Here is a 72,089-nt window from a genome sequence, read left to right on the forward strand (position 1 = left end):
TATCTTTTAATAATATGAACGACAACACATCCTTTCTGGGTTATAGAATGGCCCTTCAATCCAGTCATCTGTTAGTTTAAATTTTCCTATTTTCTGGACTAATGACCTAAACCCTCCGGTTTATGCTGGTAGAGCCACAGTTCATATCATGCTGGATAACATTTGAATCTACCCAATTTCTATTCATTGTTAGTTCACTTCCATTGGAATGAATTCAAGTGATACGTCACCTCTATTGCTTTACTGATTCTATCACTTGCAATACCTTAAAGAAAGAGATCATAAAATGTATATATACCTTCCATGGAAATGCTTTCACTAGCTTCTCATTACTGAAGAGCTTGTTGACTGTAAACTTTACCAGCATCCTTGTTGGATGCAGTGGCTACTTAAAAATAATAATTATAATATTGGTTTCAAATTTTGACACAAGGCCTGCAATTTCTGGGGATGGCTTAAGTTGATTACATTGACCCCAGTGTTCAACGGGTACTTATTTTGCCGACCTCGAAAGGCAAAGTTGGCCTCAGCAGAATGTGAACTCAGACTGTAAAGACGGATGAAATGCTGAATAATAATAATAATAATAATAATAATAATAATGATGATGATGATGATGATGATGATGATAACAACAATAATAATAGTAATAATAATAGTAGTAATAATAATAATAATAATAATAATAATAATAATAAGAAGAAGAAGAAGCCAGATATGTCCACTGGCTGTTGTGTGGGAAAGCAAACCTTGAGAGAGCTGAACAGTGATATGAACACAAGCCAGAGGGAGTAATGGAAAATGAACATTGCAAAATACTCTGGGATTTTAACGTACAGTGTGACCAAGTCATTGAGGTGAGACAGCCAGATATCGTGATCATTCATAAAGATGAAAAAAAAGCAAAGATAATAGATGATGCAATACCAGGCGATTCGAGGGTGAAATGTAAGGAAACAGAAAAGAGTAAGAAATACCAGCCACTGCAGGATGAGATAGGAAAGATATGGGGCATGAAGAAAGTAATGGTGATACCGGTGGTAATTGGAGCATTAGGAGAAATTTCCAAGAGCTTTGGAAAACATATTAAGAATATTGGAGCTGCTGTTAGGCTCAAAGTTATCCAGAAGATAGCATTGTTGGGTACAGCTTGCATTCTAAGGAGAGTATTGTTTCTTTGAGTCACAGGAGAAGGTACTACTTCAGGATGAAGTTATATTCAGAACATTTTCCCATTATGCACTGTTTTGGGTATTTATACCCCCAAGCCCTGAATATCTCAATAAACTGCTCCAATTTATGTGAAACTTGTTTCATTTTGTTCGTATTAACATTTCAGTGGCCACTTAATTCATAGTATTCTCCCATTATGTGTCAGTTTGGCTGTGTAACATTGCAAGCAAGCAAGCAAGATTGAACTTCACTTTTATTAGTATATAGATAATAAGGGTTTCAAATTTTGGTGCAAAGCCAGCAAAGTTTGGGGAAGGTGGCTACTTGATTAGGTCAACCCCAATGTTTATCTGGTTAGTTATTTTATTGACCTCAAAAGAATGAAAGGCAAAGTAGAACTTAGCAGAATTTGAAATCAGAACATAATGATGGACAAAATGCCACTAAGCATTTTATTTGGCATGCTAACAATTCAGCTAGCTTGCCACCTTTATTGATTTCAAATTTAGGAACAAGGCCAGCAATTTTAGGGGCGGCGTAAGTTGATTACATCGACTTCAGTGCTCAACCAGTACTTATCTTATCAGCTCTAAAAGGATGAAAGACAAAGTCAGCCTTGGCAGAATTCGAGCTCAGAATGCAAAGATGGATGAAATGCCACTAAGCATTTTGCCTGATGTGCTAACGATTCTGCTAGCTCACTGCCTTGCTACCTTAATAATAATAATAACAATAATAATTAATTATAACTATTTCTGATTTTGGCAAAAGGGTAGTTAAATAAATCATTCCCATACTTGACTGGTACTTTATTTAATTAACCCTGGAGGGATGAAAGGCAAAATTGACCTTTGTGGGATTTGAACACTGAATATAAATCCAGAAGAAATACAACCGTCTGTCAGATGGTTTTCTCTTCCCTTTTTTAATAGTTGTTGTTCTTTTAGCCACAAGCTAGTCCAGCCTGTTTGAACAATTGTCAAAGGTATTATTATTCCAGCCCCTGTTGAGGGCTCTTCATTAAGCTTTGGGCCAAACAGTGACATTTCATGCATTGAGTTTATTAAACTTGAACAATATTTTTCAAGCAGTGAACAATTTTCATCAAAACAATGATATAATTTGTTGACTTGCAACTTATTGCAAAGCTGCATGATAAACAACATTTTTTGTCTTCCCATTTGGGGGTCAGTACAATTTTTTTCTATTGAACCTCTTTCTTTCTCTCCCTCTTTTTTTGTTGATTGTTTCAACCATCACCATCACCAGTACGACCACCATCACCACCACAACTGCCATACACATACCATTCAGACATCTGATACCACCACCATTAATACCTTTGACTTCATTGCCTTCCCCTCCACCACCATCACCACTGCCTTTCACATCACTTACTCTTACTGTCATCCCTGACCACCACTACCACCACCACCGCCACCACCACCACTGTCATCACTGCCACCCCCACCTCTATCAGCTTGTACTATTACTGTCACCCTATTACCATCACAAAAAGATTAAATGTGTGTGTTCGTTCCGCATGTTACTTCAGTGTTCAGTCACTCTTTCTCTCACATACCCACTCTTTCTCTCGCTCTTATTATTACTCCCACTGCCACCATCAACACTACTATTTTTTAATAAAAACACCATCAGCTGTCCCTAAATTTCTTTGTCTCTACTTTCTCTCTCTCTCCTTTTCTTTCTCTCTCTGTCTGTCTTTGCCACTGCCCTCACCGTCTCTATGCCTACTATTACTCTCACCCTATCATGAGGAATAGTAGGAGTGTCATTGAATTGTGAGAGAGGGGGTCTGATTGTGACACACTGACACACAGAAATTAGTTTTCGCATTTATTATATTAGATTTTTTCCAAAATAGTATAACCAGTGAAGGTGTGTACTACTTGTGGTTAGGATGTTGCTTTCATGCTCACAAGATTGTGGGTTTGAATCCTGGACTGGGTGATACTTAGTGTTTTTGAGTAAAAACACTTCATTTCATATTGCTCCTGTCTGTTCAGTTGTAAATGAGTTACCTTGAAAGTGATTGGCATCCCATTCAAGGAAATGTAGTGAATCTCAATCACTTATATGTCATGGGAATAGGGTAACCAGCTTTATAAGTCCAAAGACATGAGACAGTAACTTTTAGAAGTTGAGGATGATGATGCTGTAACCAGGACTACAGTATTAAATGTATCGTTTTATTTTCTGGTAGGTTTGGCTGCTATTTCTAGAAGGCTGAGTCTCTCTCTCTCTCTCTCACTCTCTCCCTCTCTTCCTCTCTCTCTTCCTCTCTCTCTCTCTCTTCCTCTCACTCTCTCTTTCTGCATGTATTATCCAGCCATTATGGTCTTTGAAGACATGTCAAAGAAATGATTATTTTAAAATGTAATTATTATTCGTACATTAAATCTTCAATATCTCAGAGTTCAAAGACTGCATTAACAGAAGAAAATGGAATTTATTTCATATATTCCTTCCATTGTATACTAGAACGATGTCTTATTATTAACAATACTCCTTGGTCATTGCTCTGTAGCCAAATTACTGAAAAAAGAAACTAATGCATCAACCACCTCACCCTCTTCTCATCCTCTTCCTTCTCACCATCATCATTGCTGTTCAGCATTGTTGTTGTCATTTCCATCATCATCATCATCACTGTCATATTCATCATTGTCATCATGATGATAACCACCCTCCTCACCACCCCCTTCTCCCACTACAACCATTATCTCTCTCTCCCTTTATCAATAGCATTTCAACATCAGTTCCTCAATGCTAGCATTACTTGATCATTGCAATATTTCACTGTTTCACAAAAACATTATAATACATGCTCATTTATAAAATGTATTCCTTAAGATGTGGTGCATATGCGTGCATCATTTCAGGTAGCAGCAAGAAAAGGGAAGAAAATATATTACTAAGTGTCTAAAATCCTACCTGAAATTGTATGTCTAATAACAAGTTATTTCCTACAAAAATCGATTTCAAGCCTCTCAACTATGATATACTTCTAAACTTAATGTACTGTTACACATGTGTTAGGTCTCAGCTGTCTTTAGTTGCATGTCTTGTGGTTGCTGTAAAATGAAAGACAAAGATAAAATGAAATTACAGATGAAAATAGATGCAATAGACTCCCTGATTAGGAAATATTCTCTGAAAAAATGTCTTTGCAGTTTCATTATTTCTTTTTCTTTTTGTTTCAGAATTTTTTTCTCTTAATTATCAGAAATTATCATTCATAATTATCACAATTATTTATATATTAATACAATAGTAGGTACTTACCTACCTACCTTTTGCATAATGCTAAGGGAAATAACTTGAATAGAGAAAGATTCAGAAAGAGGGAGAAGATGCACGTGTGTGTGTGTATGTGTGTTAAGTGAGAGAAAGAGAGAGAGAGAGAGAGGGAGAGAGAGAGGGAGAGAGAGAGGGAGAGAGAGAGAGTGAAAATGAAGGGAAGGAAAATTTAAGCATAAAGATAGAAAGGAACAAAGAAGAATATCAAAATGTGGCAAAGTTTGTGACATTACATGCCCTTAAGCCATCACATTTTCTCTCTCTCTGTGGTCCTTTCTGTGCATTTGTTTGAAATGCATTCGAATTGTATCTTAGTATATAAAATCAGGATTTCACTACATGAATGGTAAAAATGCTAAGATCTTTTGTATCTGTGTATGTATATATATTTTTTTATATTAGTATGTGTTTAAGTCAGCGTATGTGTACATTAATATACATAAGTAAATGTTAATAAAACACAATGTGTGTCCTATCAGTCATGCAGGTGGATGAAGATTAAAGAACAAACAGAGTGGAGTGAGTGGCAGTTAGAGATGCTAAATCCAAGCAAACTATTGTAAAAGGTTTTACTCTGAAGTCGCTGGTATTTTGATCATAATAAAGTTGCAAACTTTTATCATAAATTGTATTTAATTTATCAGTTTCACACACACACACATGTGATATTAAATGTTAAACTCTTTTGTTTCCAAAATATTATCATTCACATAACATCTGTTTATATTTAGGATATACTCTCATTTTTTCCTTTCTTTTTTGTCCATTTTTCCATGTTTGCTCTTTCTGACACTAGTCCTTATTTCCTTTTACCAATGATCAAAACTGGATGTTTTTCACATGAAGCTGTCAATGGCAATGAGTTCATTGACCTAAGAAATAGCAACATACATGCATATGCAGACACAATTACACACATACATACACATATATACATATATGCATATGTATGCACATGCAATATTGTATGTATAAATATGCATGTTTATGAAAACCTTGGGATCCCTCTTTCTATAGTTAATAAGGTGATTGTGCAATTGACCAGAGAAGGAAAGGAGTTCACATCACCTTGCCTAGGTCAAACAGGACCCTCTGAGATGACCCATTATTTTGTTAAGTGAGGTGTAGAGAATAATCCTCATTGCAAGGCCTCTGACATAGCAGAACAAGTTGATGCCAGTCTCAGAACAGCTGTCAAGTATCTCCACAAGCTTGGCTACTGTGGCAGAGCAGCAAGAAGGAAGCCACTTCTTTAACCAGCCAATATCAAGTGGACAAAAGATTGGGCTAATGAGATGATGAGGTGGCCACTAGCATTTTGGGACACTGTTATATTCACTGATGAATCCAGATTTGCTGTATTTTCTGATAGTGGTTGAGTGTGGGTCTGGACACCCTGTGATCAAGAATTTGACATGAAAAGATTGCTGCTAACAATGAAACAAGGCAGCTTTTCTGTGATAGTCTGGGGAGCAATTTGGAGCAATGGTTAATCAGAGCTGGTGGAGTGTTACAGAAACATAAACTCAGATAAATATGTGTCCATATTGCAGAAAGGACTCCTTCTGATCTTCTCCAGTGGTGAAATGATTAAAGAAGATTTTTTGTTTATGACTCCTTGTCACATGGCTAAAAGGACCCAAGATTGGTTGGAAAGGAATGGCATGGAAAAACTTCCAGGACCAAGCCAGTCACCAGATATGAACCCTATAGAATACCTCTGGAGCATAATGGATAGGACACTTCATAAAAAAAACAAGAAAGTATTCACAAAGCCTGATCTTTTGAGATTGCTGCATGAAACTTGGCAAGAAATTCTCCAAGAGAATCATCATCTGATCAGTAACATGCCTTAATGATTATAAGGATGTCTATTTACTTCTGTCATGTGTGTGCGTGTGTGTGTGTGTATGTACACACACACACAAAAATTAATATTGATAGCCATATGCAATGTGTTACAAAAAGGAAAACTATAATTGTCCCTAAATATGACTAGGGTATTAAAACACCTACATTGTATGAATTAAGAGCTAAAATGGTTTAATGCTGTACTGAAAGCTATATAATTTATATATATATATATATATATATATATATATATATATATATATATAATATATATATATATATATATATATATATATATATATATATATAAATTATATATAAATTATATATAAATTTATAAATATATCTTTTATCTTTTACTTATTTCAGTCAAATTGTATCTTGGTATATAAAATATTTTTTTCTTCATAAGAAGGGAAATGTGTTCAACTATGCCAAAATAAATAAATAAATTGAATTAACTATAATATTTATATGTTTTTATTCATTCAGTCTTTTACTGATTATTGGATTGTAGCAATGTTGTGGCATTGTCTTTAAGCATTGAGACAAGCATATCAACTCCAGCAATTATTTAAAGTATGGGACTTATTTTATTTTATCAGCGTATATTTTTCAAACTGCTATGTTATGGCATAGCCACATCATTGGTTTTTAAGCACAACACACACAACTTTGTAAAGTATAATAGCCATCTCAATATGGCTAACCACAAAGGGTGGGTGTTCCTGAAGCTTTTAGCCACATGAGATCATCGTCCCCAGCTGGCTTTAGGCACACTATCTGTGCCCTTATGGTATTTGCAAAGGGAGGTCATCCCTTTCTCGTAAACCTAAGTGGTACGCACGGACCGCAGTTTCGAGGTTGTTGCCTCTTGTCAACAGGCGGTAATTACCGGTTTACGATGAAAAGGAAGACCTTGTATGCAAATACTTTTTCGAAATCAGTGATGGAAGTTACTAGAAAAACACTTAAGTATTTGCATACAAGGTCTTCCTTTTCATCGTAAACCAGTGATTACCGCCCGTTGACAAGAGGCAACAACCTCGAAACTGCGGTCCATGCGTATCACTTAGGCTTACGAGAAAGGGATGACCTCCCTTTGCAAATACCATAAGGGCACAGATAGTGTGCCTAAAGCCAGCTGGAGACGATGATCTCCTGGGGCTAAAAGCTTCAGTAACACCCACCCTTTGTGGTTAGCCATATTGAGAAGGCTATTATACTTTACATTGTCGAGCGGTTACTGTTTACATGTCGTTCAGAGATTTATTATTACACACAACTTTATTTTGATCAAAATACCAGCAACTTCAGAATAAAACTTTTTACTACAGTTTGCTTGGATTTAGCATTTGTGTGTGTGTGTGTGTGTCCATGCACAATATGCTTCTATACTGTTTGTTTCAAAATAAATTTCATTCGAGGCAGTAACCAATTCAAGTCTACACTAGAGGACTTTTGCCCGAAGTGCAATGTAGTGGAACTGAATCAAGAATCATTTGGTTACAAAGGGAACTTTGAACACTTTAGCATTCAGATTTCTTTGTCAAATGTATTGCTTGTATATTTACATTGTTTTGAATTAATCACACATCATTTTGCAGTTTCAAGATTCTAATAGTGTGTTTGTATATTTTTAGAATGACATTAAAAGGTAGGTGTGAGAGGTTGAATCTGGTCAGTTTTAAAATATAACAGGGGCCAGATATGGCTGAATTAAATTCTAAAGGGTTAACCATACATAACCTGCTCCTAATTATTGATATGTTGTTTTGTGAACTGTTCATCTCAGTGTGGCAGCTACTTCTTCTCATTGGGACCATGGAGTAAAGTTTGATCAAATGAACTTTTCTCAGATATCAAGATAAGTATGTAACAAGCTGTGTGGTAAGAAGCTTGCTTCCCAACCACATGGTTCCGGGTTCAGTGACGCTGCATGACACCTTGGGCAAGTATCTTCTACTGTAGCCATGGGTGGACCAAAGCCTTGTGGGTAGATTTGGTAGATGGAAACTGAAAGAAACCTATTGTATATATATATATATATATATATATATATATATGTACGTATATATTTATATCTTTGTGTCAGTGTTTGTCCCCACTACCATCACTTGACAACTGATGCTGGAGTGTTTATGTCCCTGTAACTTACAAAGAATAAGTCCTAGGGTCGAATACTTTGACTAAAATACCCTTTAAGGCAGTGCTCCAGCATGGCCACAGTCAACTGACTGAAACAAGTAAAAGAATAAAAGAAAAGAAGGATACTTGTTCAATAGCAGAATAATACTAAAGATAGATTATGTCTTTGGTTTTTGACCAAAGTTGAGATTGTTTCCTTCTTGATTTAAAGTGAAAAATAATAGATAACAACTCACAAGTTAGAATAGGTGACTAGTGTATAGTTGTCCCCTACAATAGTACATTCAGTACTTCCTACAACCTATGTGGACTTTTAGACCTTCTCATCATCATCATTTAACATCTGTTTTCCTTGCTGGCATGGGTTGGATGGTTTGACAGAAAATTGGTAAGCCGGAGAGCTGCACTAGGTTCCAATCTGATTTGAAATGGTTTCTACAGCTGGATGCCCTTCGAAGAATCAAATTTTTCAAACAAAATACAATTTCAAAAGAGATTATATATTTTGAGGTTCTTTATAAACTTCCAGCCATCTTACAGCTTTCAAAATAACCGTGGAATTTCCATGGGTATTGCCAGTCATAAATTATTGTAATTAGTGATTACAAGAGAAAATAACAGTCGTGATTTGTCTGCAGAGATATTCCAACATATATCATTAGGATTTATTTTCTTCAGTCCATGTTAGGATTACTTTTAACTATCATTAATAACCTCATTTCTTTGGCAATCAGAATTGATGGAAGCTTAGAGCATTTTTAATACATGCTATTAATACTTCATATATCTTTGTTTTGTGTAGTTAGCAATATAAGTGTATCAGTCCTTTCCTTCTCTTTTTCTTTCACCAGCTGCATCTCTTCTAATTTTCTCTCCTTTCTGTATCACTTTTTTTTTACTCATTTTTGTACAACATTGATAGCTGGAGGAGACTGATCCACTCCAAGATTTTGCTTTACGTTTCTATGTCTTTCTTTTCTAACTGCCACTGAGATTAGGTTTCTTCAATTTGATGAAACTCAGTTCATTTATTGTATCATGTATTATATAACAGAGGAACATAGGTTTTGTTCTCTGGTATTGGAGACATGTTTCTTAGTAATTTTGGCATGCTGATTTCAACATTGAAATCCATTTTGCTTTATCATGTCAAGATTCGTCACAAACTCAAATGTCCATTTTTCAGCATTTTCAGCATTGTCACCATTTCTAGGGATAGATTTGGCTCCATCAAATGCAGATAAATGTATGGAGCTTGACATAGCATACACATGTTTCACACCGGGCGAAAGACTTAGTGGTATTTCATCTGAGTTCAAACTCTACCAAGGTTGACTTTGTCTTTCATCCTTTCAGGGTTGATAAATTAAGTACCAGTTGCATACTGGGATTGATCTAATCAACTGGAACCCCTCCCCCAAAATTTCAGGCCTTGTGCCTCGAGTAGAAAAGATATAATCTGCCTCTCATTGAGAAAGAGAGAGAGAGAGAGAGAGAGAGAAAGAAAGAAAGAAAGAAAGAGAGAGAGAGAGAAAGAAAGAAAGAAAGAGAGAGAGAGAGAGAGAGAGAGAGAAAGAAAGAAGAAAGAAAGAGAGAGAGAGAGAGAGAGAAAGAAAGAAAGAGAGAGAGAGTCCCTTTGTTGCTAGTAGAGGTAGTAGCTCACTGAACTTTTTTTCAATCTATTCTTATTATTCTTATGCTTTTGAAACACTCCTCTCTGCTGCTGACCAAGTTACCAAGGTAGCAGAAGTTATCAACTGTTGCTAAGGAGTCCTCTGAGCATTTGAAATAATTTATTTCATAGATACTTTTACTGCTAGCTACTTACATACTACAGATTTGCTACATATGAAGTTTATGAAATTAAAGAAATGATCTTGTAGATATAACAACAATAATTGGTTATATGTAATTATTCCTTTCATTTTCTAAATAAATAGAAACTTTCTTCTGATCTGGTTCATAAAATAATGTGATAATTACACAGTGTCTGGTTTGAGAAAACAGATTAAAATAAAAGATTTTAGGCATAGAAAATTTCTGATTTTAGTTTATGAGGTAGGAATGTAAGTAATTATTTGTCTACTTTCTGAAATCAGTTGGATAATACGTTGTAGAGAGGCACATATTACATCTCCTTGTTTTACAAAGTCAATAGAATAATGTGTTGTGGTGTCAAATATGTGCAAGCAAATAAAAGACCATCAGAAAAGAGAAAAAAACAGTCAATTGTATGTGTATTTAAATTGGTAGAAATGATTCTGCTGAGTCTAGATCAAGATAAAAGTTAACTGCTAGCAAGAGAGAATGAAAGGAGAGAGACAAAAGGCCATGGTTGCTCCTAGAATAAAAATCAAAAGTGAGAGACAGACTTTCCTAATTATGAGTGGAATCACTAATTGAAAGAATGTGACAGTTTGGTTCAACATACTCCTAATTCCTGATAGACGATATTTATCAAAAGTGATAGTGTGTTCTGCATAATGTGCCAAGAAAATAGCTCACAGACCAAAACATTTATGATTAACTAAACTAAACATAAGAATGGGGAAATTAACATGCATGCATGAGTCTGCTATAGAAGTATTTCTTCTCTCAACTCAACTGTGATTCTGCATCATCTCTTGTGCACTCACAGTTTACATTGTGCACCATGAAATATTTTTGCCTACTTCTCTTCTGCATATCAAACATAGCCACTTCTGATGGTAGTAGGGTCCTGTATTCTCTGCCAGCTAAAACTTTTGTCATTGCTAAGTTCACTTTTAAGATCTGTCACTTCTAGGTTCTGTTGCTATATTTGCAATTTTTTCTGTAATTCCTCAACAGTTATGTGAACTAGCTGTACAACATACACAAGTTCTTACAGACAATCAGACTTAAACACCTTTGTTATGACACTGAATGTTGAAATAAACTGGAGATGCTGAGAACCACACCCTGATATAAACTCACAAGATAAATTCTGTGTTAAACTCTTTGCTAACTCTCACCTTGCTGACAGCATCTCTGAGCCTTAGTTTATCTGAAGGATGTTTCAGCTGTCATTCTTTCTTTCTCCAAATTGTCTTGTGTCTCTGTGTCCATTTAGCTTTTACTGTGATGACACTATTCATTTGTCTATACTGAGTTGTACATCTTTCTCCAATGAATGGCTTAATATTCCAACCATCCTGTTTGATGGTGAGTATAAAGTCTATCTGGTCTGTGTGTTTTCATCTGATTGCTAGACGATGTAGTGGCTGACCAGTTTTCTAAAGTTAGTGCTGCAAATGATTATGTTGCTTGTGTTGTAAGAATTCCAAGTACCTCTTTTATTTGTTGTACCCTATCCATAGCCACCTTGTACACTAAAGTGGCCATCAGTGTTGTGCAAGATATCCATTAAAGGCCTTGGCTATGGTTACTAGGTTGCTGTTATTTGTTATCAATGTAATCTGTGGGAGGTCCTCATAAAAATGGTTCTGTTGCTCATTTGTAAATCTTAATTAAGATGCATATTCAGAGATTACTGTAGCTGTTGAGTTGCCTGTTATTAGTTTAAGCTTAATTGTTATGACTACCTCAGTTACTTTATCTGTTTTCTGCTAACAATATGCTTACTCCCCATCTCAACACTGCCGCCCACCCAGTAGAATTTCTATTTATGAGTCTTGCCTGTAAGGTGCTTAGTTGAGACTCCCTTCCATCTTAATTCTTTTACAGGACACACATCTATTCACATATGCTGTAGTATCTCCATACATGCTCCAGGCCTTCTTTTCTTTATACCAATTTTGATTGTGGCAGCTCTAAGGTTTTCTACTTGAGAGAAAGAGGAGAGTTGCTGATGGTGGGTGAGTTGGTGAGGTTGTTTCATGTTCATTATCTGTATCTGAAAGGAAAAGAGTTGGTTTTATACAAAAAGTAATTTTCTTGGGTTGACATTTAAATTACAAGAAAAAAAAAAATGAATATTTTGACTTCTTTGCAAAGAATATTTACAATTTTACAAATATCTCTAATCTGGTCTCGATGGATATGATATTGAAATATAAACTTACGGTTTGTGTGTTCATACTCATGGAAAACATTTCTTTCTGGTTCTCTTGGTGAGATACTAAATTCTACAAGTTCTGGTTCACTTAGTTATCTGAAATTGAAACAAGAAAGATTATTGGGTCTAGTAAAGAAATATCCTATTGGTGTCTAGTAAAAAAATATCCTTCACAGCTATGTTGCTTTTGGTCTTCTCCTTCTGTGTAGCATGGCATTTTGGCAAGTGTCTTCTGCCATAGTTGATTCATTTCATAGAGAAATTTTGCTGACAGAAACTATACAGAAGATGTGTGTGTGTGTGTGTGTTTATAATTTTATTTGCTTCAAGATCCACTCTTCTAAAAAGTTCTCTCAAAGTTTATAAATTCTGTGAAACCAGCAATATATATATATATATATATATTCTTTTATTCTTTTATATGTTTCAGCCCTAAGGCTGTGGCCAGCAATTCTTTAACAAGAGCAGCATTGAATATTCTTATGAAAGAATAATAAATTTTTACACTAAAAATGTATTGAGTAATCCTTCAGTTTAACGTAAAATTATTTTTTCATTATAACTTAACATATGGTGGTGAACAGGCAAAATTGTTAACATATGAGGCAAAATGTTTAGTGACATTTTGTTGATCTTCAGGTGCTGTGTTCAAATGCTGCTGAGATCAACTTTGCCTTTCATTTTTTCAGAGTAAATGAAATCAGTACCTGTTATGCACAGGGGTCGATGTAATTGACTTATACCCACCTACCAAAATTTCAAGGCCTTGTACCTATAGAAGAAAGGATTATAACTTAGCATAAGAGCAAACCTTGATGTGCGTGTGTGTGTGTGTGTGTGTGCAAACTTTAGCTATCCCACACATGTGAATATAATCTGGTAGTATGTATTATATTTTCACTAATTGTGCCTGTGTAGTTGTGAATAGACTTGCACAGTTTCTCAGCCCCTTCACTCTTTACCCAGTAGATCATTGGGAATGTGACATTTGGAGTGATAGGAGGCTGTATCAGGCTTCTCAGTACTCTGCTAGGTAGACTAAAGTACTGTGAAATGGAATGCCTTGCTCAAGGACAAATGTTTTCTGAGAATTCCAAAAATAAAAAATCTATGAGGGGTTATATGGGGGTATTTAAACCAGAATTCTACCCCTACCTTTATTCACCAATGCTCTAAATGAACTTGGTAACTATGAAACACTATCCTCTCTCTGTATCATAATACAATGCTTTTAGCTTCTCTGAGCTTACTGCTTGGACACCACATTCTTCACCCTTCTCTTTCTACCATGCAGCTACTCTTATTGTGTCTCATATTAGATAGATCTATGGTTCTCAACCATTTTTTACTTCTGAACTCCCCGAGATTCCTATTGTACTTGGATGGACACTTGTAGCCATTTGATGTTTGAAAAATCCTGTTATTTTTTATAAATAAATATTATCAGAAATTGTATAAAAACTCAAGAATATTTTGTGTATTGTAGAATTATAACTAGTTTATTGAACATAAATTTTAACAACAAAATCTTATGTGGAGCATCAAGGGTCATATGATTTAGACTCTATGAGAAGAATGTTCTTCTGAATATTCCTTTCAAAAAACAACTCTGTTTTCCCCACACATTTCTTCTTTATACTAGAAGATGGTAACAGAAGTCGACTTGTTGTGCATAATGTATCAATATTACTGAAGGTCAGATATGCACACACACACACATGCACACACACACACACATGCACACACACACACACATGCACACAGACACACACATGCACACACACAGACACACAAACACACACACACATACACCTGTTTGTGTATGTACATGTATACATACATACACACACACATATATATACATACAAATAAATACACACAGACACACACACATACACCTGTATATGTATGTGTTTATATATATTCAAATTCAAAATAGCTGACGACTAGCATTATACTTGAAACTCAAGAGTACCAACGAATTTAAATCAAACTGTTTTGATCCATATATATATATATATATATAATATATATATATATATATATATATATTTATATATGAGCCAAAGGTCAAGGTAGAAAATGCTAAAATAATCTTATCATAGAAAACATTTCAGTACCAGTTTTAGTCATTGAGACTTTATCAACTCTAAGTATAGAAAACAATTAAATTTTGGAAAAATTAAATGAAAAGTTTTTTAAAAGAATATTTGCATAGTATTCAAATACAAGGAGCATTTTCCTTGTTTCTGCCTGGCTCTGTTTACTCTTGTGGGTTCGAGGTCTTTGTGAATTCTTGGCAGAGAATAATGATGATGATGATGATGATGATGATGATGATGATGATGATGATGGAAAGAATAATAAAAGAATGCTGGAATAGTATGATAGTAGTAGGATGTTAAATGGTCAAGTGCCCTGAAAGTGACTTGTGGATGGTAGTAGTGATTGAATTCTTGAGAAATCTCTTTTGAATGTATTGTTTTTAATATTTGTGTGGGTGTTATTCTAAACAGCAATAGTACTAAAGTAAGGAAGGAGGTGGTGGAGAGGAAGAAGAAGACAAAGAAGAAGGAGGAGAAGGAGAAGAAGAGAAAGAATAATAATAAAAGAATGTGGGAGTGGTATGATAGTAGTAGGATGTTAAATGGTCAAGTGACCTAAAAGTGAAACGTTGTGGATTATAGTAGTGATTGGGACTGTTTTTAATGAATTCTTGGGTATCTGTTTTGAACGTATCATTTTTAATATTTGCATGTGTGTTATTCTAAGGTTGTGGTGGATATGTCATTTGTTGTAGATGCGTTCAAAAGAGCTCTGTATTTTGTGATAAAGAACGACTCTTTACTAATTCATTGGCTACAGGTTGTATCGTCCCTGAATTGATAGAGGAGAAAAATTTTGAAGCTTGGTTTTTTGTTATTGACGCAAATGTCGATGTGTTGGCTGAATGCTATTTTTCTGTTTTTTTGGAATTTTGATCTGGGATCTGTGCAGAGCCATCCCTTGATGTAGACTGTTTTTTGTTTGGCCTATGCATTGCTCTTGACACCCAGAGCAGGTTAGTGCATATATATGGTTCTCCAAACCACATATGAAGCTGCTTTTCACTGTGAAACGTCCCTGTTTGAAGTAGAACTCTGATCCCTCAATTAAATTGACGCATATCCCACAGTTGGGTCTTCCACATTTTTTACTGACAGCTTCAGTGTTGTTAAGCATATTTGGGCTTGTGTTAGAAGACTTTTCATAGATTTGGGCTGTCTCTTGCTTTTTATGATGGTGTGTGTTTGAAGGATTAAGTTCATTCTCTGGTCCTTTTTTAGCAGGGGAATGTTTTGAAGGATGGTGTTGAAGGCTTCCTTGTTAAGGAGGTGTGTGTGTAGAGATGTATGGTAGGGTTTTTGGTTGTAAATCCTTCTATAATGTTGAGTTGTAGGGCATGTTGAAAGCATATGTCAGTTAGTGAAGGTGGGTAGTTACTGGTGATGAATGTATCCTTTAGTTCATGTAGTCATATGTCCTGGTGCTTGCATTAGGAACTATGAAACTATAGTACAGATCCTTTTTGCTAGGTTGAAGGGGATATTCATTCTGGTGTGTCTGGGATGGCATGAGTTGAATGGTAGATATTTCTTGGAGTCCGTGAGGTTATAGTATATATCTGTTTCTATTACGTTGTTAGATTTCTTAATGAGGATGTCAAGGAAGGGAAGTTGTTGATGTTTGTATTCCATTGTGAACTGAATGTTTACATCAAGTCCATTTATAAGTGCTTGAAATTCTTTAAGCCTCTCTATACTTTCATGCCAAAGAATGAAACAGTCATCCAGATATCTCTTCCAGTTATTTTCTATGTAGAGGGAGAATGGGTTGCCGTATTTTTCTAGTACCTTACAATAAAGACCAATTTCTAGATATCCATGGAGGGAGCCATTCTTGTACCCATCGCAGTCCCCAATTTTTGTTGATAGAAGTTGTCTTTGAAAATGAAGTAGTTATTCTCCAAGATAAATTTTAGCCCATCTATCACGAATTCTTTTTTGATGTGATGCGGGAGTTTGATGGCATAATTCTCTAGCCAGAATTGAATTGCCTCTATTCCTAGGCTGTGGAGGATATTGGAATAGAGATTGACTACATCTGGAATAGAGATTGACTACATCGAAGGATACTAGTAGGGTGTTTTTGTTTATTGTTTCAGGAAGGTGATTGAGCATATCCAGGTTGTCCCTTATGTAGCTTTTGACATGCTTGAGGAATGGTTTTAAGAGGGTATCTAAAAGGTTACTGAGGTGGTGGGTTTTGCATGTGGGACCTGCTATTATAGGTTTTAATTTGAGGTCACTAAGAGTAGGGATTTTGATTATCATGTCTATGGCTTTCCTGCATGTGTTACTTATTTTCTCATGCAGGGTGCAATGGGTGAATTGTCGCCATTTTATATTTTTAATTTCGTACATACGCATTGTTTGTTTTTGATTTTGTTGACTACACAGTATAGTAGGGTCAGTTGGGCATTGTCTGTGAGAAAAATACCACCATGATGCAATTCACTGCCAGAAATTTGGAAACAAAATGCTGTACTACTTGGAATTCATGTGAGAAGCTCCAATACGAACATTTCCGAGTATTTGGGTGTGAATCTGAGGATAGTGCGATCTGAAGACATGTACCAAGAGTGATAAAAATCAAACATCCAGTCAACATCATGGTGTTTGGAGTGATCACTAGTGATGGCGACATTATGCCTCCATTCATCTTCCCACATGTCCTCAGACTTAACACAGAGGCCTACATCAAGTGCCTGGAGAAGATAGTGCTGCCCTGGGTGATGAGGGTGGCTGCTAGAAGACCTTATGTCTGGCAACAGGACTCTGCCCCATGCCACACATGCGAAAGAACCTAGTGATGGCGATCAGACAATTTCTGCGACCACACTGCCCCTAACATCTGGTCACCTACCTCCTCAGACTGCAACCCCCTTGATTATTATGCAACCCCCTTGGTTATCATTATTATTATTATTGAGCAAGAGACCAATAAAACTCCTTGTAACACCAAAGATGAACTGAAAGCAAGGATTGTGGCAGCATTCATCAATTTAAGCAAGGAGACTGTCCAGAAGAGTTGCTGGAGATAACGAAGTTGTCTGGTGGCCATGATTGAAACCAATTGTGATTTTATTGAATAAATTTATTCTTTACTATTTCAAGATATTTTTATGTAATTTTGGTAAATATACCTGTTAAAATGAGATGCCAGTGTTATTTTCCTTTTGGTGTAATTTAGATGACAGTTTATTCATAGTAGCCTGAGTGTATATATAATGATAATAATAATAATAATAATAATAATAATAATAATAATAATAATAATAATAGTGAATATGATACCGAACTTACAGAGAAAAATTCAAGTTAGTAATACTAAATCAAATTTCCCAAATTTCTATATGGTATGATTTAAGTATATCATTGTTGAATTGTAATACGTACACACACATACACACACATGAGGTGAAAAAATATTACTTATTTTCCCTTATATATATATGTATATATGTATGTGTTTGTGAAAGATTATATTACTAGTAAATAAGACTTGTTTCTTTGTGTTATACATCTAAAATGTTGTTTTCCATATATATATATATATATATATATATATATATATATATATATACATATATATATATATATATATATATATATACATATATATATATATACATATATATATACAGATAGATAGATAGATAGATAGATTTAGTCTCTTATATATATATATATAGATTCGGTTTTTGTCCTCTATATTGAACCAAAATTAAGATAAATGTCATGTTTGTCTTCCTTCTATAATTGTTCTAACTGGATTTCATTCATTTTCTTAGTGACCAATTTAGAAAAAGAAAATGTGTTAATCTATTTGAACCAGCTTAGCTTTATGATAATAACAATAGTAGCAACAGTAGCAGCAGCCATATCAGCATCAACATCAATAACAATGACAGCAGCAATAACATCAACAACTACAGTGGGAAATTCTATTTTCATTTACAACAGCTGAATCATTACTCATATTCATAAATAGTTATCTATTTTTTCCTTATAAAATTCTTTATATACACAACACTTAACACTTTTTTCATATATATATATATATATATATATCAGTGGTAAAACATAAATATATATATATATATATATATATATATATATATATATATATATATGTGTCTATGTAAATAGGTATGTATGTCTGTATATGTGTGTATATTTGTGTATATATATATGTCTGTAAAGGTGCATACCCCAGTGGTTAGAGCATCAAGCTTACGATCGTGAGGTTGTAAGTTTGAATCCTGGACCAGGCTGCGCGTTGTGTTCTTGAGCAAGACACTTTATTTCACATTGCTCCAGTTCACTCAGCTATAGAAATGAGTTGCGACATCATAGGTACAAAGCTGTATCAGACTTTGCATTGCCCTTGGATAACACTGGTGACGTGGAGAGGGGAGGCTGGTATGCATGGGCAATTGCTGGTCTTCCATAAATAACCTTGCCCAGACTTGTGCCTGGAAGGGTAAATCTTTTCTTATCTGCTTCCCCTACTGGCTAAATAAACCTGTCTCCTAGCTTCCCTTCTGGCAGTCTGCTACCACCATTCTTCCAGTCCTTCCAAGCCTGTTTCTTTTCCCTAATGGCCCTGTCAACAACATTGTTCCACCACCACATTACCTTGTGTCGAGAGGGGGCTTTGCACCATCCACAGATCTGGTCAGTGGCCCTCAGCAGGTTGTCCCGTAGAAACCTTCAGTTGTCTTCCACATCATGTGATGCTATATCACCCTCTATTTCATCAAAAGCTTTGAGTAATACATCTCTAAATCTTTGTCCATTCACAGTATCTTTAAGCTTCCAAACCCTTCTTCTCCATGCTGGTCTTCTTATGGGCATCCATTTAGCCTTAATCCTGAAACTGCTAATTACTAGCCTATGTTGTGGGGTACATTCTTCACCTGGAAAGGTTTTAGCTTTTAAAGGCAGCCATCTTTCCTTTTTCCTGGCAACATATATATAAAATCATGTAATGTCATGTTTGATTGTAATTGTTTGTGATAAGACCTAATGCTGCAAGAATGGAATGGGTGGAAAATTCTCCACCTAGACTTGTGAAAATACACATTTTGTTTTGAGTCAAGAGTGGTGGCATCAGATTGTAGGATATATGTATTTATGTTTTGTTCCACTTCATCCACTACAACAGTACACAAGTCTAAGCAGGGAATTTTCTCCAGGTCTGTCCTTCTAGTGCCAGTTCTTATCATTACCAATTGATATCAAGTTAATTGAACACAACTTTACATGATACTTTCTAATCCAAAGCTGCTTTGTGTGGCATTAATAATTTAATTCTAGTTAAACCAGGCATTTGCACATCAACCAACAATTTGCCTGCTGTTTTCATAATTATAACCTCATACTGGGTGAAGGATGCTCAAGTGTTAGTTTTTATAGTTTATGAAGTAAAACAAGGCAGAAACACCTATAATCTAATGGTGTCACTCATGGCCCAAAACAAAATGTGTATTTACAAACACAAATTTACACACACATACACACATATGACAGACTTCTTTCAGTTTCCATCTATTAAATCTGAGGCTTTGGTTGGCCAAGGTTATAGTGGAAGACACTTTCCCAAGGTGTCACACAGTGAGACTAAACTGTGTGACAGGAAAGCAAACTTCTTACCATTTATGTTAAATCATACTAATAATATGATTTAACATGAATGGTAAGCTAGTCTGGTTTATCTGATTGTCTGAGTGAACTGCTGGTAGGGCTTAATATTGTAGACATGTCTACAATATGTATGTATTTATATATAAAAAGATACATATATTAATTCCATTTGAGTTATAATGTTGGAGTTTACTTTATAAAGCCTGTCCATGGGTATTGGCTATCATACATAGACCTGAATTGATATTTTCCATTATTACTGGAATAATACTGATTTGATATATAATTTCATATATTATATAATAATATTCCAGCAATAATATTATATTCATCTGGTAACGCATTGATGAAACAATTGTAGAATTATGAAATAAAACAAGTTGCTTGCTCCATTCTCCTTGACAGTGTTTGTGCTTTGCACGCCCCCCCCCCATACGTCATATGAGTGAACACATACACATGTGCACACATACACGCACGCGTGCAGAGAATTTCTTTCAAATTCATCCAAGTATATACACAAGGCTTTGGTCAGCTCGTGGCTATAGAAGACATTTGCCTAAAGTGCTGAACAATGGGACTGAACCTAAAGCCCTGTGGTTGTAAAGCAAACTTCTTAACACATAACCGTACTTGTTGTGTTCCTATATATATTTTGTAAAATTATTTCACATTGCATTATGTGAAAAACTACGTAAAAATTAAACTAAAAGGTAGTACCAAAGATTATTAATTTTATTTACCTGTGATAGAAAACAGAGGATCTTTATGTGGTAGAAGTGATAACTTGTTATGTGCTTCTAGAGCTGACCCTTGTTCCCAGATGGAGGATCTGAAGAGACAAAGGAGGAACTGGTTTAACAGTTGGTGGATTATCAACATCATGATCAAATTTAACAGCTAATACAGGTTTGGGATGAATTGGTTTGAAGAAAGAGTTAAGTTTCAATCATTTACTATTCCAATACTGCTTTCATAGAATCAGTTCCGTTAAACTTTTGAGATGTTAATATTGTTGAACTGCAAGTTCTGTTGGAAAGTCAATATACAAAATGTTGCTATCAAGGGATTCTTGCATAACAGAATGTTTAGGTTTCTTGGGGAAATGATTACACTTCATCATGCTTAGCATCTCTGTTGTCACCATCAAGAACTTCATTCAATATTTATTCTGTTTAAGGCAGCAAGCTGGCAGAATCGTTAGCATGCCATGCAAATGCTTAGCAGTATTTTGTCCATCTTTACATTCTGAGTTCAAATTAAGTCATGGTTGACTTTGCCTTTCATCCTTTTGGGGTTGATAAAATAAGTACAAGTTGAGCACTGGAGTCGATGTAATTGACTTACCCACTCCCTTGGAATTGCCGGCCTTATACCAAAATTTGAAACTAATATTTATTCTGTTTACATTTGACATACAGAATTGTCCTCTGTGTCTTTTAGTCATGAACTAATGTTGACTAGCATGGCTAACATGGATATTTGTTTTGCTGACCCTTTGAAGTCTATCTTGCATCCTTCAAATTGTATTCTATCCCCAGAGAGTAAAAGTGATTTTTCCATGTATTGTCTAGAATGGAAGTCTTTAGCAATGTTTTGCAGACTTAAGGTTTCATGTTCTTTGTCTTCATGTTTCTTTGATTGCCATCTTTTAATCATTGACTTATTTCAGGCTTTGGACCATGGACATGCTTGGGTACAACCTTGAAGGGTTTAGTTGAACAAATTTACCCCAGTACATTTTTCTTATTTTTAAGTTTGGTACTTATTCTGCCGATCTCTTTTGCTGAACCACTAAATTACAGGCATGTAACCAAACCAACACTTTTTGTCAAGTTGTGAGGCACGGGACAACACACGTGCACACACACACACACCACACACACACACACACACACACACACACACATTCAGACACACACAGACACACACAGACACACAGACACACACACACACACACACACACAATAGGCCTCTTCCACCTTCTATGTACTAAATCCATTCACAAGGCTTTGGTGGACCATGAGAACTTTGCTCACAAATTTCATTGATATAACCAATTGTAAGCTACTCTTATATCTAAATCCATTGGCTTAATTATGATGTAACATTGGGGAAAAGCAACCTGCACCTTATTTTACAATTACTACTGAGAGGTTTCAGTCATTTTGGGAAATGGATGTGTTAGCCAAAATTAGCACCAGCAGAAAGTTTGAAGGCATCTTTCTGACATTTATACATCACAAGAATAAAATTCACTTTCAAAAATACAGTCGCTTAAGATATATGTTGAACCTCAGTTTCTTTAAATAGCAATAATGCACTGCCAGCTAGTACATTATGCCTTTCAAACATTGTGGATGTGCAAATATCCTCCACTATTAACTTTGAAAAGGGCAGGAGTGTTTGTTTGGTAAATAGCATGCTTACCAATCACATGGTTCTGGGTTCAGTCCCACTGCGTGGCACCTTGGGCAAGTGTCTTCTGCTATAGCCTCGGGCCGACCAAAGTCTTGTAAGTAGATTTGGTAGTCACAAACTGAAAGAAGCTCGTCATATATGTGTGTGTGTGTGTGTGTTTGTGTCTGTTTTTCCCTCTAACATTGCTTGACAACCGATGCTGGTGTGTTTACATCCCATCATTTAGCAGTTTGGCAAGAGAGACCGATAGAATAAGTACTAAGCTTACAAAGAATAGGTTCTGGGGTTGATTTGCTCGACTAAAGTCAGTGCTCCAGCATGGCTGCAGTCAAATGACTGAAACCAATAAAAGAAAAAAGAAAAAAATATCATCTACATTCATGCAAATCATGCAAAACAACACCAAAAGACATTCCTTATTTAATTTATGACAAGGTGTTGATGCTTCATTCTTAAGTAATCCTTACGAATATTGTTACATACCTGGGAAGTTAGGAGTCCTTCCTACATAAATATGTCATTTAACCTATTCCTAAATAGTTTGACTTCCTAACTTGATGTGCTACCTGCCTGCTTCACTATAGATATTATACATTCCATAGTAATTTTAAAATCACTACAATCACTTGTCAGAAGCTTTGAAATTTTTGATACCCACATGTCTGTGCGGTTAAGGAATTACCTTCCTGACAAAATGGTTTTGGGTCAGTCCTACTGTATGGCATCTTGGGAAAATGTCTTCTATTACAACACTGAGTTGACCAGAACCTTGTGAGTGGAATGGGTAGTCAGACACTGAAAGAAGCTAATTTTATACACACACACATACACGCATGTGTATGACATTGCATGACAGCCATAAATGAGTGCCATTGTCATATAAACAGTCATTCATGTCTAATATTCTGTGAAAACATGTGAAGCTATTGGAAAATATTATCTTGTTCAGAGACAAGACAGAATTGGTGATAGAATGGGCATCTAACCATAGAAAATTAACAACAATTAACTGCACCTGACCCATGCAGGCATCAAATAGTGGAAATTAAAATTGATAGTCATGGTGATGGTGTGGTTTTCTGGCTAGTTTAACTGCTGTAGATATCTGGGTATTGAGAGCTTTTAATATGGTTCTTTTTTTGGCTAAACATAACCTGCACTTTCTGATACTATCAAAATTAGCCTTACACTTCTCTAAATTTTCCACTTTATGCCATATTCCATGGTGCTTTCCTTTAATGATCATACATGCCTGGTTAGGGCTGTGGAATTTTGACTTCTCAGGATATTCAAGGAGGACTTAAGGTTATTGAATTTGATCTTAAAGGAAACCTCTTTCATTCCCATATGCTTCTGCATGTTCAGTTTCCCATTTAGGTCCTTTGATGTGACTTCTGTGTTGTGTCCAAATGTTTCCGTGTTACAATGTCTGTGAAGGGGGCATGTGGTGTGTATATATATATAATATATTAAGATGCTGGTGAATAGGCTACTTAAATGGTAGGACACCGGGTTGGATCAGAATTAAAATGCATGCACAACAATTATAGATGAATACCAACAATGGTGCAGAAGTACTGACAGAAGGATATTCAGGTTATGAATTAATTGAACCTGACTGAGTATATCATCAGCCCTTGAACTAATTCAAAAACACACATTATTTTAAATATATTGTCCATAATATATTTTGGACCATGCAAGGGACAGGTTCAGAGAGAGGTGAATCTGTGACCAGTGTCGATTGTGGAATCACTAAATTTGTACATGTTGAGGATTAAAATTTTTTAAAATTTTCTTAATTTTATAATTTGTGTATTCATCTAAAGGAAACAGTTTTTTATAATGATATAATGTACCCATTAATCAATTGAAAATTTCGTTGGAAGCAGCTGTAATGAAATGACACCTACGCATTGTTATATATATATAATTTCTTTTTTACCTTGCATTATCACCTGTAATTAACACATCCTTCAAATTTTAACATTTTCTTCCTCATTTTTGAATATTTACATTTAATCGCAGAATATTCTCATTATACCTCTGTAACCATGTACTTTTGAATATCTAAATTCAGCTGTCTCTTACAAGAGTTCATTCTTGTCTACATGTTGCTAAGTTGTTGCCAACTGTTTTTATCTCCATGTATATATTTATGCATGTGTGTAGTTGTGTGTCTCTTGCTGTGAACATTCACATACGTTTTTGAGTTTTTGTATGTAAGTATATAATATATGTATGTATCTATATGTGTATGTGTGTGAAAGAGAGAGAGAAAGAGAGAGAGAGAGAGGGAAAGAGAGAGAGAGAGAGAGAGAGAGAGAGAGAGAGAGTCTGTTTACTCTACATCTTAATTTGGCAAATAAACACTTAGATATATAGATATACGAACATGCATATGTAAATGTATACATGCATATATATGTGTGTGTGTATATATATATGTATGTATGTATATATATATATATATATAATATATATATATATATATATATATTTATATATATATATATATATATATATATATATATAATAAAATGTAATAAAATATTTTTACTTTTGACACATGTTTCGAAAATTCCACTGATACTATTCAAAAGAATAAATGGTATAAACAATGCAGTCTTCTCCTCAGGAAAGTGAAAAAAACGAAACTCGTCAATAAGACATTTTATCAAAAAATGATGGATTTGTATAGCGATAGACAGAACGCTATTAATATTGTTTAAAAAAACGTTATATGATATAACGTCATAAGTAGCTAACAGAAAGAGTAGGGATATTAATAGTGAATGTTAAATATAAAGGAAATTAAAGTTTAAATGATATATAATGACTAGCTGAAGGTGACCCGCTCTACGCGCGGGTAAGAGTGTGGTGGTTACTTTCTGTTGCTTCCTTTCAGCACGTAAAAAGCACCATCCGAACGTGGCGGATTGCAGCGCCGCCTTGACTGGCTTCTGTGCTGGTGGCACGTAAAAAGCACCAACCGATCGTGGCCGCTGCCAGCCCCCCTGGCACCTGTGCCGGCGGCATGAAAAAATCACCCACTACGCTCACAGAGTGGTTGGCGTTAGGAAGGGCATCCACCTGTAGAAACACTGCCAGATCAGACTGGAGCCTGGTGCAGCCTCCTGGCTTCCCAGACCCCGGTGAAACTGTCCAACCCGTGCTAGCACGGAAAACGGACGTTAAACGTTGATGATGATGATGATGATTCTCCCTCTTTGTTTCTCTCTCCTTTCTCTCTCACTTTCCCACTCTCTTACTCTTCCTTTCTCTCGGACTCTCCCTCGCTTTCTCTTACTCTCTATCTTTATCTCTCTCTCTCCCATTTATAAACAACAAAAGATCTTGAGTAAGTTGAAAAATAAAATATTTAGAAAGATCAATCATAAATATCAGGCAGTAACAACGGAAAGGTCTGCTTGAAGGCAGACAGCAAAACACTAACATTTAAAAGGGACAGACGAACTTGCGAGCTGAATAAAAATAATAAAATATTGGAAACCAAAGTTTGAAGGGATAGAATCTGAGGATAGTAGAGTCACCATGGCTGGCATTTCTTAACGACGGACAGCAACGTATTGACAGTTCAACGGCTGGCGTAAAATTTTGAACTTGATGTAAAAGAAAATCCCTAAACACCAAGTTTTGAATTGATTCTTTCTCACGACAGTAGACTCACGATGGTAAGCATTCAAAACTTCTTCATCATGGACGGCAACACATTGACGATTAAAAGGCTGATGCAAATTTTTTAGCTTGATGTAACAGAGAATTGCTAAACACCCGCTCCTTTAAATTTTAATCCCCTTCCAGCCCCATTTAGACCCCTTTTCACATTTTGGTTAATATAACCCGATTTCATTTGGGTCTACTGGGGCCACATTTTATAAGATGAGGACTCAACCAAGTTTCCCGAGTTCTGGTCATAGACCATAGAACAGTCAAGCAAGTTTCCCGAGTTCTGGTCATAGACCATAGAACACTCAACCAACTTTCCCGAGTTCTGTTCATAGACTTAGCTAACACTTAGCTAAAATCTAGTTTCTACCTAGTCTGAACCAATCAATCCACCGCAGTCTTCATCCACACAGAGCTTACTCAACCATGTTCCAGTTCCAGCGACAGACGACCAGACCAGCCAGTCATGTTCCTGCTCCAGCCAATGACGACGCTAACATACACCAGCAACGCCACCGACGCCTTCATCTCAACGTCACCTTTCTCTGCCGTCGCCATCACCATCGTCGTCCTTCACCTTCACGTCGTCTCCATCTCCGTCGCCTTCATCTCCAGCAACACTAATATGTACATAGCACTCATTCAGGTTTAGCTTTCACGCTGTTATGATTTTCACCGAGGTTAACAGCACAGCACTACCTGCGAGATCTGTACCAATGTAACCTGGCACAGCATTGAAGCCACAACCGCTACACGACATGTGTTCAACCGGCATCTGCACTTGTGATCCGAACATCCTGTTACAGAACGAACTGCTATTATGTACTTTACTACGAACTGGTAAATTAACTCCATCTTGTCTGAAATACCCTGAGAGACTTTTCCTATGCGCTGTATTTTGTTTTGCCCGCATACACCTTGTTTGTACTTCTGCCGCACACACGAGCACACATAGTTAATACACACACAAATGCTATCTCTGTCACATTCATACGCCACACATGCCTTTCTCGCTTGTTTTCCATGCTCAGTGTGCCCTTGTAAACACAACTCATCTCTGTAAGACCCTAGGTCGGTCACGCATACATAGAGAAAGTTGTTTGTCCCTTACAACGCTCCAGCATGCCACACTTTTGTTCCTGCACAACCGAGGCATATAATAGCTCAAGCACTGGCTGGCAGCCTCAGCCTTACCGCATTAATCACTGGCATATTCAATACTGTACACTGTATTTCAGCCTAGCAAGTCCTATTGCACTCATGCACCTCTGTTCTGCACGTGTACTCCCTTGTTTTGCAACACGTCTGCGTCAGCTCAATTCTTCTCCCGACTCAAAGCACGTCGGATGTTCACATGCGCTGCGCTCATGTTTAGGCATAATTTCCCCCTGTTAGACCCCTGTTGGTCACGTAATTAACAGAGAAAATTATCTGTCTCGCACCCAAGTTGCACCCAAAAAGTGTAAAGAAGCAAACAGTTCCCTTTACGTAACTATCAAAAAGTATTAAAAAGTTTAATATACATAAATACAGATATATACACTTTGTATATATACATTATATTTGACGAACTTATAAAGGGAAAGTGAAAGGGAGTTAGAGGGGAATGGAGGAAATAGTGTGAGTGAGTGAGGAAGACATATACGTAAAAGAACGGAAGTGGACTTGTGAAAGTGGGTTTTTGGCCCCTAGCAACGACACCTTTTAAGATAGAGATCTCTAAGGTAGCCCACGCGCATCGTCACCTCATTTTACATGTCCCTGTAAATTTTAAAAATATAATATAGAAAATTGAAAAATTTAAATTATTTAAATTTAAAATAAAAATTATTAAATTATATTTATAATTTGTTTAAAAATATATATAACTATCAAAAAGTATTAAAAAGTTTAATATACATAAATACAGATATACACTTTGTATATATACATTATATATAAAATTTATATATCGAACACACACACACACATATATAAATGAACGCAATGAATATCTGATTCATAATATTTGTTCTCATGATTGTGTGTTGGTGGTGGCGTGTGGCGATAATTCTCCCTATGAATGCAGACAGATACATCAAAGAACGCCGTCTGACGAACTTTACATTGAATAACGGGAGTGGACTTGTCAAAGTTATATATGAAGGGGAGTTAGAGAGGGAATGTAGGAAATAGCGTGAGTGAGGAAGATGGCCCCTAGCAACCACACCTTTTAAGATAGGGATTTCTAAGGTAGCCCACGGGCATCGTCACCTCATTCTACATGTCCCTGTAAATTTTGGAGCGAATCGGACGGGACGTAGTGGCATTGAAAGCGATCCAAGCGGTAAAAACGCATTTCAGTTTTATATATAGAGATAGAGACTACTTATATGCACTAAATGTATGTTTTTGCCAATGCTTACACCTGTATGCTCGCTCTATAACCGTGTTTACTAGAGTATTTTTAGAAAAAAATAATGAAAAATAGCTCAGAATTGCAGAGAAGACAGAATTTCTTGCCTTTGTCATATGGTATCGAAATTGAGAGGATCAACCATTCTAAATGAAATTATTCATTGTGGTCTTTTAAATCCCAAATCAGTTTGCTGAGACTGGTACTATTCCGTTTATTTCTATCCCTAAATGTTGAGTAATGGATAGAAATTCTTTTAGATAACTCTAACGATGTGCTTCCAATGTAAAATCGTACTTTATTACGAGTACTGATTATACACTGGTATATAGAATTTTTAATCTTAGAGTTACTTGACATAAACTTAATTCTATTGGAATTGACTTCAGATACAATAACCCTGTTATTAATATTTCTAGAGGGTTGGATGGTATTAGCTAAATTAATGTTAGTATTAGTAAATGTATTAATATTTAACAGTTTGTTATTATGAGAAGATATAATTTGCAAGAGATTTTTTGTGTTTGAAAAACCTATCCTAACCTTATGTGAATTGATTATAGAGTAATATCTAGAATTGTTTGGAAAATTCCTAGCAATAGCTTGACGAAACAGCAGCGGGAGATTAGATTTAATTTGTCTCCCGTAAGGAATTATTAACCAAATATTTTTACTAGTATTCATAGTGTAATTACTTTTGAAGGTGTTATATTTACTTTTAGATCGATAATAGGGGATTAAATAAGGGTTATCTGCCTTCATTCGCTTTGTATCGGTGCGTAAGTTATGTTTGTTATCAATAATTCTTTTACGACTAGAAATCTTATCTACATTTACAATTAGACTGAGCAGAATCAATATAGAAAATATTTTCTGTATAACCTACTTTGATTAAGGCAGAGTTATAGAATTCAGCGTTATTATTGAAAATATCAACATTAGCAGATAATTTAGATAATCTAAATGAAATATTCTTAACTAAGTTCTTAGTAATTGCTCCAGGATGATTACTAAATTTGCTAATATACTTAAGATTGGTCAACGGTTTATGATATGGGAAGTAAGAGTCAATGTGTAAATTAAGCATAATATCTAAAAAGTTGGCCTTCGTGATATCGTCATCAAAAACGATTTTTAAGCCCATTCTACTGAAAAAATTAACTAAACTATTCTTAACTTTTTGTACCTTTTGGTTGGAAACATTTTGGAGGTAAAGTAAACAATCATATATATATGTATGTGTGTGTATATGTGTGTGTGTGTGTATATGTATGAATGTGTATATATATATATGTATACACACACACACACACACACACACACACACATATATGCAGTAGCAGAGAGATACCCAGTGTTGCCTGTGACACATGCAATTGAAGAATTAGACTTTTCTGTTATATTTTCTCTAATGAACTGGAATACCTATGACTCGAATTTCATCAAAATTGCAGATGAGGGTTCTTTCCCTCTTTACACACCCTAAAAAAATTCTAATCATGACACATATATCCCATACTACTGACCTTTATGCACAGATTCCAAAATTCCAGTCTTATGGAACCTGTTAAAAGGATTTTGCTCCTGAAAAATGGAGGTCATGGAGCTCTAAAATGTGAGAGAAAAGTTGGACATAAGAAGCATCAAATGTGGTGTGTAAGAGAGATGACTGGGCTGATATGGTCATGTAATGCATATGGATGAGGACAGTTGTGTGGAAAAGTGTCACAGAGGCAATAAACAGTGGAGGGAACCTGTGGAAGAGGTAGACCCAGGAAGACCTGAGATGAAGTGGTGAAGAACGATCTTTAAATGCTGGGACTCACAGAGGAAATGAAAAGCAACTGAGACCTTTGGAGATATGGGGAGAAGGCTTGGCAAACCGAGTGAAACTGTAGCTGTGGCCAATGCCAGTATCGCATAACTGACCCATTTAAGAGTACACTTCAATCATTGAGCAATATGCTCTTCTTGAGAAGACCTGTTGAGTCAAATGAAATCATTGTCGTTGCCGATGCCAGTAATGCTTGACTGGCATCCATGCCAGTGGCACGTAAAAAGCACCATTCAAGTGTGGTTAATGCCAATCACACCAGACTGGTTCCCATAGCATGTAAAAAACACCATTCGAGCAAGGTCGTTGCCAGTGCCACCTGACTGGCTCCTGTGCTAGTGGTACATAAAAAGCACCATTTGAGCATGGTCAATGCCAGTGCTGCTTCACTGCCAGTGGAACGTAAAAAACCACCCACTACACTCTCAGAGTGGTTGGCATTAGGAAGGGCATCCAGCTGTAGAACCCTTGCCAGTTCAGATGCTAGTCCTCAGTCAAACCATCCAACCCATGCCAGCATGGAAAGCGGACGTTAAATAATGATGATGATGATGATACTCATACATATCCATCTGTCTATCTATCACAGATATATATATATATATTTATAAAAAACATAAATCCCAAAGAAGAAGCACACTCCCCCTTTTTAACACACACACACATATATATGCACATATATATAAATCCACATTCATATATATATATATATATATATATATGTATGCATGCATGCATGTATGTATGTCAGTATGTATGTATGTATGTATGTATGTATGTATGTATGTATGTATGTATGTATGTAGTACATAATATGTTGCAATCTGATTATATTTCTTTATAAAGCTCTTTATTTGCTATTCTAATCAGATATTATGTTATAGAACCCAATCCATCAAAAGGATTGCAAAGCAGATATCAAATTATTCATTTTCAATCTAAGTAAATATTCCTTGAATAAATTTGAATATTACGCAATAACAGACAAAGAAGTAAAAGAAGAAAAATGCACCAACAACCTAAACTCGAATCAGGAATAAAAACAATATCCTTGGATTTGGTACAAAGGAATTTTCTAATTTCATAGACTTCAAAGTCTTTATATGCTCAGATAGATCTGTCAAACTCAGCTACTAATTCCTCTTAACATAATGCCATATATTTCACTTGATGCAATTATAACATCACTACTTTCTCTCTCTCTGGTCAATGTTTTACACTCTGTAGGTGTTAGGCATACATACATCATCATCTTCATTGTTAACTCCATTATCATCATATTTATGACAATTTTTCCTGGCTTTCATGGGCCAGATGAAATTTTTGAGGCAGCTCTTATGTGGCCAGATGTCCTTCCCATTGGCAACCCTCATACAAGAGGGTGCTGAAAAGTTCTTGGTTTCATGTAAAAGAAAATACACCAGGATCAGTTAATTATGGTTTTATTCAACATATTCCCCTCTCAGATTCACACACTTATTGCAGCAGCAGCAGTCCTTCAGTTTTTCTTAGCTCTTCAAAAGAACTTGGAAGATTGGGCCTCCAATCAGGCCTTTCACGATACTCTTAAAGCCAGAAACTTTTCAACACCCCTTTGTATGGTTTCCAAGCAAGGTAATATTTTCTCATAGCTAGACATATTTTTCCCAGAAGACTGGGGGAAAAACAACCTCTTATGTCTTAATGATGCTTATTTACAACTACCATATGATATCTAGACAAGGTACAATAAAGATACACACATACATACACACACATATATATGCAACATATGTAAATAAACTTTTGTTTTTGTTTCTGGAAGTGTTGAATGTTTATCATATCTTACAGACAAGAAAGTAATATCTTGAATGCAGGGCTGCCTGCTGACAACTTTTTCCATCATATAAGGGTAAAATACACAATCTTCCTGCTGTTTTCACAGCTATACTGCATTTGAAATAAATATTACTTTCTTGTCTGTGTCATACAATACACATTCGACACTTCCAAACACAAAAAAAACCCCCCAAAATGTTTGTTTACATATGTTGTTGCATTTCATATAAGATATGTATTTAGTGCTTAATTTGATAGAGATTATTGTCATAGGGACAGGAGTGGCTGTGTGGTAAGTAGCTTGTTTACCAACCACGTGGTTCCGGGTTCAGTCCCACTGCGTGGCACTTTGAGCAAGTGTCTTCTACTATAGCCTTGTGAGTGGATTTGGTAGACGGAAACTGGAAGAAGCCCGTCGTATATATGTATGTGTATGTGTGTGTGTTTGTGTGTCTGTCCCAATACCATTGCTTGACAACTGATGCTGGTGTGTTTATGTCCCCGTCACTTAGCGGTTCGGCAAAAGAGACCGATAGAATAAGTACTGGGATTACAAAGAATAAGTCCCGGGGTCAAGTTGCTCGATTAAAGGCGGTGCTCCAGCATGGCTGCAGTCAAATGTCTGAAACAAGTAAAAGAGTAAAAGAGAGAAAAGAGAGAGCAGATGTGCTTAATGACAGAATACTCAGCTGACATCTGGGGAGTACAGGTTTGAGTCCCGTAGCCATCTGCTGACAACTTCTTCTGTCATATAAGAGTAAAAACCCAATCTTTCTGCTGTTTTCATGGCTATACTGTGTTTGAAATATTACTTTCTTGTCTGTATGATAGGACATACATATATATACATACATACACACACACACACACAAACACACACACACACACAAATACACACACACACATATATATGTATTTGGGAAAATGAATAGAAATGACTTTTCTGATAATTCTTCCACTTTAATAATTAGATGTTTATAAGTTTTCAAAAGGTGAAACTCTAATAGGAATTTCTCACTTAAAAGCAGTTTTCAAACTGATATCAAATTATTAAAGTGGAAAAATTATTAGAAAAGCCATTTCTATTCACTTTTTTAAATATATAATACTGTACCAAGGACATTCTATTTTTTATTCTACTATATATATATATATATATATATATATATATATATATATATATATATATACACACACACACACACACACACACACATATATATATATATATACATATATGTATTGTTATATTTTAGGATCCCTTTTTTTCTTTTATTCTTTTACTTGTTTCAGTTATTTGACTCCATCCATGCTGGAGCATTGCCTTTAGTTGAACAAATCAAACCCAGGACTTATTCTTTGTAAGCCTAGTACTTATCCCATTGGTCTCTTTTGCCAAACTGCTAAGTTACAGGGAAGTAAGCACACCAACATTAGTTGCCAAGCGATGGTGAGAGGACACACACACACACATTTACATACATTCATATATATATACATAGGTACAGACGTGGCTGTGTGGTAAGAAGCTTGCTTCCCACCCACATGGTTCCTGGTTCAGTCCCACTGCGTGGTACCTTGGGCAAGTGTCATCTGCTGTAGCTTCAGGCTGACCAAAGTCTTGTGAGTGGATTTGATGGAAGGAAACTGAAAGAAGCCCAATGTATATATATATATATTTATATACATTTGTGTGTCTATGTTTATCTCCACCACCATTGCTTGACAACCGATGTTGGTGTGTTTATGTCCCCGTACTTAGCGTTTCAGCAATAGAGACCGATAGAGTAAGTACTAAGCTTACAAAGAATAAGTCCTGGGGTCAATTTGTTTGACTAAAAGGCAGGCAGTGCTCCAGCACGGCCGTAGTCAGATGACTGAAATAATATAAGAAATATATATTCAACAGGCTTCTTTCAGTTTCCATCTACCAAATCCATTCACAATGCTTTAGTTGACCTAAGGCCATCGTAGAAGACATTTGCCCAAGGTGCCAAGCAGTGGGACTGAACCTGGAACCATGTGGTTGGGTAGCAAGCTTCTTACCACACTGCCACTCCTGCACCTATATGGTCATTTTTTTTTTTTGCCAAATAGACACACACACTGTATATTCAATCTTCAGTCATTTATTACTGTTCTTATTTTAACTGATGTCCATTGTCTGGAATTCTTTTGTCACACATCCTTGACCTCTTCAGCAACACTTTCTGTCCTTTTGTATGCTCTTGCTCCACTTAGTCTATTCTGTTTTATGATGTATATCTTTATATGTGCATGCATTTGCATCTGTATCTGTGTGTGTGTGTGTGTGTGTGTGTGTGTGTTTGTATGCATGTGTGTACATGTGTCTATGTGTTTCACATGTGTGCTTATGTATGTATATATGGGCTTGTGCCCTTTATACTATTGTTATCATTATTGTCATTGTTCTTTGTGGTACTTTGACCCTACTCTCACCTAACTTTTCTCTTCTGTTGCTTCTGCTGTTGTTCTTGACCCTTACTTTTGGTGATTTTGTTCATGTTGTTGTTACTATGGTTGTTGTTTTTGTGGTCATTTGTGAAGTTACTGTATGTGTGTTTGTGTGTGTATATGGGTTTGCTTACTATATTGTTTGCATTTCTGCCCTTTATATAGTTTTTTTTTACTTATCTCTGTTTCTTATATTTATCATAGGTATGTACATGTTTGTCTTTTGTGTGTGTATTACACTGTTGGTACGTGTTACTCCTTTTTGTTTTCTCCTTTGTTGCATGGTGTGGTGGTGGTGGTGTTATTATTCCATTTGTATTTTCTGTTAAGGCTTGGTCTGTCTATTAGTATGTGTGTGGCCTCTGTAATCTATCTAAGTGTTGTGTCAGTTCTATGCATTGATAATACCTTAACATCTATGTTATTAACTGAGCCTCTATGTTCTGCTTGAGCATGTTGGTAGAGCACTGATGAGCCTTTCTTCTCTTTGAGCTCTTCAGCATGCAGTATAAGGGAGCAGGTAGGGGAACACTGGTAGGAGCTCAAAGAGAAGAAAGACTCATCAGTACTTGACCAACATGCTCAAGTAGAACATAAAGATTTGGTTAATAACATAGAGGTTAAGGTATTATCAACTTGGTGGAATTTGAACTCAAAACCTAATGGCAGACGAAACACTGCTAAGCATTTCATCTGGTGTGCTAATGATTCTGCTTGCTCATCACCTTAATATAATATAATAATATAACAAATGTGAACGTCAGTGCATCAGTGTGTCACACTTTTTCAACTTTACTCCTAGAGGCAGTAGCCCAACATATACCATTTTTGAATCTGGTTGACTCCATGAGTAAATTAAAAACATTCCAGGCTGAATCCAGACCCACAATCCTGAAATTTTGGATTCCCAAGTTTTCATTACTGTGATTGCTTACGGTGACTTTTTTATATAACAATTTTTATAATCTAAATTAAAAACATTCCAAGCCAAATCTGGACCTGCAATCCTGAAATTTTGGATTCCTATGGTTTCATTACTGCGATTATTTTAGGCGATTTTTTTACATGATTTCTTCCCACGAATATGATCATTTAGATATGACTCAGGAGAAAGCAATTGCAATAAATTTTCCAAAACAAGTTAGTGATCTGTTTGCAGATCTTCCTATTCCTCTCAGTGAAAGTGAAAATAAAGAGGCTTAAAAGAGTTATTAAACAATATTGTTGAATGAGGAATATGAGTAGGAGAGTGAGAATTAATTAACAGAGAGCAAGCTACAGAAATAAGTTTGATCATGCTAATTAGTAAAGTTAGTAAAGTTACTTCTTCAGTCATACTGCAGGTTTCCCAGTTTCATGGCATATATATTCCTCACCTGGACAAGATGCTGGTCTATTGCAAGATTACATGTTTTTGCCAGCTGAGTGGACTGGGGCAACATGAAATGAAGTGTTTTGCTCAAGAACACATGTTGCCTGGTCCAGGAATCAAAACCACAATCTTATGATCATGACTCCAACACCCCTCGCCACTAAGCCACGCACTTCCATGATCATGCTAATTACATACATAGGTAACATATCATCATCATCATCATCATCATCAACCTTTGGACATTACAGTCTTAAGTCCCAATACTTGCGGGGTTGGTTAAGTGGTTTCCATGGCTTATAAATGAATGAGATCACAACATATCCTTTGAAAAGAGTTACTCATTTACCCCTGAGTGGACTGGAGCAACATTAAATGAAGTGTTTTGCTAAGATGGAACCCTGACATATACTACTGTTATGGGTCAAAACAGACCTGGGAGTAATGGTAATTAAGGAACGGCTCCATGACCCCACAATTCCAGAACTCCCAAACTGGACCCTCACCACTAGACACAGTTTAATGTCATACCTTGGCTGTATGGATGGATGTACATGCATACACATGAATCCCCATTTGACATCAGTTTGGTGAGAAAAATACTGGAGAGACAAAATATTTATGGACCATTTATGATGAATTTTAAATATACATACAACTTTAAACCTATTACTTGTAGAGTGACAAAACTTTTTTCTTTGATGAAAAGAACAAGGCACTTGATTGTTGTTGATCTAAATAAACTTTAAAACTCCAATCAATGGGAGAGAGAGAGAGAGAGAGAGAGAGAGAGAGAGAGAGAGAGAGAGAGAGAGAGAGAGAGAAACAAACTACACATACAATATATATAGAAAGACAGAAAGATATGCAGATGATGCATATATAATTAGCATTTGATATCGTTTTACACCCACTTTTCCTTACATGTATGAGTTGGATGTTTTTACTGAATTAGTGTTTTACAGCCAAATTCCTTTTCTATTATGAACTCTCATCAACTTCTTCAAGTATCACTTGAAAAGGAAGGTGAGAGTAGAGAAGGAAGTTTTGTCTAGCGAATGCTTCAACAAAAGATGGGTGAATGTAGCAAGGATAGCATGTGTGAATGATGGAGCCACCTTGAGCATGATCCTATGAACCAGAAAAAAACATAGAGAAAAAGAGAGTTACCTACTTGTAAATGTGTTATTGTATGACATTATTGCCCAAGGTTACTGTGGTCTTTTCGTAGGTTTTTCTTTCCACAGATAAACCTCCCCCACTTTTGGGAACTTTTTGTACTATTTCGACTTTTGTATATCCCTTTTGATCGTTGTTCCTATTTATATTTATTTTTTGTTTGTTTTTGCCCCCCTTGAAAAGAAAAAATTCTACATTGTATTTGTCCCTCTATGTTCAAGCCCTGTGTGGCCAATAAAGAAAGTTATTTATCTATCTGCCTGTCTGTCTATCTAGTTATTCATCTATCTGTCTGTCTGACTATCTAGTTACCAATTTGTCTATCTGTCATCTGTTTGTCTAACTATCTGTCTGTCTGTCTGCCTGCCTGCCTGTCCTGACAAAGGTGGTTAAGTGTTAAAACCTGTAACAGCAACTAAACTCTTATTGTCTATTGCCTCTCACACTATTCTGCCATAAGACATTTACCAACATTTAACTATACAGATGCTACATTCATACTTTTAACCATATGTTGCTTGAGATATGCCAATGCATCATAATCATAATATGTCTTCAGGAAATGATTAGTGATTTAACTGCTGGAATGAAAATTGATTCAAATACATTTGCACTATAAAAAGGTTTTATTTCCTCTCTCTCTCTTTCTCTCTCTCTCTCTCTCTTTCTCTCTTTCCCTCTCTCTCCTTCTCTTTGTCTCTCTCTCTGTTAATGCCTTCATTAAATGCATAATGTATAAATTATAAAGTAATTTAATTGTGAAGAGTTGTCCCAGAAGACATTAATTGTCAAATGACTTATAGCTGAAGTTGAAAGGCTGAGTTTAAAAGGAATATTTTTCATATTTAGCATCACATTAGAGTAGAAAATATGCTATGATATTATAATCTGTATGCATTGAAATTTAGATATAAATATGTTTTCTTTGTATTTATGTAGTTCTTTTCAATTATTACTCATGTTTATAAAGATGTTGGACACCAGATCTATTGATATCATATTGACGCTATATCTATCAATGAACATCAAGAACGTGTAAATGAGGAAAACTTGGCTAAGGTATTTAACATCCTCCTTGTGAAAGATCATTTTAATAAAGAATTTATTTGTGTTCAAGGTGTTTATTGATTCACACCACTGAGTCACAATATATTGCTCTTTAATTAAATGGTTTATTCAGGGTGGCTCCTGTGAACTTCTCTGGGCTGGTAAGCTGGAAGGCTGCACCAAACTCAGTGACCCCTGTGAACTTCTCAGATGATTCTCTGTGCCAGCAATATCAATGTGGTCAACATTCATCTTCAACAACTGTAACTTGATGATAACAGTGAAAGGGAGATGGGTTGGGAAAGAAGGGATATGGTTGCACAGAAAATTCTTGAGGTCAAAAGTTTCAGGAAAAAGGATTAGTAAACTATCTAGTGTAAGGGCCTGGATGGGAAGGCATGATATTGGTAATGAAAATAAAAAAGACTGTGTTGGACAGCTTGGCTGAAGGTGTTATGCATCTGAGTTCCTTTCGAGTGTTGGGCCTCACAAAGGCAATGACTGAAACCTATGACATTATGCTGTGCTTGGGAAGAAGACCCATCAATCCAAGCAAAATCACAATTGTGGCAGATATCAGTGACACACAAATGGCACCCGTGCTGGTGGCATGTAAAAGCACCTATTACACTTTCAGAGTGGTTGGCATTAGGAAAGGCATCCAGCCATAGAAAACCATGCCAAATCAGACTGGAGTCTGGTGCAGCCTTCCAACTTACCAGCCCTGGTCAAACTGTCTAACTCATGCCAGTATGGACAACGGATGTTAAATGATGATGATGATGATGATGATGATGATGATGAATTCTTTCAAAGTACACCCTGCTTTGGAAGAACACATGGGAAATGCAGTTCTCAATATAGTTGACTGCAGCAACAACAAAAACAACGGCAGCTAAATCTGAGGAGCAAAGGCCAGTGAAATATCAGTTGCAAAAGTGGTGTGAGGTGGATGGCATCACATCTGTGGGCTAGAAGTTTTGAATGCAGTCTTGGATATCCATGTTTGTACCAGCAGGTTTGTTTTAAATTTGGGAGCTGTGTTCTATTGTGAGTCCCACTTGAGCTTAAAACATTCAACTGTCCACTGATCAGACAATGCTGAAAAAATAAAAGATTCCTATTGATCTTCTTAGCTTAGGAACATTCATGTAAACCTGCAAACTTCCAGTGTAATAATTCAGTATTTTAATATTGGAAAAGTTACTATCTTACAGAGTTTAGTCATGTCTCTTTAGATTTTCTATTCAAATCTTACTGATGATGGCAGGAAAATATTTAAAAAGGCAGGGATGGTGGTGGAGGAAATATAGGTGCAAATGGAATTCTAGAGGCCAACATTTTGGGGAAAGACTGGAAAAGAGGTAGATTCAGATCAACCCAGCAAGATTTAAACAAAGAATAAAGAAACACAACTAAACGCTGAAAGACACTTACCTTTCCAATATTAAAATGCTATATTATCATGCAGGATATTTACTAGCTCAAGTAAATGTTCCTAAGCTAAGAAGATCAATAGAAACCTTTATCTTTTCAACGTTGTGTGATAAGTGGACAGTAGAATGTTTGCTCACCATTATAAGCAGGAAAACTGGACACTATAAATAATCACGTTATCAAATGGGAACTCAAGCCATTTACACGACTCTTTGAATGTAAACTGGAAAATTAAATTGTTAGCTGGTGTAGAGTTTCTTCACGTTGGTTACAGGAATAATATATACTGAAGTGGTATTAGATTGTTACTTTGTGCTGTTGCTGTGCCAAATCCATACTCTTGTGAATTGTGTAGTTACAGAATGTGCTTCCCTCATTTTCACACTATATATGAACCAAGTGGATTAATCTACCACAAAATATGCAGATGGGTAAAGGAAGCATTTAGAGATTGTGGTAAGTAGCTTGTTTATCAACCACATGGTTCCGGGTTCATTCCCACTGCATGGCATCTTGAGCAAGTGTCTTCTACTATAGCCTCGGGCCGACCAAAGCCTTGTGAGTGGATTTGGTAGACAGAAACTGAAAGAAGCCCATCATATATATATATGTATATATATATATATATATATATATATATATATATATGTATATATATATATATATATATATAATATATATATATATGTATATGTATGTGTGTGTCTTTATGTGTTTGTGTTTGTCCCCCAACATCTCTTGACAACTGATACTGGTGTGTTTACGTCCCCGTAACTTAGCGGTTCGGCAAAAGTGACCAATGGAATAAGTACTAGGCTTACAAAGAATAAATCCTGGGGTTGATTTGCTCGACTAAAGGTGGTGCTCCAGCGTAGCCACAGTCAAATGACTGAAACAAGTAAAAGAGTAAAGAGTAAAGAGTATATATATTATGCATAAACACACACACACACACACACACATTCTTTTATTTTTTCTATGTGTTTCAGCCTGATGGCTGTGGCAATATAAGCATATATATATATACCAGAGTAAGAACATAAACACGAAACAAGGTGGAAAAAATTGTACTCGAATACCAGGGGTAGAGTAATATGCTTTATTAAAAAGCAGCAAAAAAATCACAGAGTTTCACATTCTGTTTGTCGGACAATTTTGTTTAGAATGGAGCAAGGTAGAGTTATATGCAGAATTACAATTACTTTGATAGATACACATTTGAAAATGGTTTTGATTAATTGGTCCTTTCATCTAACAGTCTTTTCAATAACCAGTTGCATGAAATTACAATTGCAGTTTAAAATCATATTGTTATAAAATTGAAGAAAACCTTAAATCAAAAATAGCTTATGTATATATATATATATATATATATACACACACACACAAAATGAGAAAAGATGGAAATAAAATTAATAAAAGTTTATTAACATTGACAAGACCAGATCTACAATTGTTTCATTACTGTAGCGTAAAATTAACACAATTTAATTTAATTTAATTAATTTGGTTAATAACTCCAAGTGAGAATATTATCTTCAGGGAAGGATGATATATATATATATATATATATATATATATATATATATATATATATTATATATATATATATATATATATTTATATATATATTGTTATCATTATTATTATCTCTCTTTCATTCAGCGTCTTTTTCCCAGTCATCTTGTCATGTTGGACTGTAGAACACTGCACACTTTTTCTCTCTTTGATTGTTTTCATTCTCTCTCCATTTTCCCCCTCTTAATCCTTTCTGTCAAAGAGTGTAGGCTCAAAATTTAAAAGACTTTTCCATTTTTCCCAAGCATTAAACTAATACACCTGCTTGTTGTTCCTACACCTGTCTTCATATTTTGTTTTCTGTAAATTTGAACTATATATGTATATATAAGCATTATCAATATGACATAATGTACGTGCATTAAATACTTTGAAGCTGCAGTATTTATCTTGAGTAGATCCCTTTAAAGACAGATTATGTTTAAAAGAACAACATGTCTCAAAGATCGGTGAAATGAATTGCCCTGGAAGTGAAAGGGAGTAACAAATATCAATATTTTGTGTCGTTTCTGCTCCTCAGTTCCACAAATTCATACACCACAGAAATTACTTGCTTTGGCTGGTATGTAAGTTCCTTGAAACAAAAATTCTAATTTTGTTTTCCTTGTGTAACATGTTTGCAAATAACTTTTACACTATTATATACATACCTTCAGCTGTCTGAAGCATGTTGTTTTGGTGGTGGATGAGTGTGTGGCCCTGAAGAGTGGAAATGACTGTGAAATATCAATATCTGTTACTCTCTTTCAATTCTGGGACAGTTTTGTTTCCCCTAGCTTTGAGATATACTGTGTTTTTAAACACAATACTTCTTCAAAAAAGGGTTTACTCTGGATGATATGCCTGAGCTTCACTGTGTTTAACAATACACATACATTGTCCATCATATTGATAATGATTACATAATTTAAGCCACTTCAAATTATATATATAATTATATATATATATATATATATATATATATATACATATCTATCTATCTATCTATCTATCTATCTATATATATATATATATATATATATATATGCATACATACATATATATGTATGTATATACATATATACATATGCATATATACATGCATATATATGTATGTGTATGTATATATATACATATATTTATATGTATGTATTTATGTATATACATATACATATATAGATACACACACACACACACACACACTGAGAAAAAGAAAAGAACATTAAAATGTGTATAAACTGTAGAATCTGAAATATGCCCTTTATGATGGTCACCAGTTTAAATATATAGTCATAGCTATCAAATGCTTATATAATCATAGAAACATTGTGTATTTCTTGAGATATGCATTTCCAATAAACAATTCACAACAACCTACAACTACCCATATGAATCAAGCAGATTGGCTATTGCCAGCAGTAATGCATTTTGCAAGATATTGCCACTTATTTTTTTTATAGATTTACAATTACAAGCCTTATTCCTTTTTAACATTTGCAGGTCATCAATCTTTCCTGTTTATGCTTCAATACTGTGTAGATCTTACAATGAAACTACTGCACATAGCATGCATTGTGTACATAGAGAAAAACCATTTAATCAATAAAATTAGAAAGTGTTCTAAATATTTTCCAACCTCTGTAGATCTTAAATATCACATTACTCCTAACTCTTATCATTGAGAGAGAAACATTATTTGATACTTCGACTGAGTTAGTGTTATTGTATGCACACTTCTACATTCAATTAGCTATGAAATTTTTCTTGGACTAAATATGATTGTTCTCTGTTTCATTTACCTGAAATTGAAATTCAAATTTTTTCTTCTTTTTGTAATTAGATTTTACATTCACAGGACTGTAATTTGATTAATGTAAATATACTGAGGTTATCCAAAGATATTAATTCTGAATATATCTTCAAAATATTTGAATATATCTTTATTCTATTGCAAGACATTTCATTTTATTGGCTTTTCTTTTTGATTCTAGAGAAAGTATTCACTATGCCCCAAGGAATTTTTACCAATTTTAGCAGAGTCATACTTAGTGTGATTGGCTTTTCAGCTACAGCAGCCTTGTAAAAGTTTAACTTCTTTAAAATATTCTTTCAGATGGAAATTACCATCAAATAAATAATTGTTTTGTTGTTTTTAAAGAATAACAGCTTGGGATTTGCAGACTTTAAACAATGTAAAACCAATTAGTCATGCAATTAATTAAGAGATAACAAGCAACTTTCTGGAGAGGAGTCAAACCAGATGTCATTGTTGTTGTTGTTGCTGTTGTTGTTACTGTTGTTGTTGAGAAGTAATTGTACAATCTTGGTTGAACAGAAATACATCATAAAGGTAACTAATTAAATACTCGCAGCAAATCACAAACTCTTCACCTCAAGTATGTCATTGAACACTTTGAAATTTGGCTGAATGGAATTTGGTAGTACTAAACACTTCCTTTGTTCCTGTATGTCCTTTTCCTTCTTTTACCAAATATATTGATTTTCTCAGAGCCAACAGAAGAAACAGTGAAGGTGACATCAACTTAAAATGTTACACCAAAGTACTGTGTTGATTGCACAATTAATTTATGGTTATGATATATTCTCAACAATGCAAACATTGCATTATGCAAGTTAGTTTCCTTTCCATTCATAGAAGCCACTGTAATAATGATTAATTGATGAGTAAATCCTTTCAACAACCAATGTAAACTTATAGGACAAGTTCTCTTTTCTGGAGAAACATAGAAGGATGTGGTTTGTTGTTGACAACCTTTCTGAAAGTTGGCAGTTTAGATGAGCTGGGGCATGTAGAATTAAGTGGCAACAAAATGCATGCAGTAGATATGAAATAGTTTTCAAGAGTCATTTTAATATCTTATCCATTAAGCCATTTCATGTCTACATTGTCAAATTCTTAACACTCTCTGAAGAGAATATTGTTGCCACTGTTTTCTACTATTCTTATGGCAAATATTGTAGCATCAGGTATAAGTCACTTGTGAGTTAAGACTTTAATTCTCAGTTAAAGCTATTTTATTTCCCTATGTATTTTCTGGTCTTGGCAAAGGAATACATGTTATACTTTACATCTTCTCACCTTAGACATAACCTAGTAACAACAACAACATACTGTTGTATTCTTGATTCAACTCAAAAAGTTGCCAGTTATACTGAGGGCTTTATAAACATGTACAACCACTAGTATTTAGTAGCCTATATCTACAATATTTACCTTGAATATTTCAGCAAAAGACAGCTTCTGTATCATTGATTGGTCAACTAAAAGTATAACTCAAATACCCCTCAATTTCTTCTTTACCATTCTTGAAAACACAGACATGTAAGATACTATATTGTTTAGAGTGCATTGTGTATGGGAAAACGATGAAATGATTGTGACTGAAATATCTTTGATCATAGACCTATAGGGTTACAACTGACTTAGTGTTAAGTGACGGCAACTTTTGTAGTTGCAGATCTTTAAAATGTCATAGATCTCTTACAATCTAAAAACTATACCATTACAGTTGTCAATCCATACCATGCCAATCATCAACCTCATCATTTTCGTTTAACACCAACCATTTTACTGAGTGTACTGGGTGTTTTTATGCAGCACTGATACAGGTGTTTTTATGTGGCATTGGCATGGGATCTTTTTATGTGGCCTACATTATAAATACTATATACTGTGACTTGAACATAACTGCTCAAGGTGCTATGCAGTAGGATTGAACCTGAGACAACATGGTTGGGAAGCAAGCTTTTTAATCACAGAACCACCTCTGAGCCTCTCTCTCTCTCTCTGTATGTATGTATGTATGTATGTATGTATGTGCATGTATTTGTATGTATGTATGAGTGAATGAATGAATGTGTGTGTGTGTATAATAGCTGATATAAGTGTTGGTTGGCTGGGTTATTTCTCCAGTCATGCTTTACATTGAATAGAGCGAGGAGGAGAGGGAGTAAGAGGGATATGAAGAGGCAATGAGTAAAGAGACACTACAAACACACAGTGACAAAGAAAGAATCATAGCCAGAGAAGTAGAAGGAGTAAATGACAGAGTGGTTATGAGAGAATTTATACAAATAGGAAATTTATTTTATTTAATTTTATTTTAAGGTAATGAATATTTTTCTTTTGAAAATTAGAATTCATTTTTATCATTTCTGTATAAGCACCAAGAAATTTAATAAAAGTCAAATTACGATTATTGTATGTATGCTATATTGCCTGATATTATGCATAGAGGCAAAAGTATACTTTGAAAGTTACCTGTTATATAACAAATAACACTTTAGTGTGTGTCATCATCATCATCATTATTATCATCATCATTTAGCATCCTTTTCCATACTTGCATGGGCCAGATGGTTTGACAAAGGCTGGTAAGCTGGAGAGCTGCATTAGGCTCCAGTCATTTCTTTTGGCTTGGTTTTTACAGTTGCATGCCTTTCCTTATGCCAATCTCTCTACAGAATGCACTGGGTGCCTCTTACATGTCACAAATGCCTTTTATATGCCACCGGCATGGGTACCTTTTATGTGTCTCTGGCATGGGTGTGTATATAAGTACATGTATGTTGATATATGGATGAATGGGAGAGGAGAGTTCAATACATGTAGAGGGTACATTAGTGTAGTTAGTGTGGGAGAGAGACAGTTGGGGCGGCACTTTTAAAGGGGCACCACTTTTGGGTCTACTGTTGGCAATATGTATTTTTTGTGAGATCTGGGGGAAACACACACACACTAGCTATGCTAGTGAAAGGGAAGGATTTTATTGAAACTGCGAGTTTGTCTAATTTACCAAAGTTTTTAGCCACTGATCTTTAGGTGAGAACTGTTACAACTTTGTACTGATGGTGCAATTATATCCCTTGGTGTGTGTGTGTGTGTGTATTGCCTAGTACTTGTGTTTCTTCATTGGTTTGCATTTTGCATTTATTGATTGGGTACTTTTCTGGATACTTCTAGCCTCTTCATTGATTATTTAGGTTATTTTTTTGTCTTACATTTGTATTTCTTGTAATTGTTGGCAGAAAGATGTTATAAACATGTATGACATGTTTATGAGTTAAAGATAGAGCTTGTTTTCATTTTTTGTGTGTGTTTGTGTGGTAGGTTTTGGAAGATGGTAAATGTTTCCTTTTTATATAAAGCCAAGTTATTTGGCTGCTGGGGACAAGATTGGACAATTGTCATGTTGATGATGCCAGCTGAGCCAAAAACAATTGTCCACAACTGTCTGCTTATCTCCAGACTACAAGCTTGTCCTTTTGCTTCATGGCATCTCAACATTAGAGAAATCTTGAATTTTGAAATTATCTCCCCTTTTCAAGTGGAGTTGGTCTTAATTGCAATTTGGTCACTATGATAATATCCTCAATATCCTCTAGAAGCAGACAATTTTAATCAATCAAGAATTTATATTGTATATTTGGTATACCTGTATTCATCACATGTATTCACATTGTATATTTGGTATACCTGTATTCATCTTGGTATACCTGTATTCATCTTGGTATGCCCGTATTCATCTGTATTCATGTATGTGTCTGGGGAGAGTCATAGTGCCCTAATATAACATACTTATTTGTTCAATTTCCACGAATTTATTTATTTATTTATTTATTTATTCCAGAAAGCATTTTTGTCATTGCATTTGCAACCGTATCATTGATACTGCCACAAATGCAGCAATGAGAAAGCTTTCTGGAATAAATAAGTAAATAATTGAACTGGTGAGCACATTATATTAAAGCACTCTGAATCTCCCCAGACACAGCAAAATTTGTTTCAGCATACAAATTCACATAAGGAATCTTGCAAAGCAGATACAAAAACGATGTATTCAAATACATACCACAGGCCATTCTGAATTATTTCTCTTACCTAATTTTTGTTTTGAAAAGAGTTGTTTATGAATGGGGTTAGCTGTCAAACTAATTAAGCACATATCTATTGTGTGTAGAATCCAAATTGTAGATATATTCTTAATGAATAGGGTTTCATAGTTCAGTGAGTTTTGGTGTGTTAAAGATTTATTGGGAACTGTTTTTTCATGCTACTTGGCAAGGAAATGGGATTTTGTTTACTTGTTTTGAAAAGAATATTGATGTGTGCGTGCGTGTGGTACTTTGTATTTTCTATGCTTGTATATCTCTACAATTGTGTATGATTGACATGTTTTGAAGGAAATATTTGTGGATATGTGTGCTTGAGTGTGTAGGGTCATCTGGTTTTGATATGTTTGTACGTATGGATATTTGTTATTTTGTCAGTGGTCATGGAATATTTCAAAAATAAGAATGTTTGTGTGTGTGTGTGTGTTTGAGTGAGATAGAGCAAGAGTCTTTTAAATGAAAAGTTTGTGTCAATGTTCACATATGTACATATGTATGTAAGTTTGTATATCCACCATGTGATTGCTTGCCCTGCTAGAAGTAGCAGCCAAATCTCCCTCAGATTACACACCTATCATCTTGGTAAAAGGAGACATTGGCTAGCTAATGTGGTCCGGGGATCTCTAAACACGGGAAAATGAATAAATGAATAAATAAATAAATAAATAAATAAATAAAATAGGATGATCATACTAGGAAGTCCTTGATCATAAATCTGTTATTACAGAGATGAAAAATGTTTTTGTTTCTGTTGGTTGAAATGATATATAAGAATAACTGTCTTAATGGGATTCTATAATACTACACATTTTCTTTGGTCCTGTATGCATGATTTTTACTTTCTTTTACCAAATGAATTGATTTTGTTAGTGCCAATGGAAGAAACTTAAAATGCTGCACCAAATACTGCACTGATTGCGCAATCAATTTATGGTATGGTTGTGCTATATTTTTATTGTTACAAACATTGCACTAGGAAAGCCTGAGATCAAATGCATTCCAGCATGATCTTCCTGTATTGTTCCTTATGTGCATGAACTCCGAACCACATGTCTGTATCTAGATGATGAAGTGCCAGCAATGACAATATCACTACTGCTACCACTACCACTGCTGTTGCCACTGCTGCCACCACTGACTGTTTCTCTCATTTCACATTTTATTCACTTTTTATAAACATTGGTATAACACACATTGAAACATAGATAATTTATTTCATTTTTATAAACATAGAATTCAATGACTGAAACAGAGATAATTCATTTTATGAAATAATGTATAAGTTCTCTTTGTGACAATGTTCAGAATATCCCATTTTATTACCAATGGTAGATTACTGCTATTATGTTTCACATGAACTTTATGACAAACAGCTAATTTGTTTTCATTTTCCCAATAATGTTCATGGGAAATAACTACTTGACTTAAAGTAAAGCAGCTTTCACAGTCAACAAGTTTACTACTTTCTTTCAGAATTAATGATGAATAAAGCTTCATGGATATAAATTTTTTTAATAACATTCCTCTTTATTATCTAAAATTTCTGCAAAAGATCTTCATTGATTATTTCTGTGTAGATTTGAAATGTAAAAAATACAAAAACAAAAAAAGTAGCTAGAAACAAACCTTATAATCAAATAAAAAAACATATGAGATGCAAGCATAGAGCTACTTGTATAATTGTAAAAATGAACCATACAATATTAGATATACCAGCATTGAATAATGGATTAGTCCCTCAGTTCATTTTACATACAGATGTTATAAAATATAAAGGAAGAATTTATGAAAGAGAAAGTAAACTACTAAATGGAAATAATTGGATTCTAAAAGAAAAGTTTTAATTGAATAATTCGAATAATTTTGCTTAATTGCTGTTAGCACCTGTGATATCATCCTCATTAAAGGTGGCGAGCTGGCAGAAACATTAGCACGTTGGGCGAAATGCTTAGCGGTATTTCATCTGTCTTTATGCTCTGAGTTTAAATTCCGGCGAAGTCGACTTTGCCTTTCGAGGTTAATAAATTAAGTACCAGTTGTGTACCAGGGTCGATCTAATTGACTAGTACCCTCCCACCAAATTTCGGGCCTTGTGCCTAGAGTAGAAAAGAATATTATCCCCATTATCATATTAGCATTTTTGCATCACTGAAGCCTGGATTTGCATATGTGATATTCCAGGCTATAATAACTGTTGATTCCTCTTCAGGCTTTCCTTTAACAAATTTACATACATATGTACATATATAAACATTCACATAAACTTTCTAGTATAAAAATGTAGGCTTTCTAGTATAAAAACGAAAGTTTTTTTGTTTGTTATGTTAGAATATAGCAAAGACATCGCAAGTGAGAAGTGTCAGATAACCCTTTAGCATTCAAACTGGCCATATCCAGCTCAAATATCTGACCTGTTTTATATTCAAACTGACCAGATCCAGCTTCTCACTCCTATCCAACAATACCATTCTAAAAATAAACAGTCACATCATTGAAATCTTGAAGTTACAAGATAATGTGAATAAATAAACATTACGTTTGACGGAATAATTTGAATGCTAAGGGGTTAACCTACTATTTCTTTCAGATTGATTAAATATATATATATATATATATATATATATACTTATAATTTGAGGATATATATACTTATAAATTGAGGATATAATCATTAAAATGATTATATCAATGGCTGTAGTTTAAAAAAACAACCATATCAGTAAAATTAGTTTTGAAGTACATAATTATAATTAAGGGTGCTGGAATATCAGGGCCTATACACTAGAAGTAGATGTCAAATATCTACAATCCACTCTAAAATTATAAATGTAGGTATTTGACATCTACTTCTAGGATATAAGCACTGACATTCCAGCGCCCTTAATCATTAATATATTTTTATAATTATGTACTTAAATATATATATATATATATATATATATATATATGCATACATATATACGCATAATGAGTAAAGATCCTCTTTGGTCATGAATGACCATAAGATTGCACCTAGAAAGTTATTCTCTGAGGTACAAGTCTGGGCACAAAGTTGTTAATGGAAGACCAGCAGTCGCCCATGCATACCATTCTCTCCTCTCCAATGTTATCCAAGGGAAAGGTGAAGGCTAATATAGCTTGTCACCAGTGATGTCACAACTCATTTCTACTGCTGGGTGAACTGGAGAAATGGAAATAAAGTGTCTTGCTCAAGAACACAACACACAGCCCAGTCTGGAATCAAACTCACTACCTCATGGTTGTGAGCCTGATTCTCTAACCATTGAGTCATGCTCATGTAATTAAAACATGTTGTTGGCGATTTCTTTTCCTTCTTTGGACTTTTCCCTTTTTCCTTTCTGACAAAGAGCTATGCTCAAAATGTCAAACTCTCAATTTTCACTGAGCATCAAGCTAATACATTTCTTGTGCACATCCTCTTTTTGTCCGTTAATTTTACTCATTTATTTGAATTCATAGTTTATTTATCAATAATTGATAGTATATATATATATATATATATATATATATATATATACAAAATTTAGAGGAATGACCACTAATAGTGGACAGCCTGTATGCTAGAAATAGACGTCAAACTTGCCATTTTACCATGAAGAATGTGTTCTCAAGAAAAAATTCTGCAAAAAACCAAAGTGTATATATATATATATATATACTGTGTGTTTGTGTGTGTGAAGACTTAGAAAAAAAGACACAGTTAAAGAAAGGTGGGGAGAAGAGGGACTGACAACAACAGTAGCATTCAATGTCATTTAAACAAAAAACAAGATTGTGAGGAGGCAGGGAGGTATTTAGTTTAGTTATAATAATGATATTATGATATTGATATTTACTTGAGATAAACAAACTTTAAATAAGTTTGAGAGGATCATAACCATAATTTTTATATCCAAATAGTTATATAAATACACACATGTGCACCCATCCTTTTATTCTCTTATGTGTTCAGCCCAAAAGCTGTGACCATGCTGGGGCACTGCCAGTATTATCATCTTTTCAATAACCATTCTTTTGTGATTGGCTTTTGGTAAATGAAGGAATTTAGTGTTGCTGCCTTCTCTTGAGTTTCTTGCTGTGATATAGGTCCATCTGGGACTTTGGACAGCAGGAGATTAAGTTTTTCTCTTGGAAACATCTTTGCTCATTCTATGTAGATCTCTCAGATTTTTTGTTAAGATATTAAATAGCTGTGAGGTTTGAATCCCAAGCTATTGCAGTACATAGTCCTCACTCTAGGCAGGATGGGTGGGACCTTTGGAACAGGGTAGGTCCAGTTTGGGGGCTGGTATAACTTTCAATGTCAAAGTTTGGTGCCAACTCCTCTAGGATCTTCCATATGTGTATCCCCACAGATCTCTCCTGTCTTTGTTCCAGGGAGTAGAGTCATAACTCTTTCTGTCTCTTCCAGTTGCTCAGTTGTTCTATTGAAGCAATTTTCCTAGTGTAGCACTACCGAGCTGCCTCAAGTTCCAGTATTAACTTGACACTGTTGGCTCCAGTCTGATCTGGCAGTGTTTCTACAGCTGGATGCCCTTCCTAACGCCAACCACTCAGTGTTTATATATATATATATCATACCGGCCTCCCCCATTATATATATATATATATATATATATAGACAATAAGAAATGGAGCAATAAACAGTGAGAAATGGATCGTTGGGGTTATAAAGTCATCATTTAATTAAGAAGAGAGTATGTTTACAGCTGTTTCAGTATATCAAGCTGGGATAAACTTGCATTTACCTCATTGCAATTGATAGACATGATTGGAATGATTATATGGAAAAGATAAATAGAAGGAAAATAGAAAGAAAATGTGAGGAAGAGAAAGGAAAAAAGGAAAAATGTTTGTTAATTAATATAACACCAATGTTTATAAATTGTAACACCAACGATCCACTTCTCATTGTTAATTATTGCTCCATTTCTTATCTTTATATATGTTAAATCATGGTTTACCTTTTAAATTACCTACTACTGTATACCTTATAACAAGGACCATACATACTGAGGTAATATCAGGAGTGCCTGTGGATATACATTTATCCCTTAGATGGTTACATTACCTCTAACTTATATAGTACACTATATATATATATATATGTAGAGACTCATTAAAATCCCTATATAGTTTATACATATATATATATATATATATAAATAAATCATATATGGATTTTAATGAGTCCTGATATGTTGGGTATTAACATATTTATAATGTTTTTATATGTATTTCAATTTGTCTTGTTATGGTTAATAACACACCAATTATCTTGTAGATTTAAAAATAGCTTAGTTAAGTGTATAAACCCTGAGGAACAGCACAGTACCAACAATGAGATACAAACTGTTACGTATGTTGGAAGACTTGTATCTGAGGCAACAGATTTTTTGCACATAATTTTTTTCCTCTTCCAGAACAAATTTCCTATAGAACCACACATTGCCATTTTGCCTTCATAATAAACTGCAAGAGATCAAATTGAACATCAACAAAAACAATAATACATGTTAAAAATATGCATTCAACACTAAGGAAAATATTTACAGCTATCAATATATATTTATATAAAGCTGTATGGGCAAAGAAAATATTGCTTTATTTTATATTATATAGCTTTATTTTAGATAATATATGTTTATTCTGTTAATTATAACTTTATTTTTACTAAATATATTTTTACTTGTTACTGTACATATTTTGTTGATAGTAGAAGGATGGAAGTAGAAAGAAATGTTTACCATTACACTGATGACTTCAGGACCATGTGATATTAAACAAGTTAAACAATCTTTTCCTGGTTCCTATTGTTCAAATTAATAGCACAACAATGTTCTCCTCAAATTCATTTAGATTAAATTGTTTATCAAATAGAATACTTCTGCTGGATAAAGTTATATTCAGCTTACTTAGTGCATTGGCTGCAAACCATGGAAATCTTATACTGAAGCAATTAAATGTTGTTGTTGCTGCTTATTTGCAGATCTCGATGACTAAAGATGTTCCATCTGGGAACGACCTATTATTCGTCACTATATTCAACATTAGTTGTTACACCTAGCAAAACAAATGACCACCCAGAGGTATGTTTGAAATACTGCTACTGCTGAGTATCTAGGGGTTTGTGGTGGCACAGAACTGTTGCTATCAAAGCTGTTATTGGTGTTACTATTTCTACCATTGCTACTTGTGTAGACAATATAGCAATGACGTTCAAGTGGCTGGTGACAAAATACTGTTGTAATTGCTAGTATTGCTGTTGCCAGTTCTTAAATATATTCTTTTCATATATTCTTGTAGATATTTCCTTGGAAACAGTGACTACGAGCCAGTTCAATTCTTAGTTGAATTTAGTTGAGTTAGATCAATGATGCCTTTGGGAAATGTGAAAAAACTAAAGCAAATAAAATAATTTCTTCTCATTTCACCACTGTCATTGTTGCTTGTACCTGCTTCACAAGTGATTTGAAGAGAGGCCAGATACTAAATAAAATAATTTCACCACAGTGGAGTTGTACTGGCCATCTAAAACATACATATATCTTTAAATCTACTTTTTATCACTTTTTTGACAATAATCTATGGCATTAAGTATTAAAGTCTTTTATTATATATTTATGACTTGGTCATTGATATTCCATTCCACTGAATCTGTTAAAGTCTGTTCATGGCTAGTTCTTACAGGATGATAGCTTCAATATATTTGAATTTCTTTGCTTTCTTTTCTCCATCTATTTCTCCATTCCTCTCTTTCTCTTTTCCAAACTCACATACTCTCTTATTCACCTTCTCTTATTCCATGTTTTTCCCTTACTTTTTCTCTTTTACAGTGTCTTATGATATAGGAGTTATTTCTTTGCTATATCAAAGTTCCTTCCATTTACATTGCTTTAAACCAATGTATTTACAGGCTTATGCCTCTGTAGCAAGCTACCTTCTAATGCAATAAATACACTTAATCAAATTACTGTGCCATTGCAGTTTTGAGTTTCAATTAAATTAATAAAGATTTCTTTTGATTAAGTACAAGACATACTTTCCAGGTAAAGCAGTTTGATAAAATGATTTAGCTACAGTAAATCAACAGGGGCTAATTTAATTAATATTATGCTTATTATGATGGAATTACTGACACTTAGTTTATTGAACTTTGCGAAATGAATTATAAAGTTGATAAGTATAAAATTTCAATCTAGAATAGCAAATCACTGAACTAGATCACAGAAAACAGCAAGTGGATGCTGGGATAAGCTGCAACATATCTATCTTACTACTCTGTGACCGATATTATATATAGGAATATGTGGTCACATCAACCTAACCTATCACTAATACTCAAACAATTTCCTCTCTATCAATAGCCTGGAGGTTGTTTTCCTAAGTTATGACTTAGGTGATTCAACAGAAAATAATAAATCTAAGATAGATAATTTAATCTTAACTGGATTTAGTGTCAAATCCCACCCACTGCATTTAAATTAAATATTGAATAATTAATCAACTGGAAAGTATTTGAAACAGCTCTCTATAAAGTTGAGTTTGAATATGTTGTTTGATTTCAAAGAAATATGTAATTAATAATGGAACAAACTAATTAGCTTTCTGAACACCTACTCTTAGAAACTGATGTGTCTTCAAATTCTAATTCTGCTTTGATGTAAGCCACCAATAAAACAATAAACAATAATAAAAACTATTTAAGATTTTACTTTTCATTATATGCAAATATGTAGAAACTCATTGATAAATTTATCTCTGCTTTTCTTATGGTAAGAAGCTAAAATCAGTGAAGTATGTTAACATTCAAATAATTAAAGATTGTAAAGTAGAATTGAGAGTTGTAGATGGCTGAGTTAAAACGCAAAAACTTCATATGGTACTGGTTCATTGAACTAATTCTTTAACTTGTGTAGCATTATATCCTTGACAAAAATAATTGACTCACTAAGTTTCGGTTCACTTAATAGTGAAGAGGCATTCTTGAAAGACAAAATTCTCGCACTTAAGAGATAGAAAGACAGTAGGATTAGTGAGTGTTTTGTTAGCTTTCAGTGCTGAGCTTAAATACTCTAAAGAATTTAGTAAATGGAAGAGAAAAACCATGGCAAAATATCTTGTATCACTCTATGAAGAGAATTCCTGTTGTATTAAGATAACCTCAACATGTCATGGTAACATGTTACTTTTATGTTAATAGAGAAGCCGAATCACAAAGTGGATATAGTTTTGAGCCACTAGGTCTTAATTCATGAGTTTAACCCTTTAGCATTCAAATTACTCAGTCAAATGTAATACTTATTAGACTACCCATGATCTGTTGGGTCACTGGGGAAATCTGAGTTTCCCAGCAATGGAGTTTTGTTTTGTGGGTTTTTTTTCTTTTCATGTTATTTTGCATGCTTTCAATGAATGTGACATCGAAATCACTTGTAAACGGCTCCTTTCCCCAGAAAAGGAAAGATTTGGCTGCTATTTCTTGCACGCCCTGCTATCACGTAACAGGTATTTTGGGTCCTTTATCGCAAATAGTTGTTACGTGGTAGCAGGGCTTACCAGAAATAGCAGCCAAATCTTTGGAGGTGAGATACGTTGAATGTACTTGAAAGAAACCTATGGAAAAAAACTATTTCACACCGATGTTACAAATGGGTCTTTTATGAAATATTTACTGTATTTTTAAAGTCATTTTCCCTTAAAAATATTTTGCCTATCATAATGGGTCTAATGGAAAGGTTAGAGTTTCTTCCCTCTCAGGGTGAAGTTATTTTCGGAGTATTTTCCCATTATGAACTGTTTTTGGTATTTATACCACAAAAACCCACAAATCTCAATAACTACTGGTCCGATTTATGTGAAACCTGTTTTATTCCATTCATATTCACATTTCAGTGTCACTTTACTTTCAAAGTATTTTCCCATTATGCACCAGTTTGGCTGTGTAACATTGCAAGCAAGCAAGACTGAACCTCACTTTTAATACTATATAGATTTATTCACCTTCTTTTGAATTGAACATGCACAATCTTGTAGCTTTGAGATTTTGATGATGTGATTGTGCATTTTTAAAATGACATTATAGGGTAAGCTATCAGAAGCCAAAACCGACCATTTTGAATATAAATCAAGTAGAACATTTTGGCCAGATATGGCCATTTTAAATACTAAGGGGTTAAATACACTGCAAATATTCAGGATTGTCTGGGAAATGTTGGATACATTGCATGTGATAGACTGACATTGTTTTTCAGAGGGATAGAACTAAGAGTTGAAGCACCAGGAGGCTTTTAATTTGCATTTACATATTGTTGACAAGTGTCACTGAGGCTATATCTTGTCATAGTTTTCTCAGTGTATTACTGATATAAAGCATCAAATCTAGCATCTATATAATTTATAATAAGCCAAAATTGCATTTTGAACTTGAATTCATCTTTAAATGTGGTGCAAGATATGGCTGAATATAAATTAAAATATAGTTTATTTTTTATCACTCTTCATGTTGTATGGTTAAAAGTAATGAGTGTAGAAGAGCTTGAGGAAATAGAAATAGCATTGAGGTGTCTGGGAAAAAGATCATGTGCTTCATGCTGCAAATGCCAGGAAAGATGTGATAGGAAAAAATTTGAAAGGCCACAAAGAAGTCGATATAATAAAATGAATGCCAAAACTAAAATAGAAATCATCAACTGTTTGGCTATCCATCCATGCAGTAACATACAGATTCAGTGTGATAAATTAGAAGCCAAATAAGATTTAAAAACTGAATGAATGAAAAAGTACTCTTTTTGCATACTCCAGGAAAAAAAAAGTGGGGCCAAAATCTGGAATGCATTGAGGATAGACTAGAATAGAAAACCTTTATTGCCATTTGTAGCTATTTGTAGCTATTCAAAATGTGGTAGAATATGAAAGATATATAGAGAAAATAAGTGGTTAAGACAGATAAGATAAGAGAAAGTAATAGTGTTTACCTGACAGGCTAGATTTACTGAAAAATATGCAAAGAAGGAAACATTATGACTAATGAAAAGTAGTATATATATATGTACAGACACACACACACACACACACACACACACATATGTAAAGTAAACATGGTTTTAGAAGGTAGATAGTAGAACTGTTGATATGTCTGTACGTTCATACAGTAAGATAAGAGCTCTCTATAATTGTCAAAATTATAATAATCCTGAGTTGAATATCTGGTAAAATGGCAAACTCCTCTGATAAAAAAAAAATTCATTGGCAATATCAGTATGAGGAATAAGCATATGAAATAGGAAGATTTGATAAAGTAAAAGTCAAATGCTGTTGTAATAAAAGTTATTACTATTGCTAAGTAGAAGTGAAAGCATTTGGGTCTCAGTTGGTTTCAACAATGTGTATTTAGTTGCTCAATGAACTGGTCATTGAATTTGCAAGTAGGTATTTGAGTATTTCATAAATATGTGCATTATTGCTGTGAACTCCAAGCAGAATCAGTGTAGCACAGTATATGACAAGCTTTTTTCTTTGAATCACAGGTACAATTCAGCTAATAGATTTCCACACTGTTCCCTTCTATCAATTTCACTTATGAGAGTTAAATCAAACCAAGGCTATGATGTTTATGTGTTGGGATCAAATTTTGTTATTGTGTAGTAAACCTTTCAACCATTCAGTCTAGCAGCAGCTGTATGCAAAGTTTTCTATGAAGGTGCATGGCTTAGTGGTTGAGGTCTTCAGCTCATGATCATAAGGTTGTGTGCTTGGTTCCTGGCGGCACATTGTGCTCTTGAGTAAGACACTTTATTTCACATTGTTTCAGTTTGCACAACTGTCAAATTTAAGTTGTACCTGTAATTTAAATGCCCACTCTGTGTCATACTGAATCTCTCTGAGAACTACATTAAGGATATGCATGTCCATGGAGTGCTCAGCCATCTACATAGGCAGGATGTTCCATTGATCAGAACACTAGCTGGAACCCTTGTTGTCATAGCCAGTGGAGTTCCAGTTTATACACTGTTTTCCTGCTTTAGGTTATATGAGACGAGTAAAATTGTGTATTTTGTCCATAGGCACAAATGCAAAAATTGTGACAGTTTTAACTTGAGGTTAAATGTATCAAATGTATCAACTGGACACATTTGACAACTAAGAGATGTTGAGATAACATCACAGCATATGTCGGTCTTGACATGATTTCCCTGAATGTTCTTGCCAAAGATTGAATATTATGGTGGCAACTATATCCTGTTGGTGTACATTCTACTGCAGGTGGAGATAGCAGGAAGTGAGTTCAACTTGAGGTATTTGAGCCAAATATAAAGTTTCTTAACAATAAGACCATAATTATCTTAAAAATTCGAGATTATCAGAATACCAGATAATTCAATAAATAAAGATTTAATCTGAGAATATGTCAGAAATGTCATTTTGAACAAACATAATTTCCTTCTGTTGTATTAAATTAGATAGCATGTTATATTAAATTAGATTTTTGCTCCACAGAAATAAAAATAAGCTAATTGGCATTAACACCCAAGAATGCAAATGTGTGTTATTCTGAAAGCTAACAATACACACAAGGTGTCATATTATAAACTTCGTGTTATTTTCATTTATAAATATGTGTTTTATCGTAATCTTTCTTAAATCAATGATGACATCGTTCTATTTGATATCTCTCATAGAAAAACATGTCAAAAGATATATTAAAAAACTGCTTATATTAAGAAGAGTTACAAAACCCAGTGGGTTTCTAGTACCCCACGGATGATTTCTTTTTTATGTAATGTATCCATGGAAAATCAATTTGATTTTCTCTAAGCTATACTCAAAGGGTAATACACATTCAGCACAGCCAACAAATAAGTTACTTGTCAAATTTACATTACTACTGCATTTCTATAATAAATTGTTCCTTTTTACTGAAGTAAAAGAACTTTTTTACTGAAGGTGAAATAAACTAACTGAGTTACAGTGCTTAGTCTTCAACGAAATGTGGTGTTTGTGACAGGATATGAACAAACAAATGCTTGGTCAGTTTCTCACTGCACTATCAATACTTTGCTATTTATATTGCTGCCTTTTGTTTCTTCTTTTGTGTTTCTTTATCTGTCTGTCTGTCTGTTTGTTTATTCTTTGTTTGTTTGCTTGGTTTCTTGTCTTAAAATTTATCAAGGAAGAATAACTGAGTGTGGAAACTACAGAGGTTATTACTCTACTATCAGCTGCTGTCAAGGTTCTGGCAAGTATTCTTCTTACCTACCTGGATAGGTGTCTTGTAAATGATATCCTATCTGAATCTTGGTGTGGTTTCCAATCTGGAAGAGGTATGATGGATGTGATTTTCACAAGACATGCAAAAGTGCTATGAGCAGAATATGGATCTTGTCCAGGTATTCATTGATTTAATCAAGGCCTTTGATACTGTGAATAGGGCCTCCCTATGGAAAATACTTGGATGTCTGGATTATTTTGTATCAATAATCAAATCATTTCATTATGGGGTGGAGGCATCGGTCAATGTTGGTGGTGACATAGCAGGACCCATTCCTGTAGAAAATAGTGTCAAGCAGGGTGACATCCTTGCCCCAACTCTCTTTTCTCTGTAATTTGCTGCTACTCTTACTCATGCTTTTGCTGTGGACAGCTCTCCTGGGATGTATGTTAGGTATTGATCTTCTGGCCATGTTTTTAACTTGTGTTGATTTGCTGCCAATTCAAACATTTTCCAGTCTCTTATTTATGACCTCCTTTATACAGATGACTGTGACTTAGTCACTTATACAGCGGATGATATGCAAATACATGTGAATAATATTTCTGCTTCTTGCAAGGCATTTGGACTCAGCATTAGCCTGGACAAGACTGTTATAATGTTCCAGCGTGCACCAGGAAATCCATATGTGGAACCAGCTATCTTGGTTGAAGGAACAATACTGAAAGTTGTAGACAAGTTTATCTGCCTGGGCAACACACTCAGCCATTCTTGCTCCCTTGATGATGAAATATCTTTCAGGCTGCAGAGAGCAACTGATTCTTACAGGTTTCTTGAGTCTCATGTCTAGTCCCAACATGGCATCAGAAGGTGAACAAAAACTGCTGTGTACTGATATCGCTCCTTTACTCATCTGAGACATGGACTCTTTACAAATGCTATATTGCATCTTCTATAAAACAAAAAAAAAATTGAAGTTTCTTCACACAGTATGGTCCCACTGTCTTAAGAACAATATTATATGATAGAAACTCTGATCCTACCCCCAAACAAAATTATAATCCTAGTCCTAATTCTAACCCTTATTCTAAGCCTGTATTTCACCTTATGTCAAAAGCTTGAAGTTTACCCCATATGAAATGCTCTCACTGCTATGTGACCAATTTCTACATGACAATGGGCATTGTAGTCCTATTCCAAACTGACACATGATATGCCTAATGCACTGAACATGTGAGTTCAGATTCAAATATTTAATTAAGTACCTTAGAGCTTAATATGGTCTAAAAGAGATAACATACAATAGAAAAAAATAAACTGACTTTGTCAGAGAAGAAATAGTAGTGCCAACATCATTTTTCAGAGCCTCCAAGACTAGCAAAAAGAAAGGCAGAAGTTATCTTCAGACCAGATACTTGCCTAAAATACTTGCAATAGATTGGACTTTGCTAACTAAGCAATAAAAAAAAAAACAGATCCTTCAGGGGAACACTTGGTAAGGTCACACATCCTGTTAAAAATAGCAAATCTATCTCAAATTACACCTTATAATTTAAGACAGGTATGCATTAGCTAATGTGAACTGATCTTAGATATACTTCTGGAAGATGCAGGTCTCATTTATAAGTGCAAGTATGGCTGTGTGGTGAGAACCTTGCTCCCCAACGGCATAGTCTCAGGCTCAGTCCTACTGCATAGCACCTTGGGCAAATATCTTCTACTATACCCTTGGGCCAAACAAAGCTTTGTGAGTGGACTTGGTAGATGGAAACTGAAAAAAACCTGTCGTATATATGTGTGTGTGTGTATATATATAAATATATATGTATATAAATATATATATATATATATATATATATATATATATATATATTTTATTTTATTTTATCGAAGGAGCTTCTACAGGACTAGAACTGTTTCATTCAAAAGAAATCATCAGGAAGCTAGGTGACAAGAGTAGTTTTGGCATTTATACATTTAGGCAGGTTTAAAGGGGTGGTGGTGGGGGACTTTTTGGGGGTAGGCATGGCGCAAACTATCATTCTTAGGGGAGTGGTCAAAGGAATTGGTGGTAAAGTAGATAAAAGAATAAATAAAAGAATAAAAGAATAAATAGAAAAATAGAGTTTTAGGTAAATAAGGAGACTCTCACTTATACATATACATATATATATACATACACATATACATACATATATATACACATATATATATATATATATATATATGCACACACATGTACATATACACATACACACACACATACACATACGTATACATATACATACATACATATACACACGCATACATACATAGACATATACAATGTGTATGTATATATATATATATGTATGTGTATGTATATATATATATATATATATATATATATATATGTACGCTTGTGTGTTTATGTATATGTAGGTATGTAGAGTTATGTATGTATGTATGTATGTATATATACATATGTGTAAATAGGTATATATGTGTATGTTTATATGTATGCATCCGTCTGTATAATGGGTAACTGCATGTATATATATTTATTATTTATTATTTATTATTTGAGTATGCATGTATGTATATATGTATATGTTTGTATGCATGTATGTATTTATGTATATAAGGAGGCGCATGTGTGTGTGTATGTGTATGTATGTGTATATGTATATATATATGTATATATATATGTATATGTTTGTATGCATGTATGTATATATGTATATATATATGTATATATATACATGTGTGTATATATATGTGCGTGTGTGTATATATATGTGTATATGCATGTATGTATGTGTATGTATGTATATATATATGTATATATATACATGTGTGTATATATATGTGTATGTGTATGTATGTGTATATGTGTATAGGTATATATGTGTATATGCATGTATGTATGTGTATGTGTGTACATGTATGGACTGGTTGGGTTTCTTTTTTTTATATATGTAGATAGATATGCGTGTGCGTGTCTATTAGTATGTGCTTGTGTGTATATATACATGTATGTAGGTATGTATATGACTGGTGTATATATATATATATATATATATATATATATTATATATATATATATATATATAGGTATATGTATATATATATGTATGTGTATGTATGTGTATATGTATATATATTTATTTGTGTATATGTATGGACTAGTCTTCTGTGGGTGTATAGATATATGTATGTATGAATATAACACGTGTGTGTGTATGTGTATAAGTGTACGTTTAAGTGTGTGTGCGTGTGTGAGTGTTTGTGTTCGTATCAGTGAGTAGAAAGATAGAAAGGAAGGGAGTAGAGCAATAAATGGACTCTTTAGACTATCCCTTGGGACGAAATCACTTCAGTGCTGGGCTGGCTGACCGAGGTCAAGATAATAATAAAAATAAAAACAAAAGAAAAAATAAAATTAAAATAAGGGAATAAATGTGTGTGTATGTGTGTGCATGTATATGCATATGTATGTGTGTGTGTGTATATATATGTGCGTGTGTGTATATATATATATATATGTATATATATATATATATATATATGTATAGGTATGTATGTGTATGTATGTATATATATGTGTATATGGGTGTGTGTATATATATGCGTATGTATGTGTATATATATATATATATATGGATATGGGAGCGTGTGTGTATGGGGGTGTATATCCCCCTTTATTTATATTTTTATATATTTTTATATATATATATATATATGTATATGTGTGTAGACATATATAAGTGTATGTATGAGTATGGGTATGGGCGTGTACGTAGATACATGTATATGGGTACATATGTACATGTGTATATGGGTGTATGTGTGTATGTGTACGTATGTGTATGTGTATATATGTATATGTCTATGTATGTATGCGTGTGTATATGTATGTATGTATATGTATACGTATGTGTATGTGTGTGTGTATGTGTATATGTACATGTGTGTGCATATATATATATATATATATGTGTATATATATGTATGTATATGTGTATGTATATATATATGTATATGTATAAGTGAGAGTCTCCTTATTTACCTAAAACTCTATTTTTCTATTTATTCTTTTATTCTTTTATTTATTCTTTTATCTACTTTACCACCAATTCCTTTGACCACTCCCCTAAGAATGATAGTTTGCGCCATGCCTACCCCCAAAAAGTCCCCCACCACCACCCCTTTAAACCTGCCTAAATGTATAAATGCCAAAACTACTCTTGTCACCTAGCTTCCTGATGATTTCTTTTGAATGAAACAGTTCTAGTCCTGTAGAAGCTCCTTCTATAAAATAAATTAATTTACTCTGCTATGTATTGAGTACCTTATTTACTGTGGTTAACCCCGACTCAACCCGGGACCTACATATATATATATATATATATATATATATGTACATATCTATATGTGTGTATCTTTGTGTCTGTGTTTGTGCCCCCACCATTGCTTGATAACCAATGTTGGTATGTTTATGTCCCCATAATTTAGTAGTTCAGGAAAAGAAACTGATAGAAATAAGTGCTAAGCTTACAAAGACTAAGTCCAGGGATCAATTTTTTCAACTAAAACCCTTTAAGGTGGTGGTCCAGCATGACCACAGTCAAATGACTGAAATGTGTTAAAGGATAAAAGAATAAAAGAAATACTGTCAGAAAATAAAGACAGATGCCCATAACTGGAACACCTTTGGAACTTAGACCAGCCAAATGAAAGCTGATACAGGTGTACACAATAACCACCAGTACATGAAAACAGTTAGATAGTAGGGAAACAAGCAGCCTGCTGCTAGCTATGATTGTCTCACTGCACCCTATGCATGTTGGACTGCACCACACGAGTTTCTGTTTGGTGGATGCAAAATGCATCTGGAACAGTGAATCTGTGGACTGCATATAATCTTTTGACCAACTACCTATGTATTATAGCTTTACTCTGCTGCCACCGCCACCATCACCACCACCACAACCACCACCACCACCATCATGACCATGACGGCAATGATGACGACGATGATGACCACTACCATTACCGCCACCATCACGACCCCCATGACCACAATGACGACAATGACGTCGACCACCACCACCACCATCATCACTGGCAGTGGTAACAATAACACTGATGGAGCCGCAATGTAGTCACTCTACCTGCTGAAAATAGTAACCAAATCTACTTCAAATCACTTATCAGTATCTTGAAAAAGTACATGGCAGATAATGTGGTCAGGAATTCATTGTTCTGAAAGAATAAAATGCTACTGCAATTTCTAACATTACTAAAAGCAAACTCACCACCACCATCATTCATATCTCTGGCCATCACCACCATCACAATCACCATCATCACTATAACTACCACCACCACCTCCAACAACAACAACAACAACAATAACAACAAGTGCAACCACAAAGACAGTAGCACTAATAACAACAACAACAACAACAACACAATTGTTATCATGATTAACCAACGATGTCATCAAGTACCACAAGATTACCTGTATCCTTATTAGCTTTCTAAGTGTTAGCAAAGTCAGTAATCAGCTAAAAGTTCATATGACATCTATGTGAGCTTTTAAATGAAATAAAAAACCTAATCAGGCCACTTAACCCTACTCAGTCAACAGCCTGGTCTGCCTGCCATTTATCTTAGTTAAATATGTAACATGAACCCTAAAGACATTAGTCATGTAAATGGCTGGTCTAACAAGAAATATTGGCTGCAGTGTTAGAGAGAAAGAAGATCGCTGTTATGAACATATGATGCAAGTGGATGACAGCAGTGGTGGCAGTAGTGGTGATGATGACGATGACAATGATGATGATGATGATGATGGTGGTGGTGGTGGTGCTGCTGATGCATACAGTATGCTAACTAGAGAGAAAAAAAAGACAATTTGTTACAAAATGAAAGTAGAGAGTGATGTTTTGATGTGGACAGTGGTTCTCAACTGGGGTCCTTATGGCCCTTGCGGGGTTCATGTAGAATTTTGTTGTGTAATTAATTGGTTTATACTTCTACAATATAAAAAATTTTTTTTTACAATTTCTAATAATATTCAATTATAAAAATACAAAAAGATTTTTTTAGATACGTCGAATGGCTATGGAGGTCCAATAGAATAAAATAAGAATCAGAGGGGTCCATAGGACGAGGACCACTGATGTAGAGGTAGGTAAACCACCAAAAAAGTCAGCACGAGGGAAATAGATCAAATCTGAAACAGTAATACTTTTAAAATGAAGTGATACAAATTTAAGCTATTGTCATTGTTGTTTATGTTCCCCTACTGGTTAATTGAGCAGATCTATGTACTGAAAAGAACTGTATGTCTAAGGGCAGGGCTTCTCAAAGAGATAAATACCAGACCCTGCCTAAATTATCAAGGTAATCGTTTAGCTCCTCACTCCTTCTTTATGAATCAGAAAACTAATTAACAGTTACATTCATATAATTCTCCCTTATTGTACCTTCTTTTACTTTAAGAGTACCTTCTTGAACCTTAAGAGTACACTCTTGTACCCTGTCGTCACCATCATTATTTCCCTTCCAGCTACACTCGCTCACTGTCACATAATGTAGGCAAGCCATGTATCCTCCATAGTAAAACTTGTTGATTGTCCGTCTGTCATACTTTAGCCTCCCAACACCTGGCATAAAGCCACCTCCTCCCCTTCTCTTATAAATATACCCCTTTTCAGTTGAAGGATCTTTTACCTTTTCCTTTCTGTATTTTGTTTTTCAAGCAGTAGAAAGGCAGAATGAAGAGACATATCTGTGGGTAAGGTAGTGGAATGTGTTTGTGGGTAAGTTCATAGCAAATATATTGGACATTTCATATTTGTGGTCTAGGATGTTTAAATCTGCTATACCACCACCACTACCATTCCTGGAACATTATGCCATTGTAGATTTCACTTCAGTTTTGTAAAGAGCTAGTAGGGGAACTAAAGATATTTTTTAGTCCTGATGAAGGCCAGTTTATGTGATGAAGTCTTTACCATGTTGAGGATTGATTGTCACATAAAGGTAAAGATAATAAAATCAATTCCATATAACAGTGACCCAGCAAAAGTCTGTTATTGGTTTTTAATTAAACTGTCATAGCAAGGTGCCAGAATTCGTGCAAAGTTTTTTAGATAATACTTACGTTTAAGTTGTAAAATAAATTTCTGCAACCACAATTATTTTTATGCAGATCAATTGAGTTCTAGTTTCAATGAGAGGGTTAAAATGAATGATATATATATATATATATATATATATATATAGTTAGAATGTGTTAAAAGGAATGATATATATATTCAATTTAATCTAGAAGCCAAAATACAATCAATTTACTCACTTTTCATTTTTGTATTCTTCTTTTTCTAAATTTGTCTTTAGTGAAGATTCAATTATATTAATAGAGAAGTATGTAAAATTAGGGTTTCACTATAATTATTAACTGCCTTTAAGGCTTAGCAAAATGTGTTTGGCTTATGTATGCTTCCATACAAGTATAGGGATGGATAAAATGAAGCTGAATCTAAGGTTCTGAAATTAACAATCATATTGTAAGTGGAAAAAATCAGTGAAATATATCACAGTATTTTTACAGTTTCTCCAAATCACTTTAATTAGATGATGGGGAAAACTTTCAAAGTCCAATTATTTTACTAAATTCTAACTCATTTTTATTGCATTTTGTACATTAAGATTATGCAGATGTATTATTCATGGTTATGTTGCTTAGTGACGGCAAGTAATCTCAAAATTTCTTCCCCTATTAGGAAGAAAATACTCACTGCTTGTGTAACTCTACTCCTTAGATAATCACCTGGACAATCATCTAGGATAGTGTTTCATAAAGGGAAACAGCCATCAGTCCCCCACCTAAGAATATTATTGAAAATTTTCTGCCTCTCCCCACTTCATTAATAAGAGTTCATTTATATAATTTTTCTTCTTTGTGGTGTTGGACAAGTTTAAAATTCTAAAAATTATCTTGATTTTATTAGACTTGACAGTTTTTCTGCTTCTCTTTTTAAACCTCAGGCTGCCATCTCCTGATTTAAGACAATAGAAACGTCACTATTCTGGTCAGATAGAAATGTCACTGTTCTAGCTATTTAGTTCTCTATTTTATAGTCCAAGAGTGGTGTTAATGTACTGGTCAGTTACAGTGACACTTGTACTGTTCTGGATGACCGACCTAGTGGTTCTCAACCATTTTTTGCTTGTAGACCCCTTTGATTCCTAGTTTACTCCACTGAACCCTAATAAATATTTGATGTTAAGAAAAGCCCCATTATATTTTTATAATTAAATATTATTAGGAATTGTATAAAAAAAATTGTTAAAATATTTTGTGTTTTGTAGAAGTACCCGTTTATTGCACATAAATTTTAACAGCAAAATCTTATGTGGACCCCCAAGGGCCATGTGGACCCTAGTTGAGAAACACTGATTCCAGGTGACTACTGATTAGTTGCTGTTCTCTTATCCTGTTCAAGTGTGGTATACTGGCCATCTACTGCTTTACAATCCTGTTCAAGAAAGGTGGTATTATACTGCACTGTCAAAAGTTATGTCTTTTCAGAAAGGATCAAGGGAAAGAATACTTGTTGATTTAGATTTTAAAGAAGAATCTAGAGTCAGTTTGTGGGGTCATTGTTAATTTCTTTTTAAATACTGAGTGGACTAATGTAGCTTAATACCTATGAGGCAACATTATCATATCCTGGAGCCAAAATTTGTTGTGGGTCTTCTGTATTTTTGACTATTGCATCGACTGGCCTCTGTGATGTGGGCACATAACAAACACCATCTGATCGTGGCCGTCCGCCAGCCTCATCTGGCACCTGTGTCGGTGGCACATAAAAACACCAACCGAAGACCCGGCAAGACTAGTCAGGCCATAACCCGTGGCCCCTACTTGGGACGTAGTCAGTCCACCTGTGCATACCTTCCTTCTTTCTTGTGACACTTGTGAAGACCTGTGAAGACCTGTTGAGGCAAGTGAAAATCAAATCAAATCAAATCAAAATAGATGAACATCAATGGAATTTGTATCTTTGTGGTACCAGTGCCGGTGACACACAAGAAAATCATCCGAACGTGGCCGTAGCCAGTACCGCATAGACTGGCCTCCGTGCTTTGGGGACGTAACAAACACCATCCGATCGTGGCCGTCCGCCAGCCTCATCTGGCACCTGTGTCGGTGGCACATAAAAACACCATCCGAGCGTGGCCGTCTGCCAGCCTCGTCTGGCACCTGTGTCGGTGGCACATAAAAACACCATCCGAGCGTGGCCGTTCGCCAGCCTCGTCTGGCACCTGTGTCGGTGGCACATAAAATCACCCACTACACTCTCGGAGTGGTTGGCGTTAGGAAGGGCATCCAGCTGTAGAAACACTGCCAGATCTGACTGGCCTGGTGCAGCCTTCGGGCTCCCCAGACCCCAGTGGAACCGTCCAACCCATGCTAGCATGGAAAACGGACGCTAAATGATGATGATGATGATGATGATTGAATAAATTATTTGTATAATTAATTATTAGTCACAATAAATAAATAAACATTTATCAAATAAGAAGCTGAAGGCATAAAAACAGTCTGAAGTATAAATACACCACTAATTAGATATTCAAAATAAAAAGCATATTTTATTTAATAATGGTTTTTGGGTTTCTGTTTTACTATTTCTGATTCCTGTTCATTTTCCAGAATCATTTAAGAATAACTAATAATGGGAATAGTATGATATTAATATTAAGAGTTGTATAATAATAATAATAATAATAATAATTTTCTAAAGCATTTAAGAATATTAATAATGAGAACGTGTAAGTGTTGACTTCATGTGATTCTAGTTCCGTATTTATGATTATTTATGATTAGTTAGACGTGAAGAGGCTTAACGAATAAAATATTAGATTACAATCTCACCCCCATTCACTCTCACCTACTTGGTAATATTGAATCTGAAACTAATCACTAGTTTTATGAACTCTTGTCACTCTAGAAGACATTTATCCATTATCATTTAAAATTATTTAGTTTGAGTAAAGGATTAGAGTTTTAATAACCAAGCTATCATTACTATACACTTGCTGTCATATGTTATTATGTTTCTTTCCATTAACATGGTTAGATTTCTTGAAACTTATCCTGTAATAATTGTTATTGTCATTGTTGTTGTTTAGCTTAAGTCAACACTGATTAAGCAGCACTAAAGTATTCTGGCTGTGATCATTCCATCTAATCTTATTTTAAGTCATAGTGTATGTAGGACTACATCTTTTCACACATCTTTAACCCTTTCATTACTCTATTTATTTTGAGATGCTTTGTGCTTTTTTCAATTATTTTAAATATAACAAATAATTTAGTAAAATAACTTAGTTATCATTAAGTTAATGTTAGGAACATAAATTGTGACTAAGGTTTGGTGGAAGATTTTAATTGAGAACTTTTGAAAACAAGACATTTGTACTACAGGGCCAGAGCCGGTTTCAGCCAGGTTGGTAACAAAAGGGTTAACATCTATCCCAACTGCCAAAAAATGTGAGGTGAGGCATGGCTGTGTGATAAGAATTTTGATTCCCACTCATAGCTCTGGGTTCAAGCCTACTATATGGCACCTTGTGCAAGTGTCTTCTACCATAGCACTGGGCTGACTCAAGCTTTGTGAGCAGATTTGGTCGACGGAACCTGAAAGAAGCCTATTGTGTGTGTGTGATATAATTTTCTGTGTAAGTTTGATCTGTTAATATATAAATATCTATATATTTATACTTAAATATTCATCATCTGAAAATATCAGTCTTTGCTTTCTTTCTGTTTGCATGTATTCATATATATATATTGTATATCAAACCCAAGCTGTTATATTTTAATTTGTTCATCCACATAATTGCCTCCATATCTGCTCACCTGGATTCCTCTTATAGCCTCTCTATACCCTAGAGTTGGTCTCATAAATACATCGGAGTCTAAGTTTGAATCATTTGAACACTACGAAGTGTTTTCTATACCGAGAATCTCTGGATCTCATCTGTTGACTATATATATGTATACATGTATATATCTGAGTGTGCGTGAGTGTGTGTGTGTGTGTGTGTGTGTCTGCCCCCTCCCAGTTGCTTGACTACTAGTGTTGGTTTGTTTATGTCCCTGTAACTTAGTGGTTCAGCGTAAAAGACCAACAGAACAAGTACCTGTTTTTTTTAAAAAAAAAGCAAGTACCAGGGTGAATTTGTCTGACTAAACCCTTTAAGGCAGTGCCCCAGTATGACCACTGTTCAATGACTGAAACAAGTAACAGACAATAACTTAGTTATCATTAACTTAGTTATCATTAAGTTAATGTTAGGAACATAAATTGTGACTAAGGTTTGGTGGAAGATTTTAATTGAGAACTTTTGAAAACAAGACATTTGTACTACAGGGCCAGAGCCGGTTTCAGCCAGGTTGGTAACAAAAGGGTTAACATCTATCCCAACTGCCAAAAAATGTGAGGTGAGGCATGGCTGTGTGATAAGAATTTTGATTCCCACTCATAGCTCTGGGTTCAAGCCTACTATATGGCACCTTGTGCAAGTGTCTTCTACCATAGCACTGGGCTGACTCAAGCTTTGTGAGCAGATTTGGTCGACGGAACCTGAAAGAAGCCTATTGTGTGTGTGTGATATAATTTTCTGTGTAAGTTTGATCTGTTAATATATAAATATCTATATATTTATACTTAAATATTCATCATCTGAAAATATCAGTCTTTGCTTTCTTTCTGTTTGCATGTATTCATATATATATATTGTATATCAAACCCAAGCTGTTATATTTTAATTTGTTCATCCACATAATTGCCTCCATATCTGCTCACCTGGATTCCTCTTATAGCCTCTCTATACCCTAGAGTTGGTCTCATAAATACATCGGAGTCTAAGTTTGAATCATTTGAACACTACGAAGTGTTTTCTATACCGAGAATCTCTGGATCTCATCTGTTGACTATATAATATGTATACATGTATATATCTGAGTGTGCGTGAGTGTGTGTGTGTGTGTGTGTGTGTCTGCCCCCTCCCAGTTGCTTGACTACTAGTGTTGGTTTGTTTATGTCCCTGTAACTTAGTGGTTCAGCGTAAAAGACCAACAGAACAAGTACCTGTTTTTTTTAAAAAAAAAGCAAGTACCAGGGTGAATTTGTCTGACTAAACCCTTTAAGGCAGTGCCCCAGTATGACCACTGTTCAATGACTGAAACAAGTAACAGACAAAAGATAGGGGGAAGGAAATTTGACTGCTATTCTTAGTACGTTCAATGACAATATAAATGTTCCCATGTAGTTGTCCATAGTAAGAAGATCAATATCTAAATTGACAGAGAATGAAATTGGACATGTTAGGCTTGTGAAAATCAACTTCAGAAAACAAATAAATAAAATGGAGA

The 72,089-nt window shown here is 34.7% G+C and overlaps 1 long non-coding RNA gene across 1 annotated transcript; it reads right to left on the bottom strand.

The window, feature by feature from the left end:
• Positions 1–35,191: 35,191 nt before the first annotated feature.
• LOC118766299 lies at positions 35,192–57,522 on the bottom strand. Its single transcript, XR_005002222.1, has 4 exons — positions 57,510–57,522; positions 48,465–48,474; positions 39,131–39,138; positions 35,192–35,353 (listed from the first exon to the last, which is right to left on the bottom strand). It is a non-coding gene; the product is annotated as an uncharacterized LOC118766299 (long non-coding RNA).
• Between the last annotated feature and the right edge of the window lie 14,567 nt (positions 57,523–72,089).

Source organism: Octopus sinensis, linkage group LG1 (assembly GCF_006345805.1).
Source record: "Octopus sinensis linkage group LG1, ASM634580v1, whole genome shotgun sequence".
NCBI lineage: Eukaryota > Metazoa > Mollusca > Cephalopoda > Octopoda > Octopodidae > Octopus > Octopus sinensis.